This window comes from Hibiscus syriacus, unplaced genomic scaffold, assembly GCF_006381635.1.
Source record: "Hibiscus syriacus cultivar Baekdansim isolate YM2019G1 unplaced genomic scaffold, ASM638163v2 tig00010505_pilon, whole genome shotgun sequence".
NCBI lineage: Eukaryota > Viridiplantae > Streptophyta > Magnoliopsida > Malvales > Malvaceae > Hibiscus > Hibiscus syriacus.
Window position 1 is genome coordinate 2,382 of NW_024062221.1, and position 70,396 is coordinate 72,777.

At 33.2% G+C, this 70,396-nt stretch overlaps 8 protein-coding genes, 1 long non-coding RNA gene, 1 other non-coding gene and 3 pseudogenes across 11 annotated transcripts in view; 7 read left to right on the plus strand and 6 right to left on the minus strand.

Annotated features, from left to right (window-relative positions):
- Positions 1-12,307: 12,307 nt before the first annotated feature.
- LOC120203897 lies at positions 12,308-13,688 on the minus strand (annotated as a pseudogene).
- Positions 13,689-17,322: 3,634 nt separating this feature from the next.
- On the minus strand, positions 17,323-19,123 carry LOC120203900 (VAN3-binding protein-like). Its single transcript, XM_039204046.1, has 7 exons — positions 19,061-19,123; positions 18,711-18,982; positions 18,261-18,621; positions 18,008-18,145; positions 17,861-17,910; positions 17,635-17,692; positions 17,323-17,546 (listed from the first exon to the last, which is right to left on the minus strand). Coding segments are annotated over exons 1-7 (1,083 nt in total). The 5' UTR covers positions 19,062-19,123; the 3' UTR covers positions 17,323-17,343.
- Positions 19,124-20,540: 1,417 nt separating this feature from the next.
- On the minus strand, positions 20,541-20,622 carry TRNAS-CGA. Its single transcript has one exon. It is a non-coding gene; the product is annotated as a tRNA-Ser (tRNA).
- Positions 20,623-21,784: 1,162 nt separating this feature from the next.
- On the minus strand, positions 21,785-27,154 carry LOC120203901 (TOM1-like protein 9). Its single transcript, XM_039204047.1, has 12 exons — positions 27,054-27,154; positions 26,448-26,498; positions 26,321-26,329; positions 26,150-26,228; positions 25,924-26,022; positions 25,722-25,835; positions 25,388-25,545; positions 24,713-24,794; positions 24,148-24,233; positions 23,897-24,076; positions 22,622-23,544; positions 21,785-22,382 (listed from the first exon to the last, which is right to left on the minus strand). The coding sequence occupies exons 1-12, from the start codon at positions 27,152-27,154 to the stop codon at positions 21,796-21,798; spliced, it is 2,469 nt and encodes an 822-aa protein (XP_039059978.1). The 3' UTR covers positions 21,785-21,795.
- Positions 27,155-28,580: 1,426 nt separating this feature from the next.
- Positions 28,581-30,438, plus strand: LOC120203902 (annotated as a pseudogene).
- Positions 30,439-31,689: 1,251 nt separating this feature from the next.
- LOC120203903 (eukaryotic translation initiation factor 3 subunit L-like) lies at positions 31,690-32,526 on the plus strand. Its single transcript, XM_039204048.1, has 2 exons — positions 31,690-32,027; positions 32,287-32,526. Exons 1-2 carry the CDS (start codon positions 31,800-31,802, stop codon positions 32,524-32,526), a joined length of 468 nt encoding a protein of 155 aa, XP_039059979.1. The 5' UTR covers positions 31,690-31,799.
- A 36-nt stretch (positions 32,527-32,562) lies between these two features.
- Positions 32,563-33,025, plus strand: LOC120203899. The gene is made up of 3 exons (XR_005523904.1): positions 32,563-32,620; positions 32,711-32,782; positions 32,875-33,025. It is a non-coding gene; the product is annotated as an uncharacterized LOC120203899 (long non-coding RNA).
- Positions 33,026-33,580: 555 nt separating this feature from the next.
- Positions 33,581-38,589, minus strand: LOC120203909 (transcription factor MYB3R-1-like). Of its 2 annotated transcripts, XM_039204054.1 has the most exons (12): positions 38,505-38,589; positions 38,017-38,196; positions 37,784-37,838; positions 37,595-37,652; positions 37,416-37,510; positions 37,202-37,305; positions 36,824-36,952; positions 34,888-36,625; positions 34,459-34,721; positions 34,218-34,332; positions 33,922-34,146; positions 33,581-33,830 (listed from the first exon to the last, which is right to left on the minus strand). In XM_039204054.1, the coding sequence occupies exons 2-12, from the start codon at positions 38,097-38,099 to the stop codon at positions 33,705-33,707; spliced, it is 2,991 nt and encodes a 996-aa protein (XP_039059985.1). In that variant the 5' UTR covers positions 38,100-38,196; positions 38,505-38,589; the 3' UTR covers positions 33,581-33,704. The 2 variants fall into 2 exon arrangements, with proteins under 2 accessions (XP_039059985.1, XP_039059984.1); XM_039204053.1 differs by lacking the exon at positions 38,505-38,589 and having other exon boundaries at positions 38,017-38,220.
- A 3,927-nt stretch (positions 38,590-42,516) lies between these two features.
- On the minus strand, positions 42,517-43,711 carry LOC120203912 (60S ribosomal protein L37-3-like). Its single transcript, XM_039204057.1, has 4 exons — positions 43,620-43,711; positions 43,385-43,520; positions 42,883-42,984; positions 42,517-42,780 (listed from the first exon to the last, which is right to left on the minus strand). The coding sequence occupies exons 1-4, from the start codon at positions 43,620-43,622 to the stop codon at positions 42,734-42,736; spliced, it is 288 nt and encodes a 95-aa protein (XP_039059988.1). The 5' UTR covers positions 43,623-43,711; the 3' UTR covers positions 42,517-42,733.
- Positions 43,712-45,948: 2,237 nt separating this feature from the next.
- On the plus strand, positions 45,949-48,586 carry LOC120203911 (BURP domain-containing protein 3-like). Its single transcript, XM_039204056.1, has 3 exons — positions 45,949-46,047; positions 47,033-47,138; positions 47,236-48,586. The coding sequence occupies exons 1-3, from the start codon at positions 46,012-46,014 to the stop codon at positions 48,423-48,425; spliced, it is 1,332 nt and encodes a 443-aa protein (XP_039059987.1). The 5' UTR covers positions 45,949-46,011; the 3' UTR covers positions 48,426-48,586.
- Positions 48,587-49,851: 1,265 nt separating this feature from the next.
- Positions 49,852-55,215, plus strand: LOC120203910 (protein ANTI-SILENCING 1-like). Its single transcript, XM_039204055.1, has 12 exons — positions 49,852-50,052; positions 50,434-50,797; positions 51,336-51,504; positions 51,598-52,373; positions 52,712-52,738; positions 52,849-52,941; positions 53,122-53,200; positions 53,680-53,770; positions 54,315-54,414; positions 54,600-54,716; positions 54,797-54,876; positions 54,975-55,215. The coding sequence occupies exons 2-11, from the start codon at positions 50,453-50,455 to the stop codon at positions 54,845-54,847; spliced, it is 1,848 nt and encodes a 615-aa protein (XP_039059986.1). The 5' UTR covers positions 49,852-50,052; positions 50,434-50,452; the 3' UTR covers positions 54,848-54,876; positions 54,975-55,215.
- Positions 55,216-59,864: 4,649 nt separating this feature from the next.
- LOC120203913 lies at positions 59,865-63,322 on the plus strand (annotated as a pseudogene).
- Positions 63,323-69,292: 5,970 nt separating this feature from the next.
- Positions 69,293-70,396, plus strand: part of LOC120203914 (serine/threonine-protein kinase AFC3-like) — a 3,233-nt gene continuing 2,129 nt past the window's right edge. The window contains exons 1-5 of the mRNA XM_039204058.1: positions 69,293-69,539; positions 69,713-69,818; positions 69,930-69,956; positions 70,046-70,199; positions 70,286-70,334. Coding sequence (XP_039059989.1) covers positions 69,453-69,539; positions 69,713-69,818; positions 69,930-69,956; positions 70,046-70,199; positions 70,286-70,334 — 423 coding nt within the window. The 5' untranslated portion in view covers positions 69,293-69,452. The remainder of the gene's footprint in view (positions 69,540-69,712; positions 69,819-69,929; positions 69,957-70,045; positions 70,200-70,285; positions 70,335-70,396) is intronic.

A 70,396-nucleotide genomic window follows, 5' to 3' on the forward strand; every position in this document is an offset into this window, starting at 1 on the left:
CTATCTTTGGGGCCCTAATCGCAGCGTTTTGGAAATATGCGATGCCGACTTCTCCCGACTGTTTGATTATCTTGTATTGCCCTTGACAACTGTATTTTAAACTTTTAGGGTTAATTATGTGATTTTAGTATTTAAATCATCAATTTCAATTTATTTTACTATATGCTATTAAAAATTTAGCGGAATTGTTATAATTTGACATTTTTTATGTGTAAATAATAAATTACATCATTTATCAATCAATCATTTTTCACTCTTATTTTGATCATTAAAGTTTAATTTTTTTAAATCTAATTTTCAAATCTCTTAATTTAATCATTCTAACTTTTAATTTTTTTATTTTAATTAAACATTAATAAAAATATATAATGTCACAAAATAAATTAGAATGATTAAAATATGAGCAATTTGTAAGTTGAGTAGTTAAATTGCAAATTTTTAAACTTTAATGACCAAAATAGGAGTGAGGAGTTAGTTAAATGATGAATGATGTAATTTACCGATAAAAAATGTCACGTTGAAAATTTCTATCAATTTTTTGTTGATGGGTATTAAAATTAAACAAAAATTAAACGCTAGGTGTGGTTATTGAAAATTTTAAAGTTTATATACTAAAATAGACCACAATTAATAGTTTAAGTACTAAATACGTAGTCTATCCTAAATTTTATTCAATATTACTCTATTATTCATTAAAATTATTTCTTGATAGAAATAGAAGAATTAGTTTGTAAAGAAAATAAATTATAATGAGTATTTATAATTACAATAATAAATTAAATATATAATTAAGATATATTTTATACTATTAACAGTAAATTAGTCACTTAACATAATATAAATGCCCTACCATAAAAATTAAAAATTCATTCAAAAATCAAACATATAGATGTGAATAGCGTTGACTGCATTAACAAATGAAATACAAAAGAAAACCGATAATCTCAAATTATATTCGAGTGTCATGAGAAAACTATATCCGAGCACACATTGCATATTTAAATTCAATCAAATATAAAGACCAAACAGAACAAATCAATATTATAACAGATAACCGTCATTTTAATTAATTGATGGAATGCCAGTTGAGCTTATCATTCATATTATCCATCCTTAAATATATATATATATATATATATAATAAAAATTAGGACTTTTCAATACTTAAGATGAATAAGTCCCCAGGCCCAATAAACTGGAGACCCACCAAACTAATAAACCCAAAGGGTAGGATTCAAATGAAATAAACTTGTAAAGGATGGGATAATATTCGACATATATTTATTAAAATTTAGGGTAAAGAAAATAAGCGGTATCCACACTATAGGGTAATGCTTTATTGAGTCATTCAGTTATTAAAAGTTATAAAATAGCCCTCCGACTATAGAGTGTTATTTTGTTGAGTTCCTCGACTATCAAAAGTTATAAAATAGTCACTCAATTATTCATTATGTTCAGACTCGTCATTTTCAGTTTAAAAAATAACAATTGTTTAAGCTAGACATTGACATGATGACTGGGATGTGATAGTCGTTTGAAATTTCGAGATCATATTTTATCATATCAAATTCAGCAAGTTAACGTTAAGCTAGAATACCGTCAATTGACGAGTTTGGAACACAATGAATAGTCAGATGACCATTTTGTAACTTTTTAAAGTTGAGGAACTCAACAAAGCAATACTTTCTAATCATAGGACTATTATGTAATTTTTAATAACCGAGAGACCATTCATATATTTCACCCGAAAATTTAAAATTCTAATCTTTGTTATTTGTGTCGAAATCCCATTGATATAATTTATATTTTAAATTCTTCCATCAGAGATTAAATGATCATTTTGAACATTGAACTTTTAAAAGTTATATAATATCTTATTATACTCCTCAGTTATATTACAAAATGAATATAACATTTTTAATTACCATTACAGGGATAATGTAACAAGTTAAATTAATGAATTAAAAAAATATCATTCGAACTCTCAATTATAAATTAAATTTCATTTTGATATTTATTAATCTTTCAAAATAATAATTCTAAAAAATCAATTATATATATTATATTCACGATTCATTTTTAAAATAATAAAAGTACTTTTTAAAAATTATAACTTTATAATTAATTTTTTAATTCATAACTTTATAATTAATTTTTAATATGAATTTGTTAGCATAGAATTTTCTATTTAATTTTAATTATATTAAAAATTTAAAATTTTTTAGATCCAACAATTTCAGTTATAAAAAATGAAATATTTTTTATTAAACGATGTGATTAAATTCTTTAATTTTTGTTTAATAGTTTTAAATATACTTTAAAAAATATATTATAATTTCAAAAATAAATTTTGAAAATTCATATATTTAAAAAATATAATTTTTTGAAATTATTACTTAAAAATGTTAAATAATATCAAAAATAAAATCTTAGTCACAATTTATAGGGTAAATTATATATTTTTTATTAATTTAATATGTCACATTAGTCTTTGATGATAATTAAGTGTCACTGGTTTTATAATTTTATTAAAGTTGAATGACCAAAAAATTATTTTACCATAATTTAATGACTATTTATAAATTTATATGATATATATCAGTGCATGACGTACTGTGTAAACTCATCTATTATGCGATTATATTCTTATAAATAAATTGAATGCTTTGATTATTCTTTAGCATTGGACAACGGAAGTTACGTCGTACGCATATTATAACAAAGTGGATCTGTTTATTGTTCTTTTAAAATTAATAATGATAGATAATTTTATTAAATAAATATATAATATAATTTAAATACGTTAAAAAGTAGACAAAAACAATCGATATAAAATAACTATTTTGATTTTAATCATTATTTTTAATTTTAATCAAATTTTTATTAATTAATTAATATGATTTCTTTAATCTAATTTATGATTAGATAATTTTAAAAGGATTTAATTACATCACATATCCCCAAACTATGATCCTCATTCTAAATTAGTTCTTAAATTTTTAAATATTCTAATTTTATCTCCAAACTATGTATCTCATTCTATAGTAGCCTCTAAACTTTTAGATCTTTCAATTTCATCCTAAATTATGAAATTAAAAGCGGATGCCGACAGTCAATTATGAAAAGGATCAGGTTATTGTGCTACATAAAAATGAATGACCGATATTGTGACCAGAAGACAGTTTCCCCGCCGGTAGCACTGTCAATAAGAGATCGACCTAGTTAGGATAGGTGAGGACGGCTGTCTTTTTAAAAATCTATATTTACTATATATTTTTTACTCACCTGAAATTTTTATAAGTTAAAATTCGTTATCTTAAAAATTTTATAAGTTCAAGTTATCTCATAATATAAATTTTTGCACATGTCCCTACTATCAATGGTACACCCTTTTAATGATGCCCTAGCCACCGTGTATCAAATTAATTGGATCACCTAACCAAATTACTATTATTTAAAATATTAAGAAATTTAGTAATCTTAATTCATAGGTAAAAAATATATAAGAAGCTTCCGTGCATTTTAAAAAAAGTATTTTCATGTTGATATTGTAGTTCGCGGTATTGATATTGTAGTTCACAATATTAATGTAACAATCCATGATGGTTGATAACATGACAAATAATATAATAGATGAGTTAAATTGATAACTGAAACATAACAAACTGACTGTCATGTTAGTATTGTGACGTTTAATACTACAACGGTCAAAAGACATCAAACGTTGATCAAAATGCTACACTAAATTTATTTTATGAATTATAGTATCACATTAAAAAAAATACAAGAGCCGCCTTGAATTTTTTTCTAAAGCAAAAGTAAGTCTGATGTCTTTTTTGCCTAATTCACAATAACAAAAGGCATGCTGTCCTCCAGTAAAGTTAGGACAGAGCTTGCATTATCATGAATATATGATATTGAAAACTCTGTTATTCGGAGATACTACCAAGCCGAAAAAGGTGGGTGCAGTGGTTGATTGTTGTGTGTGCCTGCTGTTCCACTTTAAGTGGACCGCCTCACCAAAGTGCCAAGGTTTATTGGACAGATGGCATAAAAAGACAAAATTCCCAGAGCTTGGAATTGTCTAATATATGGGAAATATATCAAATGAAAGTGATCAGGGGACTTGCTCCGTTGGTAAAGATAGGCGTGGGGCATGAGATCCGAATTCGACTGATTCTGATTCTATTCAATTCGATTAGGTTATATTTTTTTAAAAAAAATGAGTTTGGGGTGGGTCGGGTCAAGTATTTTTAAAGATGATGTTCGGGTTAGGTCGGATTCGGCTTTAGAGTGAAAATTCCGAACTCAATCCTAAAAAAATATAATTTTACCTTATATATATTTAAAAATTATTACAATAATACCCTCTATATATTATTTTTTCAATTAAATCACTGTTTTTATTAAATAAAAATAATATTTTTTATTATTTCAAGTCGGCCAGATCGGATTTTATCTCAAAAAGTCATATCGGTTTTAGATCAAGTGGAGGGTATATTTTTTGAGTCAGATCGAATAAGATGAATGATGTAAAATTTTTAGGTCGGCCGAAACCCGACGTATGCCTATCCCTATACAGAACTAGTAATAAATAAATTTACAAACTTGTACTCTGAAATCAATCGCTTTTAGAAACATTTTAAAGATCCCTGGAAAACAACTTCACAGCACACGCTGTTGAAATGTTATCTAACTTGGATGATGAAACGACAGCGTACGTCAATGTCGTTATCTCAGCACATTAAGTTCTACCATACCTGACATTTAAAAATCAAAATTGGACGTAAAAATAATGCGGTCAATTATAGGCGTGTAAACTAATAAAACGAACACAAATAATATATATTAATGTTCGTTTATTTAATTTTAATTGAACAAATGAATGAAATTGAACACGAATATAAATAAACATAAATTTTTTGTTCGGGTTCATTCACTAAGGAATGTAACTTGTTTGTGTTCGTTTATTTAAATAACAAATGAACGCATGTAAACGAACACAATAAATGAACATAAACGAATATGCACAAACATAATAAATAAATATAATTGAACACATAAATGAGCAAAACGAACGTAAACAACAACAACCACATAAAATTCATTATTCATTAATATTACCTACATCTTTAGAGTTAAAATTATTTGGGTTTTAAATTGGTATGATTTATATTTTATTTAATTGATTTAAGTTTAAAATTATTTGGATTTTAAAATATTAATGATTGAATCTTAATATTTTAAACGCGTATGGAGCATGGGCTGAATATAAACGAACATACACATACATAAATGAACAAACATAAACGAATATACACGGACATAGATGAACAAACATAAATAGACATAAATGAACGAACGGATTACTGAATGTAAATAAACGAACGAGACATTTATTTGTGTTCGTTCATTTAATTAAACAACATAAAATATTATTCATACTCGTTCGTTTAATAAATAAACGAATATAAACAAACTTTCTACCAAACGATTCACGACGCTTACAATGAAGTTAATAATTCAAAGAAGAGGCTATAAATCGTAAATTGAATGCAGAAATTACGCACTCAACAATTCAGAGAAAGATGGTTATAAATTGTGAAAGACAATGATAAATAACTTATTTTATATTAAAAAATACATAAATTTACGCTTGGAAAGGCATAACAAACATCTTCTCTTGTATGTAAAAAGTATATCATGGTAGATACATGCCCACTCTAAAATTTATATATATTCAATTTATTCGAAAAAATTTAATAATTAATATAAATTAACTCTTAATAATATTTTTAGATTTATCACCGATTTCGATTCCGGGGTATTTTATTTGTACATATAGACGGTCTCAACATTTTATGCATATATATGTATATATATTCTATAATAGATCAGTTAGTAGTCATGATTAGCATTTGCCAAGTGATCCGCTTGTCATTCCACTTTTTGACTTTGATGCATGCATCAATTAATGGCTATAATTTTGACAAGTTGCATATGGTAAATTCTATCTTCAAAATCAAAGAGAAGCTCGAGAAGAAACAATGGGAAGCGCCAACCCCTACCCTCTCTACAAAATTGAAATCACTGGGGGACCATATCCACAGCTCTTTACTCTTATTATCTTTTTTTTTTATTTTATAATAAAATAAACGAGTTTTGATATTATTAGTTCATATTATAATTCACGTGGACGATGTAATAATGAACTCAAAGAATTGGAATATGGATAACACATCATGGATTGACGATGGTTGTAGCTGGGGATCGCAATAAACTCTACTCGACTTGAAAATATATACTCTTTATTCGAATTCGACTTGATTCAGAATTATGTATTTTATATTTAATTTGACTTAATCCGAAAATATATATTATCCACCCGATTTCGACTTTTTCTAATTTTTTAGTGGATGAATTCGATTTGACCCGATCAGTATAAATTAAGTATTAATTAAAATAATAATAAAAATGTTATGGAAATTATATTATTATCTTCGGGTCGGGTCAAAGTTTTTCACTATCCAACCGAACCTGAACCTAACTTCACATTTTAAAAAATCCGACCCGAATCCAAAATCGAAATTCTTTTAAAAATATTTTGATCCGATCAAATCAAATCGAAACCAATCAAATACGGGTGAAATCACCATCCCTAGGTGCAAGTGCAATGCATTCCAAAGAGATAAAATTAAAATACAGTGGTGGTATTTTTTTAATAGTGGTGGGTGTGTTGAAATTAGGACATGTTGTTTATTATTTTTCAAATTAATTTTCAGAGATAAAAATGCTTTCGAGACTAAAAATAATAAATAATATCTATTATATATATTTTTTTAAAAAAAATTGAGAGTGCTTTTCTAAAAAAATAAAAACTTATGAATAATATATAAAAGGGTAAAATACACAATGGTCCCCAACTATATGGTACTGCTTTTTTCAATCTATCGACTATTAAAGTTAAAATGATCATATATTATAGAGTATTGTTTTGTTGAGTTCGTTGACTATCAAAAGTTAAAAAATGATCACCTGACTATTCATTGTGTTCCAAACTCGTCCTTTCTCGTTCAGAAATTGACAATATTATGAGCTGAATGTTAGCTTTCAAACTGTGATATGATAAAATCTAATCCTAGATTCTTAAACGACTATCACATTTCAGTCATCATGTTAACGTTTAACTTAGACAATCGTCAATTTTTTAACAAAAAAGGATGAGTTTGGAATATAACGAATAGTCAGGTGATTATTTTGTAATTTTTAATAGTAGAAGGACTTAACAAAGTAATATTTTATTATCATGAAATCATTTTATAATTGTTAATAGTAGAGGGACTTAATAAAGTAATATCTTATAGTTGGGGACCATTCATGTGATTTACCCTATATAAAATAAAAATATGTTAAAATTGAATACATTAATCAATTTCCGGTCTAAGAAAAATACAAGTTATTAGAGTATAAGAAATCAGTCGGTCAATATGCCTAATTCGGAAGTAGGGCTAAAAGCTGGTGAAAAAAGCCCAAATTTCTTGCTTTATCCGGTCTTTCTTTTGTGTAAATAAATGCTCTTATTTATAAAGGACAAAGTACATAAATGGTACCCTAACTATAAAATATTATTTTATTAAGTCAATCGATTATTAAAAGTTATAATAGAGTCCTTCGATTATTGACCGTTTCTTTATTAAGTCCCTCGATTATTAAAAGTTATAAAATTATCATCTGACTATTCATTATGTTCCAAACTCGTCATTTTTTTGTTTAAAAAATTAACAGATGACTAAGTTTGACGTTAATATGATGACTGAGATATGATAGTCGTTTGAGATTCCGTGATCAGATTTTATCACGAAATACCATCAAGTTTTTAATAGAAAAGGACGAGTTTGGTACATAATGAATAGTCGGACTATCATTTTGTAACTTTTAATAGTTAAGGGACTCAAAGAGCAACACTCCATAGTCGAAGGATCATTCTATAAATTTTAATAGTCAAGAGACTCAATAAAGGTAGTATCTTACAGTCGGGGACCATTCTATGTACTTAACCCATTTATAAAAGTAAGCACGTCGTTAGTCATGATTCTCCTCCACACTTCCTCAAGAAGCAATTCTTTGAAAAAGTTGAGAGATAATCTCACTTTTTCGTTATATTTGGTCGTTTAGTGTTTAGAAATAATCCAATCAATTATTGAGTTATGCCTCTTTGGTGTTATCATACCTTTTTTATTATTATTTAACTATAAATTATTATTTATTTATTTCTATTGTTGTCTTAATTTATATTAATCATATTCTCAAGTTGCCATTAAAGATACCCCATGCTTTCCAATTCGAGATTACGGCCATGATTCTAAGGCTGACCCTTGTTCCATATGTAATGGGGTAAAAGGAGGTAAGATAGTAGGTTGTCCCAATACTTGAGAGTAACTTCCGTAGAAGACCTTCGAATTATAAAATGTCTTCCGTGGGACTCGATCCTACGACCTCAAGGTTAAGAACCTTGTGCTCTACCAACTAATTTTATCCAATAATTATTATTCTATAATCACCAAATAATTTAGCAAACACCGACATGAATTGAAAATCATCAACGATTAAAATAAGAGTAAATTACACAAATGATCCCTTAATTATTAAAAAATTACAAAATGATATTCTGACTGTAGAGTGTTACTATGTTGAGTCCTTTTGACTATTAAAAGTTATAAAATAGTCACCGAATATTCATTATATTCCAAACTCGTATTTTTTTATTAAAAAATTGACGGTATTATTAGTTGAACGTTAACATGTTGACTGTGATATGATAAACTATTCTCCCGAAATCTCAAACGACTATCGTATCTCAATCATCATGCTAACATTCAGCTAAGACAACCACCAATTTTTTAACGAAAAACGACACATGGAACATAATGAGTAGTTCGACGATTATTTTGTAACTTTTAATAGTCGAGAGACTTAATAACGTAGTACTTATAGTCTCGGGATCATTCATGTAGTTTACCCTGAAATTAAATAGAGGAGAGGAAAAAGTGTGTTGAAGTTGATCTGACTGTTGTTTATTGAAGAAATGAAGCCCACTTATATTTGCTTCCATAATACTGATATTTTGTCCAATAGAATGGTTAGGTGATGGATTTGACTTACATTAAATAAACCTTTTGATAATTACAACAAATTATTCATCATATTTATTTTCCAGAAAATTTGAAGAAAAAACAAAGAAAGGCCCTTCCAAAGCTAAAAATATCTTCGCATAATGTGATCTATGACGTGTATTGAATCCCTTGAGATTTATGATTCGAAATTATGGACAAAACATTAGGCAAATTTCACACGTGGCACTCGACTCGTTATGGTAAATGAAAGAGAGGTTGGAAGTGGGGTTCAAGATCTTGTTGTCCTGTGGAGATATTTATAGCAAAGATAGATGAAATTTGTTGCTTTTTTTTATTAATACGGGTAAGTACAAGATATTATTTGTTCAAACATAATTCTCAATCTTTTGAAATTGAACACTTATACCTTTGATATTTGTGACAGTCGAATCCGAATCATCGACAATTCCTTTACTACGGAGTCCACTTGATTTGGTACATAAAATTTGTTGTTATTCCTCAAGAATAACAACAATCTAACCACATATAGGGTTTATTTTCATTAATTTTGATAGGGTTCGTGTGAAATCAATATTATCATAGTAAATACACGAACAAATGATCTTTCCGTAGTAAACGAATTGTTGTTATTTATGAGGATTCAAATTTGAACATTATAGATACTAGGGATGTAAACGTTCAATGTCAAAAGGTTGAGAGTTATCTTTAAACATATACTACATTACACTTATTCCAGATTAATAAAAAAATATTATCAGAGGAAATAAAAGTTGCATGTTAAAATGTTAAATTTATTTAAAAGTCTAATAACAAAATTGATATACTACGATGTAATTTTGTCCATATCATCACAACAAAAAACATTTTATTCGCGTTTTTGTGTCATTAAAATTTAATAATATAATTAAAATTTAAACTAAATTGTAATGTTGTAATTAAAAAATAAATACTTATAAATTTAAACTAAATGAGGATAAAATTTTGAGGGTGAGTACGTGAGAACGATCTGGCTTATACCTAATTTAAGTATGGTATCCCAAAATAAAAATTTTCACCAACATTTGGCTTTTCGACTTGGGTTTGGTTTTTGTAATTATTATTATTTTTATAAAAAAAAAGGCAATGCACAACGCGTGTCCCCTGTCATTGATCAGATTAATACTAAAATTAATGTATTTTTTAATTTATTATTTTGTTGCATTTTTATTAAAATAATATATGATGTTATGTTTTATTTTTATTCTTAGGCATTTATTGTTAAAAATTTAACGATAATACTAATATGTCAAAAAGGTGATATCATATAATCATTATTTTTAAGGGTAAATTACACGTTTAACATATAAATTACCAGTTTTTGTTTGTTTTAGTACACAAATTATCAAATAAATTCAAAATCATACATAAAATTTAGTTTTTATTTTATTTATTATTTATGTTTAAAATTTAACGTTAACTTTTAAAAAAAAGAATGAAAGTTTAGGTACTAAAACGGATCTAAATTGATAGTTTAGGTACTAAACGCGTTAAGATTTTAACAACGAGTACCAGAGATTGACCTAGGCAGGGGCAGTCGCCCCATAAAAATTTAAACCTACATTATATTTTAGATATTTTCTAAGTATTTTCTATTGAAATTTTGTTTTCGCCCCCTAAAATTTTATAAGTTAAAGTTTTCCTCCAATATAAAATCATGTGTCCATCCCTGGCGAGTACTAAAATGAAATAAAAACTAAATTTTATATATGATTTTTAAAAAATTGAAAGTTTAAGTACTAAACATACCAAAATTAATAATTTAAGTACTAAATATTATATATGATTTTGAGAAAATAATAATTAGACGGCCAACACATATTAAAAATAATAGTTAGATACTAAACATGTGATTTACCCGAAAGATAATAGTAATGAATAACTATCATAGATTCCTTATCTAAGAAAATCTAATATCATATCTCAAGATTAAGGAAAAGGCAAAGTATCGGGGGCACGATCTGGCTTAAATGCTGTGGTGACAGCCAATAATGCTATCCATCCAGCAAAATGAAATTTTGGGTAAACTACACATTTGGTACATTAATTATCAATTTTGTTTATTTTGATCAAAAATTATTTTTTTCCAATATCATACAAGATTTAGGGGTTATTTTTTACTTCAGAATGATTAAGCGCCGAATGATTCAAATGCTGAATGATTCAGATGTTCTGTATGAATTAACTTTGAATATGACATACTGCTTGATAATGGCTCTAAATGATCCAGAATGTACTTTGATGCTGAATCAGTCAACACTGAATCATTCAAAAGTGAGAAACAAACACGCTGAATGATTCCATTCAGAGCCAAACAAACAACCCCTTAATTTTAGTTTCATTTTGACCATATATAGTTATAAAATTAACAATAATGCAAACGTGTCGCTATAAGATAATTCTACGTTATCATTGAAAAATTAAAAGATGTCACATCAATAATTTCATTAATTTTTTAATATCAAGCGATCAAAATAAAATCAAAACGTAACATTAGTTGTAGTTTAAAAAAAAAAATAATGACTAAAATGAAATAAAAGTAATAGTTAAGGTACTAAATGTAAAATTTACCCTAAAATTTTAAAAGTTATGATGCGTAAACGAGCTGAGTCGAGCTCGAGTATTGCTGAGCTCAACTCGACTCGAAAACTCGTGAGCTTAAAATTTTCAAACTCGAATCGAACTCGAAATTCTGAACTGAAGCTCGTGAACAACTCGAAAAGTCTCGAAATGAAGAAAAAAAAAATCTTAAACTTAACTCGATTGAAACCTCAAACTCGAACTCGAACATGAACTTTAAATACATGAAATCTTAATGTATTTTTTAAAAATATCAATACATAAATATTAATATTATTAATAATTTATTTAAAATAAAATAAAATTTTAATATATTATATTTTCGAACTGCTCACGAGTTTTTCGAATCGAATATCGAGTAGTTCATTTCGGCTCGTTAAGAACTCGAATCGAGCTCGAGTCGAACTCAAGTCGAGTCTATTCAATCTGAGTATTTATCGAGCCTTGATCGACTCAATCTCGAATAACTCACGATCTCTAATAACTCACGATCTGTCTCATCTCATATCTCATTTACAACCTTATGTGCATGAGATGATAAATAAAAATGTGATGAAGAAACAAAAAATTCATATTCAAAAGACCTTTACAGCCATCTGACATCTGGCAATAGCAAACCTTAGCATTCATGACAACGGACAAGGGGGAATTTGGTGGCAGGCCCCTGTTTTCCCTATATGTTGGATTAGATTTGAATAATACTCTTTAGAACATTTTTCTTTCCCCATTTTATGATGATCAAACTGTAGTTGTAAAAGAGAATTAGATGATCAAACTGGAAGAACATCAGCATAGAATTTCCAGTTTTGAACTTGATTTCAAGCTTCTGTACACTGTGATTCATTGAAAGAGATGACCTAAACAGAGAGGAAGAAGATGACAGAGGTTTAGCCCTTTCAAAGAAAAAGCAAAAGGGCTTTAACACAAGGAAAAAAGAAAACATTAATAATCCCTTAGCAAACCTTGTTCGAAGCCATTTACTAACTGATTACAAACGTACTCGCAATCTTCCATGCTTTCGAGCCACGGTGAAGAAGCATAAAACCATCTGTCCGTAGAGTCCAGAAATACCAACTCATTCCCCAAGTCAACCGAGTCGTAACTTGTCCCTAGACTCGGAAGCTCCACTATCTCGCTCAACTCGTCCGACCCTGAAGATAAGTCGGGATGAGAAACCAAAGAGGATAGGGATGACGAAGACGACAATGGGGAACTCGAAGATGAAGCCGAGGATGGTGGTGGAGAGTCCAAGTTTGCCATTTGGGCAGCTTTGGCTGCCGCGGTTTGCACGTCACGTGGTGCTAAAGACACGGGTCGCGGTAACGATTTCGCGAGTTCAGGGAAGTTGAGAATCGCCGAGTCGCCCTTGATGCTCAGAGCGGCCACGTCGTGTGCTCGAGCTGCCATTTCCGGTGTGCGGAAAGTACCGAGCCAAATGCGGGATTTTTTGCGCGGCTCGCGGATTTCAGACACCCATTTGCCCCAGCTTCTCATGCGTACGCCACGGTAAACTGGGTGCTTGCTTGAATCCCCCTCGTTCGCTTCGTCTTCTTACTACAATCGGCGGTGGTTTCGGGTTTCCCATTTGGAATTGTGGTTGAGCTTGGGACCGAGTTAGGAGGTGAATGAGTTGACCAGGGAGATGAAGCCCAACAGAATGGGTTGGAACTACACTCTGTTTCTGAAATTTGCAGCTCAGTCATCTTTATTGTTAACGTACAGAGAAAGGACAGTATAAGCAGGCAGGCTAGCAGAAACAGAGTAAATTGAAGTGACAGTGATGAATCTGGGAGAGCAAAGAAATTAGATTGAAGAAGGGAAGGTGGTAGCCTTACGCCATGAGAGACTAATTTTGAGCTAATGTTTTATGAGATAAAAAACCATAGTTTTATTTTTCTGTACATCATTTCCCAATGACTCACAACACTTGTAAACATTGAGAAAGAAAGGTTATAGGCTATAAAGAGTAGGCTATAATGACCTTCATATTCATTTCGAAAATCCCGTAATTATCTCTAAAATATAATATATTAAAATTTTATTTTTTTTAAATAAATTAGAAATAATATTAGTATTTATGTATTAATTTTTTTAATAAAAAATATAATAAGATTTTTATGTATTTAAGATTCAGATTTAAATTTGAGTTTGAAGATTCAATCAATTTAATTTTAAGACTTTTTATCATTTCGAGCCTTTGCAAGTTGGTCACGAGCTTTAGTTTAAGATTTCGAGTTGAGTTTAAAAATTTTAAACTCGCGAGTTTTCGAATCGAGTCGAGCTTCATTTCAGAGTTTTCAAATCGAGTCGATCTCAGTAATACTCAAACTCGACTAAACTCGTTTACGCAACTCATAATGACCCACAAAAGAAATGGGTCACCCTGCTACACCCTATGTTTCAATGGGGTCCTTGTCTCTACTACCACGCAACCTCCATTAATTTCGTCTTCTTCTTCTTCACCACCGAATTCCATTATTTGCTTCCTGTCTCCATTTCTCCATTGGAACTTCCCCTATTGCACGAACCAAATAACTTTCATAATAAATGAATTATTTTTTTTAAAAATCCGAGTTCGATCACCATAAGTTACATATATTTAAATAGATATTATCTTGTGTTCATCCTATATTAATAAAAAAAAAAACTTTCCCCTCGGATTATTTTCGTTTGCTAGGGTTATACTTAACTGTATCCGATTATTTTCACGTATGTTTGGCCTTCTTTTTACTGTTTAGGGTTCTTGCTTTTTTCTCCATGGGATTTACCTCTTATGTTATTTAAATACTTTGAAAATAAAAAAATATTAAATGTTGAGACAACAATCATCAATGTCAAAACATTACAATCTTACGTATGTAAGTGGATTGGTTAAAATGAATTGAAGCAGGGAAATAATAGCATTTACCCACGGAGGGCATTTCATAATTCGGAGGTCTCTTACGGAAGCTGCTCTCAATCTGGTGTTGGGGATAGCCTACTATTTTACCTCCCCCTTACCCCATACATATGGGAAAAAGGGACAACCATATTCTTGTCCGACACCCAGGCATTTTGCGGCCTTTGGTGTCTCTGTGAGTTGGTGCTTTGGACCCTCCGATCAGAATGCCTTTTTTTAACCATCGGTATTCGATCTATTAATCAATTAATTCATATCAGGTACTACATAGGCAAGGGCAAGGGCGACCCTCCCAATCCAATTTACTCCATTTACAATCGTCACGATTTGAAACTCTAACCTTACTTAAAGGATCTAAAGTCTCATCCCATAAAACCAACTAATTGTTGGTATAATACATCTTCTTTAATCAGCTCCTTCGAGTGTCAATAATTCATAGCATTAAGGTATTGTAAAGGCCCCTATCATAATGTTTTTTAAGATTATCACGATACTACAATTACAATTTGTGTTGTGTCTTTTAACAACAAATATCGTAGTTGTGAATTTTTTATAATATATATTATTCTGGACATAATGATTATGAATATTATGATTTCGGACGATATTTTTATCATTGCATAACGATAATTGTTGTAGTTACATACCGTTAATTAAGTAATTGTTCCTAATAACAAGTGTTGAAAAAATAAACTTTAAGGGTAACTCCATGATAACAAATATGGAAGAAAATAGACCCCAAATAATAAATAGTTAAAAAAAGAGTATGCTCATAATAAGAAATATTAAAATAAAACAGATCTTTAATAAATATACTGAAAAATTAGAGTCATAATAATAAATAAATATTATAAAAATAATGAAAAATAAATATTAGAAAAAGTGAATTTTAAAAGTATGACCCTAATAATAAATGTTGCAAAAATTGGATCCCTCATAATAAGTATTAAAAATTGGACCTTTAATAACAAATGTTTAGAAAAAATATTGACAAAAAATTGGACACTTACACAAATATTAGAAAAAAATAAATTATAAGAGAGACCCCTAATAAGGGATTTTGGTAGTTTTTGAGCGAATTAAAAAATTAGGCTCCTAATTAGAGACCTAAATTATAGTTTGCATTTGTATCTTCAGCTGCGTTGTGTTTATCGATATTACGGATACGACAGATGATATCGTGGTCAATGCAAATATCATGGTTGTGAATTTTAATAATATATGTTATTGTGGACATAACAATTGTGGATACCGTTATTTAAGTAATTGCTCTTGATAAATAGTGTTGAAAAGATAATTTTTAAGGAATTCCATAACAAGTTAATACCAAGTACTGAAAAAAACAGGTCCCTATTAACAAATCTTAAAAAAATAATTTTAAGTTATGCTCATAATAACAAATATCGAAAAAAATTAGACCTATAATAAAAGTACTGAAAAATTAGACTAATAATAACAAATAAATATTAGAAAATAATTCGAATTTTAAAAGTATACCTCTAATAACAAATATTAAAAAATGAACACATGAGAATAAATATTGAAAAAAATGAACTTTTAATAGCAAATGTTAGAAAAAAGTATTGACAAAAAATTGAACATTTATGTAAATATTAAAAAAATAAATAAATTATAAGATAATATCCCAATAATAAACATTAAAAAAATCGAGTTCAAAACAGTAAATATTGGAGAACCGTTATAAATATTAACAAAAAGAGGTGAAGTGTTAATCTTTGGTTTAATAGACAGCATGTTCAGGCTTTTCTTTTTTTTATTAATATGAGATAAGTATAAGGGGCGGTATATATTTAGAGATAAATCTCAATTATTCGATATTAAATGCTCACACCCTTGACATTTCTATGCTCGAGTCCAGGATCTCAAGGAATAACAATAATTATTTTACTACTAAGGTTACTCGATTGTGCAACATGTCCAAATTATAGTAAAGACTAAAGACCCTTTTTCTTTAGTTTTGTTACAAATTTCATTATCGTTGCGGGGATTTATGAGCGGGTAAACTATATATTTAGTATCTATGCTATTAGTTCTCATGTCATACTTAAAATTTAGTTTTCATTTAATTTTAGTACCCGCCATAAAAACTTAATACGTTTAGTATCTAAACTATCAATTTTGATCCATTTTAGTACTTAAACTTTTAATTTTTCAAAACTTAATGTTAAATTTTGAACGGGGTACTAAAATGAAACAAAAACTAAAGTTTTAAATGGAGGGTACTAAAATGAAACAAAAACTAAACTTTAGGTATGACTTTAAAAAATTGAAAAAATTGATAGTTTATATACTAAAAACACAATTTACCCTTTATGAGCCGATGTTTCCCTCAGTTACTTGCCCCGAGTCTCGAGGCAAATCTATTACCCATTCAATCTACGAGGACTTCATTGCAAAGTTCAGACCATTACTACTTTGTGAATTATATGGTCCAATCCTGTTTCAAGTCCCTAATAGTTTTATAATCATTGAAATTAAATCTTTTATTTTTTTAATTTAAAACAGAATCACAATTACAATGATCACAAGGCAATTAAAAGCCTCAAACATGGAACATTGCAATGGCCTCCCTCAGCTAAGTTCGTGAGGAATCAGACATACAATTCCAACATGATTACTTTACTAGAAAAGAAAATCTAGCCAAAATTTTCCATCAATCCAAACAAGTCTTTCTCAGAAATAGGCCATATTTTTACGATAAGCCAACATATGTCGAATCCCATCCGTCCACATCTGCTTGTCGCTTCGACTTGTGCACTCGAATTCTATTACCCTCTCTGCAGTTTTAATCCCAAAATAAGCTCTCTGTTCAGCATTGTCTTCTTTCTCCCGTCGCGGCCATGCCGGGATGCCGTCATGGACTCCCAAGATCTCGCCTGTAAACCACAGTGTAAACTCGGTTAACACGGCGGGCTTAAGAGAATCGATTAATCTCTAGTACGAGGCCGATGAGGTTGAGCTTACGCTTCTTCTTTTTAGTGTAGGTGCCTCCCATGTGCTTGCTTTTCAGTTTAACCACCACCTGTTTTCGGTAAAGGGTTATGATCGTTCTCAGACGACAAGCACAGAATAGTATGCATTTTAAAGGGCAAGATTGAAGAAACTTGGATCACACGTAATTGGATTTCGTACCTGCCAGTTAGAGTTTATATAGAAAGAAACTTGGGTTATAAGTAATTGGATTTTGTACCTGCCAGTTAGAGTTTATATAGAAAGAAACTTGCTTCCAATGTAAAGCTCCTGCAATCAACATAAAATCAATGGTAACGAGATGTAATATTTTGTCACTGGCCGATAAAGATCGAAGATTCGATACATCGAAATCGGGAAAATGTACCTTTCCTTGTACGCTTGAGTAGTTCTCCCCCGGTTGCAACGAAGTTCACCGCTGTTGTCTGGCCATTGCTGTCTTCACCGAGAGCTAGAGTCCCGGTCTTTCGCAGCCTTGCCCTTAAGGTGGCAGCTCCTCGCAAGGCTGCATCGATTCGTAATTAGAATTAAGTCAACTGTCCTCCGAAATCGATTCATATACGAGACTATTGATGTTATTTTCGATTCAGATGAGGGAATTCAGAAGCAATTTGAACAACCTGTGGCTGCTCCGGCTGTTAGGGTCATTACATCACCACTTGTTCTCGCATTCATAGTAGAGCTGACCACTGTTAACAATTGGTCATGATCAGCTCCCATGTCCCCTGCAATCTCAATGCAGTGGGAAGCGACCAGAGCGGCCGCGGACGCGATAGCACTCGATACTCTAGACGACACCGTTTCCATTTCCGGTAACATAGCTCTAGATGCCGCGAGCGCTGCGACGGCGGCCGCAACTCCCGCCACCGACACGGCCGCATGAAGTTGTGCGTTATGTGCTCTGATCTCTTGCTTCTTCCTCTCCTTCTGGTCCTTGAACCGTTTCCCCATCTTTGTCCCTCTTACAATGCTCCTGCAGACCTTCAAATCGGCAAAAAAAGACGGGATTGAACAACAAGAAGATACAGTGAAAACAGATAGGATGAACAGTCTTAAATCTTGATCCTTACGGATTGCCTTGAACCAGTGGAGCTCGAATCATCTGTTTCGATATTTCCAAATGAAGAAGACGATGATGACGTGGCGTTTGAAGCCGATACACGCGTCTGGGAAAGTGCCTTGGAGATTTCCATAGCCGAAAGACTCCATGATCTTGCAAGATACTCCATTGATTCTGTAGGAGTTTCAGGAAGAGGGCAAGACAGTTGCAACCACGATGGAGGATCATCCTCATCTATGTTCTCCAGCTTCATCGACGAGCTTCTTACACTGCATGAACTCACTAGCACCAAAAAGCAAACCACTCTATAAACAGTAAAAACCTTTATAGTAATGATAGTTAAAATTCTTACTTTTAAACTTGTCTTCTTCTTCAGTACTTAATCTGAGACTTGGATTCCAACAAACACAGCAAGAAGAAGACAAGGAAGATAAAGAAACAGGTCGGCATTTATAATTGGAAGTGAATGGTTTTCCTTTATTGGGAATCTGGAAATATTCTGTTGTACTGGAATCTGGGCAGGCTCCCCCCATTAAATGCACGTCATCTTTGTACTCAGATTCCTGTATTTCAGCTTTACATGTTAGAGTAAATTACCCATTTAATAACTAAATTATTAATTTTAATCGGTTTTAATACTTAGAATTTTAATAATTTTGAAAATCACACCCTAATGTTTTTTTTTTTCATTTTCATACCCACCATTAAATACGTAACCCATTTAATATATAGATTATCAATTTTAGTCCGTTTTAACATCTAACATTATAAAGAGAGCAAAGGAATTTTTTATTGAGCGGCATAGGCATAAATCATTATTACCCGAGTTCTTTTTTGTCACCATTATCAGTGGCCAAAGCTAGTGCCGAGGGCCCTCTCTCACACGCTCATTTTTGTATATCCATCTTGTTATAATCTAGAGTGCAAGGATAGAATGTTGGATAAATTATATGATTATGTAATACTCGTTTATTTAATTCAACAAATGAGTATAAATAAATAAATAAACACGAGTAAAAGTATATTTGATTTTTTATGTTAAAAAACAAATTCATTTATTGACTCGTTATCAACACGTTTATAGCTTATTTATCTCGTTATATATGTATATATATATTGGTGAAGGTAATAACTGAATTGTACATAGAGTGAATTTTGGTGGTATAATTTCACTATTTCTAACCATATAAATGATCATGTTCCTAAACCCTAAACGAACATCAATACTTTATTTGTTCAAACCCGATTCATTTGCGCCATATTATAACTCAAACACTTTCTAAACATATATCTAGAGGCAAATACAAAGCATGGCCCAGAGATATTTGATCTGTCATCCAAAACACAAAAGTAGAAGAAGCACTACAGCTTTCCGGGCTCAATGGGGTCACCCTTACCTAAACGCATTAATCTTTTGCACACGTACTGATAAAGTTTATTTGTAACAGTTTTGCCTGTTCTTTGTACTAAGACTCTGCATTGTATCCCACTAATATTTTGTTTACTGCTTTCTTATTCCTGCTCGGTGAGCATGGTCATTTGTATCGTTGGAATCAAAATATTTTGGAGCAGAAAGGTGTGTATATTTTTTTCCTGGCAAACTGAATAAGGGTCTGAAAAGAAGTTGCTTTTGTGCACGGCTGGAAACAAACCATGTGAAGTTCTGGTCTGACAATTATCTTTCCCGATATAGCTAATTAATATGGGAATAGAGAGTATTTGAATATGGTTTACACTCATTTTATATAAGCCACCACCGATCTATATTTTGTATAAAAAGACGGGAGAAATAAACCGAGGTGGTGGAACCAAAAATAATGGAGAAAAAAGTATAACTAGGCGTCGACAGCAGGATTCGAACCTGCGCAGGCAATGCCCAACAGATTTCGAGTCTGTCTCCTTAACCACTCGGACATATCGACACTTCGTTGTCGAATGGAAAATTAAAAAAATAACTATCTTTACAAATATTATAGGAGTAACGATGGCAATCCAACAGTGGCTGGGGAATTCTGATTTCTGACTATATGATGAAGACTTGGAAAAAGGAGAAGGAACTGAACGTTCAGCCTCCCTAGTCATTGAACTCCCCTGTCGACTGTCGAGGCACTGGAGACAGTGTTCTTCTAATGGAGATAGTGAGCAAGACTCATATCGGAAAATCAATTTTTTTAATTCGACTAGAAAAAATTTCAAGTGCAAAACGCAAATCGAAAAAGTAACTTGAATAACTCGAAATTTTAATAATTAGTGAATTAATTTTCACGTTTGAGTCGAGTCCCTCCAATCTGTATAATACATGTATATCATATTAATATGAAATAATATGCATGTATATGATATACAAGTCAAGTTTATAATATATGAAATAATATAAATGTATTGTATCTCATTATAAAAAATCATTTAAATTGGAAACAAATCATATCATAATATTATAAATATTTATGATTAAATTTAAACGGAAATTCAAAAAACTCGACTCAATTCGAATTTTAGAAACTTGACTTGACTCAAAAAACAAATCAAATTTGAATTATAAAACAGAACTCATCAATTTTAATAACTCAAAAAAAAAATTATTCGACTTGATCAAAGAATCACACCTACGCAGAACTTCAGTTCGAAAGATGAAAAAGACATTTTCCAGATCTTCATTCACTTTAAATAAAGGGTCAAGGTGGAGAGTTAATTTTTTTTTTGAAGGAATCTTTATAATGGTATAAAGCACGGATGGATCGGTGAGGGGTTAGGAGTGCTTCACACTCCTTAAAATTTTTAAATTCTCTTATGTTTTAATTTTTTTTTTTACACTTCCTAAATTTTTTTATATACTTTTTTAAGTTCGTAAATCTGACATAAACTTCTGTATCCGTTTGTGCTAGTAATAAAGAGAGACGCAACGAGAAGTTGGATCTTTCTATTTTTTTCTGCAGGGAATATACATGAATCCAACGCAAATACAAGTCAAGAGATTGGTGAACATATATATTATTTAAGAATAGGAAAGAAAGAAAATAAGAAACAAATATTAGTTACCAAATGAAATAATATAAACGAAAAGAAAAATGAACGGGAGGAAAAAAACAAACATGCTACCAAGCTCTTCCAGAAGCGGTGTTTATTGATTTAATATTGGCCATGTCAACAAGGTCTCCAAACAACAGCTTATCCTCTGCTTTTGAAGGCTTGCCTGGTGGGACATATGATGAAGTTGGGACCTGGTAGGCTGAGTTTCTCAGGCTGCTGCTGTCATCTCTGATGGATAACGCATCCATTTTCTGATCAATATACTGTAGCTCCCCATACCCATATGCTCCCATTTGGTTGCCATACATCATTTGTTGGGGATACAATGAAGCCATCTGGTTAGTTGGCATTTGTTGTGGATGTATGCCCATATACTGTGCTCCCTGGTTCAGTTGGGGATGAAAGCCACAAAACTGGTTGCCGGCAGCAGCAGCTTGGTTGTTGATTGCTGACAGATTACCGCTTGTGATTGGCTGAATATACATACCCACCACATGATCACTTCCCGTATGCTGAGGTCCTAGAGGTAGGTTATGTGTTACGACAACTTGAGTAACCACCGACTGGGGATACTGTGAACCTGCGACGGGGCTACGGTCTGCTGCTTGTGCTTCCCATGGTGGTGGTGGCAGTGAGCCACTACTCTGGGCACCTTCTCAACGTGCAAAAAGTATTATTAGCAGCAATAATATAATTATTAAGCCGGACAAGGAAGTCTAGATATAATCTACATGAATTTTGAGCGAGTGAGACCATGACATAGTAATTAATGGTTTCCTAGAGTGAAGTGTGGCATGCTAAGAGTGACTTCCTGAAAACAAGAGGGTTCTGTAACAGAAGTACGGTAAGCTATTTTCCGCAGAAAAAAGCCTATTATAGACAGAAACAAACCATAGATAGGTGAGAGGGGCTTCTGCTGCTGAACCAGATGGCCATTCCAGGCAGGAGTTGTGCCTTGAGTGCATAACTGCTCATATCGAGGTGATCCTATGTTTGATATGGTTCCATTTGCTTGAAAATTATGCGGCTGCTGCTGAACCAGCTGGCCACTCCAGGCAGGACTTGAGCCTTGATCACATGTCTGCTCATAACGAGGTGATCCCATGCTTGACACAGTTCCATTGGCATGAAAATCCTGTGACTGCTGCTGAACCAGTTGGCCGCTCCAGGCAGGACTTGTGCCTTGAGAACATGTCTGCTCATAGCGAGGTGATCCCAAGTTTGATACAGTTCCATTTCCATGGAAATTCTGCTGCTGCTGAACCATCTGTCCATTCCAGGAAGGACCTGTGCCTTGAGCATATGACTGCTCATATCCAGGTGATCCCATGTTTGGTACAGCTCCATTCGCAGGAAAATTTTGCTGCTGCTGAACCATTTGGCCATTCCAGGCAGGACGTGTACATTGAGCATATGACTGCTCGTATCGAGGCAATCCCGTGTTTGGTACAGTTCCATTCGCATGAAAATTTTGTTGTTGTTGCAGCTGCTGACCTTGAGGAGTCAAACGATTGGTTTGTCTAGCTGAATCTGAAGATTGGGCTCTAGCAGAAGCAGAGTTGTTACCATCAGAGAACATATCAATGAGAACAAGGGCATTCTGCTGTGATGCAGGACTTGTTTGTTGGGGTTCTCCCAAAGGAACAAGGGCCAGTGTATCTGCCTTCGGTGAATTGTAGTCGTCACCACTAAGCAGGTCTATCTTGGGGCCAACTGCTGCCGGAAGAGTTGAACCATTAGTTGCAGAAGGAGTAGAAGCAGGAAGCAATGACTGATTAAATGGTTTAGAACTTGCACCAGTGTTTGAGATAGATCTGTTAAGAAATCTTGTTAGTGAGCTCAAGGGTGTCAGATAACCCAGCATTAAATGAGTTTCAACGTAAATCCCAGCAACCTAAATTTGGGTAAGCAATTTTAGTTACTCCTGACAGAGAGATACACTACTAATCACTAGATCTAAGAATCCTGATAAAGTTTCCCCCTTCAGCATTGTCAAGCATCTGAGGACAATAACATGATTAGTTAGCATCAGCAATGCTTAGGACAAGAAGGATAATTCAGCATATATCATTCTATCATTTTTTGTAGTTATGCAAAAAACAATATTTTAGACTTCTAGTTATCACATCCCTGCATATGTGAAGATAGTTCAAATAAGCCTATTACCTCCCATCAGACTGCTGGCTGCTATTCCCAGAATCAAGTAGGGAACCATTGACATTTACAGGTTCATGCTTAGTTATGTCTGCTTGAGAATAACTTCCTGAAGCTAATTCTTCGTGTTTTGCCAGTACTCGCTGCAAATCATCATTCAATGCTAAACCTTGACATAGAAGTGACTCATCCCTACAAGAGATAAAGAATAAAAGGTAATATGTCCTATATGTAGAAGTTATAGTAAAAGAGAGGATCCTTACGATGTGGAATTGACAAGGTGAACAATTCTTAGTTTGTAAGTACGGCACTGGTCAACTAAGTCAACAATAACGTCCTGCTTTAGACCCTGAAATTGCAGACTAAATAAGCTAATAGAAAATGAACATAAAAGAAAACACAAATTCCTTACAAGATTGGACTAGGTTTAGCAGCGTGAAACTTCATGTACTTTTGAACAGATATTTTTAACAGTAAGAGCTGGGAAAACATGAATTTTAAATTGAAAAATTGGCTCACATAATGATGGATTCGAGCATTTACAACCAAATTATTACACGTCAGTTATATCAAGAGTTGAGTACCACTTTAAATAGAGCGGGAAAAGATATGAAGTTTACACTGAAAAACTGGCTCACATACTGATAGATTTGAGCATTTACAACCAAATTATTACATAAATGTCAGTTATATCAAGACTTCAGTGGTCACTTTAAATCACTTAATGATTTGACGCGGGGAAACTACGTTAGTAAGCTAATGTGAAATATCGTTTTACCAGCTAAACAAAATATCATCCTCTTCTCTATTTCTAATTGAGGAACATACCTCCTTGTTTCCAGGAGCTAAAGCATTTAGCATTTGTGCAAGGACATCCACAATGCCCCGCGCCTTCTGAATTTCTGTCAAACTAATAAATGAAACTCCAGTTAAAAGAAGATTAGACGCATGATCAATGATAAAATATTAAAATTATATGGAAATGGTGAATTAGCAATAAAAGGTCGCTATCAATAATATGACGAAAAATACTCCACATTTTACAACTCTATATGGCTCTAGTTCGTAAGTCCCAAATGCTTTATCTAGCGAAAAGATTAATAATCGGTGTGACATTACTAGATAAAGACAGGGAGCACTGCTGACCAAAATTGAGAAATTAAAAAATGTAGGAAAATTTTCACCAACTCACTTGATCTCTCTAAAAAAAAAAACTCCGGGCACCAAATAGAATGGAATAGTATCCTTATTAATGAAAACCCACTTTATGATAACTCAATAAGGCTTTGCAATTTATTTATCAGATAATGATAATAAGAATTTATTATGAGCTGCAGACTTTCACTTAAACAGATTACTGCGATACAATTTTTACAACGACATCATCGATGAGGAAGGTTTAAAAAAGAAGAAAAAACCATGATAGAACTGAATAGGAATAACGGAAAAGACAAAAATTAACAAGCGGTTACCACACAAATAAGTGAGGAGCAACATAAATACCTCAGGGTTGGGAACTCCGACTCTTCAGAAGACTGGGTCATCTCTTGCCGATCAGAATTTTGAATGTTTGGGGGATAAGAAGACAACGGCTTTGTTTGAGGAGGAGTAAAAACAGGTGAAGACCTCTCAGATCTCGGGGGGAATACTGACCCAGCACGCTGACACAATAAATCAGTTTGGCTCATAGAAGAAAAGGGGAGAAGGCCACATTATGTAAAACCAGTACTAGCAGAACAGCATTTTTTAAGACAAGTCAAGGATATATAACAGGAGGAAAAAATCCCAAAAAAGCACGTCTTCTACGGTTACTGATGAGAGCCATCAACAGACATACCAACAAGTCTTGGTATGCAACAAAATATTGTGGATATCTTGCCCTTGCTCCTCCGAATGCTTCTTGCCAAGTGTCGATCAGAGTCAGTATCTTCTCTTTGACATAAAAGTCGGGCTACAATTAACCAGTACAAAAGCTGATAACAAGTTTTGCCAGAAGAAAATGTATTGAAAATGAGAGTTGAAAATTATGTATTTCATACCTTTTTCTTGACTATTCTGACCATGTCTTGAAGAATACCTCTCTCAGCAACATGCATATGGACAATCTCCCCACAGTTTTTTACGATAGTCTCTAGTAGCTAGATCATTGGCAGTAGATAAAATTTAAAGCTTGTAAGAGAAAATTGATAAAAAGAAACAACATAAGCGATGATTTATATCTAGGGATTAGTAAAAATCAATATAAAAAGTTGGTTAAGATCTTACTGTTAGTACAAGAAGTTGAACTTTAGATTTTTTACTTCCAAGCTTCTTTTTAATGCCTTTAATAACATCTTTCACTTGTCTGAGAAATACATATTTAAAGACTTGATTTAGATCATCACAAAAGAAAAAAAAAACTAGCTTAAAATGTAATTTAAGCAGCTAGATTCAAACCTCATTCTCCTGGAGGTAGAAAATTGGAAAAGAAAACCAGCATTAATCAAATAACCATCAAATAGGAACTAACCCTTTGCTTTGACAATAATTTACATTAACTAAAAGTCAACCCCGAAAGAATTACCAGAAATAATATAGAAAAACAGTAGCATAAAACTTAACTTGAACACCGTAACTAGCAACCAGAAAAAATGACAAACATTTACGCTGGTCATGTGAAAGTAACTAAAATCGAGTTCGCCTCTGAGAAATAATTAGGATGATCAAGTCACAGTCAACAAATCATTAGCACATGGTAATCTTTTAACTTAGAGAAAAGTAGCCGAGTCTCAAACACCGGTCTATTACGGCATGAAACTATATCCTCTATATATAAACAAAAGCCATCTTTTGTGCAATGTTATCACATACGTCCACGAATTACAATCACATGTTGAACAAAGAAAAATACAAAAGCAAGCTAATCAACCCTGATAAGCTTACTAAACCTATTTTCTACTACTAAATTTACGTGCGATAAAAGAAATTTATCCAATTAGCATCGACTTAATAAGAAATGCAGTTAAAAGTAAACCGCGTACGGAAATAAGAAAGAACGCAAAATTCACAATCTCCGGTTACATTATTTATGATAAAATCGAAACCGATCATCCATTGAATCAGGTGAGCAATAAGTATAACGACTTGTCAAAAAGAGACGAGAAAAATTGGATTCCGGTGCAACTCATACCCGGGTTCGTTATTGAGTGTATCGCAGATCTCGATATTCTTGGCCCAATCAGGACCGACCAGGAAGTCGCTCGTCGCTCCCTCCACCATAGTCTTCACCATCTTCGCTCACGAAGAAACAAAAAGAGGAATTCAACGCCGGTCACCGCTCGGAGAGATCTCAACGAAATGCAGAATAATCCGAAGAGTCCTTCGACGAAACTTTCTTCTTGTAAAAATAAATCAAACAGTACAAAAATCGGCAGCTTTAATTCTCTCCTTTTGATAACAGATTTTTTTTCCTTTCTTCTCTTTTTTTAAACCTTTTTCATCGGAAAAGGATAGACCAATCAAAACAAACCACGTTTTATTAAGCGGAGGCTTGCTTTTTGGCCAGTACACGTGTCAGTTGTAGATACCGATAATTTTGCTAACCGCTTACATCGTACGGTTTTTATAGTTTACTGGACCTGGTATTTCGTGCGGGCGATTTGTGACGATGCACGACATCGTTTCTGGCATAGCGAACTTTGAACGAACTACTCCCGCTCTTTTCTTCACCGACCAATTAAAAGACGGGTCGGTTTTCTTCTAAGTTGCGACTCAAAACATTTTAGAGTAAATAAATGGTGATTAATTTATTATTTCAAAAATTATTTATAAATATATTATTTTTGTATTATATTTATCACATAAAATAAAAGTATATTTTATCAGTAACATTTTTTGAAATATATGTTTAACATGATATATTATTACTTTTTTGAAATATATGTTTTATATAATTTTTATTTTTAGATTATTTTAATTTTAATATTTTAATTTTTAGTTAAAATATTCTTATCAGAAAGAAATTATTAGTTGATTTAAGATCAATACATTCATAATAATATGATATTTTTACATATGTTTAATTATTGGTGTGATATTTGTCACATTATTAAAATAATGATATGACATGTATCATGTCACCTAAATTAATGACGTAATATGTTCACATCATTAATTAAACACATATAAAAATGTCATGTAATAAAATGTGTTAGTTGTTAGTGAACTATTGGTTTCCTCCTAATATGAGATATTTCGACCAAAAAATAAAACGTTAGAACTAAAATGTTAAAAAAGAACATGAGTCAAATTAATTATTCGTATAAACATTAGAGGGTAATTTTATCATTATACATTGATTATTCTTATTAAAAAATTATCAATTCAAATAAAGAATGTAGGTGATTAATTTCATGTGTTCAATTTTATCCTTTCAGTATGATAATAGATTATAATTATATCGGTATTATTTTTATTTTTTTAATAATTTAAAGTAATTATAAGATAATATTCGAAGATAATATTTGTTTGAAATATTTTTTAATCATTGATATATATATCTCTTGCAGACATATCTATTCGAATATATTATCGATCTTAGTTTAAACAAAAAATATATTATATTTATATTTTAAAAAATTATTTCTAATGTCATTTTTATATAAAATAAAATTTAGAAGAAATTTGTCGTCACTGCCGGCCTCCCCCTATCCAGCTCTGATTCAAGAACCCAAATTTAAAACCCTAGGTCAGTAAACTTGCAATCAATCTGTTCCCATGTTCATTGGAAAGTTGGGTCTATCTTTTTCATTTCAAAATACACAATTAGGTTTTAATCCTATACTGTACACTTCTCACTGTTTGAGGAAAATCTACAGATTAATAAAACACTTGATCAAAATTAACCTATTTTGAATTCCTACTTAGGTAGGTAGGGCCCTCAAAGAAAAGATTCCATGGCGAATATAGCTGACGCGCTACTGCAAGCGTTTATGCCGAAGCACGAGCACGAGAGCCAACGGGAGGAAGACAAAGTTTGGATGAGGCTACAAAGACCGATCTTAATAAGTTCAATAGGGATCATTTGTCTCGCCGTCTTCGTTTGCACTACTATAAGCTTCAAGATTGTGTTTCCAGAAGATGTTTTGAAGCGACCATTTTGCCACGACTGGAGACTGCAGCCTATGCCGTTGAATGTGGAAGGAGGAGTCACCGGACTGATCAAGAAACTGTGGATTACTATTGGATGGTTTTGTTCGTTCCATCTATGGTCATTTTCTTAGCTTCCGCTGCATATCTCGTGACCGGTTAGTCAAAAGCTCTATTATTTGTGCTTCGTTTCCTTCTAGTGAATTTTAGCTTACTATTGAGCTCTATTACAGAGTTGCTCATCGTAAAAAGGCAAAGTTATGGAAATGACTTTGAATCTGGAATTAGAGTGGAGAATGTTGATGGCATCATGATATGAAATTTGAAGATGTCTTTCCCTGTATTTACAAATTGAGAGGGAATATATATGCCATGTATTTGTTAGGCAATGATATGGAAATTAAGCTTCTTATTTGACCCGCTCAATGGCATGGGAGGATCTTATTGGTTGTCAGGTTTAGTATTCTTGAAATAAATTGATCCTTGGCTAGCATTGAATCTCGCATTGGTATAAATTACCCTCCCTGTGGTGTATGGTTAATATACATTATCTATGTCAATTTGGCTAGCTTCTTGCATTAGTCGTTGCTTCTATGGTATATGCTTTGCATGAATACTGGTTAACTTGTGTCTGGTCTTGTAATATTGAACCCTGTTAAGCGAAAAGGGAGTGTTTTTCTCCTTAGAGGTCTTGGGTTCGAGCAGCTGCATCTGTAGGTTGTATGCGTTGTCAATAGTTAAGAAAGATTCTAAACATATACTACTTTGTAATCCCTTTATATGGCAGTTGATCTAAAGCTGAACTATTTTGGGAGTCGCTTTGATGTTGGGTCTTTGTGTTTTCTTGTATGTGTTTAATTTTCCTTGTCATTTTTCCTTTGAGTTCATGTATCCTGGCCTGTCATTTGATTCAGGAATTGCTGTTGCTTATTCTGCTCCTGATAGGCATGGATGTTTGAAGATGGTTGAGAATGATTATTGTGCTTCCAAAAGAGGTATGCCCTGTTTCTCATTTCTTTTTCTCGTTTTATAGACTTAAGTGGATGTTGAACTGCCATATTGAAATCTGCAGGAGGAGTTCGCTGCCTGTCTATTTTGAATGCAGTTTTCGCTATCATCTTCGGTGTTCTCGCTTTGTTTTTGGGTTCAAGCCTCCTCACTCTGGGGAGCAGCTGCTCTTTGCCCTTGTTCTGGTGCTATGAGATTGCTGTGTGGGGGCTTGTGATTCTATATGGGGGAACTGCCATCCTCCTAAGAAGGAAAGCAGCTGTAATTCTCGATGAAGGAGAATTCTGTAGTCGAACTTTGGTTTAGAAATGCCAGAGTCTAACCCCTTGGAAGTCACCTCAGATGTGGAAAGTTGTCTTAATGAAGGCTTCAAACCATAGATGTGATCATCCCTCCTATCATCTGATGAACAAGGCTAAACCGAGAGTTGTTATGATGCGCCTAAGATAACATGTACCAGTATTACAGATCTTTCAGGTGGGAGAAGTTCCATTAATTCTCTTCAATTTCAGAGTATGGGGAGAGCTCTAGCTAAAGGTTCCCCGTTCGACCGATAGCTCGAAATCTGTAGAGTTTTTAACTGCGGTGACGATTGTGATGTCCGGCTGATTTTTGCAGTCTTGGTCGTAGATGAATTTCATAGCTTGCGTGAATAAATTTACACTCAGGGCCAGGGGGCATTGTCATTTTGTGTTTTCAGCCCTTAGTCAAGAAAGACCGGTATGGGTTTTTACTTTCTAACTGCACATTTGTGTATAGCTTGGGTACTTTACCGACCCATTCATCAATCAACACACTTAAAATATTCATCAACGGTAGAAAAGGACAATTCAAAGTTACGGTAAATTATGCATTTAGTATTTAAACGATTAGTTTTTATCCGTTTTAGTACCTAAACTTTCAATTTTATTAAAATCATACCTAAAGTTTAGTTTTTATTTCGTTTTAGTACCCAACTAAAAACTTAATGTTAAGTTTTGATTTCGTTGAAAGTTTAGGTACTAAAACGGATCAAAATTGATAGTTTAGGTACTAAATGTGTTAAGTTTTTAACAATGGAGTACTAAGATAAAATAAAAATTAAACGTTAAATATAATTTAAAAAAAAATTAAAAGTTTAAATATTAAAATGGATCAAAAACTGATAATTTAGATGCCATAGTTTACCTTCAAAGTTTTTATACTAAAATGATTCAGTTCCCATTAAGCACACAAATTAAACCAAGGACTTGCCCGGTGGTTAGGTGCTAAACCTTTCTTCCACCGGATCCAAATTTAAATCTCATGGGGGTGTTTTCATGTATTGGTTTAATTTCTTCTTTCGTTTAAATCAATCAGAAGGTGTCATGTGACAACATCTGATTGGTTGTTATTAATTTTCTTTCCAAAAAAAAAGTTATTCGTATGGTTATGGTGTGCTTATATCATGCTTTGTTGGTGTTAGTATTAGGATAAATTATTAGATAGTCCATATCATCACGTCATTCGTGGTCGCAACTAATAATATTTGTCTATATTATTTTTTCCAAGGTGAATTTTCACCTTTTTCCTACATGTAAATAAGAAGTGATAGTTATTTGGAAGTTATTTTAAAAATTGTGACTCTCATTTTCAACATTAGCTCTTTTTAAACTCAGCTTGACAATGACATATAAATCTTAATTAAAGGTATGTGGAGGCTATTCGGGAATTCAATAAGATTCTCTTGTACATTTACAAGACAAAGCAATATCATCAGAAATCTCCACAGTATGAACAAATACTGAAAAAGAATGAACAGATGTATGCCTTGCTGGTAATTTGTCTTTCACTTTGCCCCCAAGCGAAACTTGTCGAGGAGACTGTGAACTCTCAGTTGCGAGAGGAGTATGGTGAAAAGATGGCTAGAATGCAAAGATATGATGATGAAGTTTTTGCCATCTATGATGAGCTCTTCTCATATGCATGTCCCAAGTTCATCACACCATCAGCGCCTAGCTTTGAGGATCCCCTTGTAAATTACAACCAGGTAGTGGTTTTATCATTTTTAGGTAATCTTAAGAATGATTTTGGTGGAAGTACATTAATTGAATCACTTATGTGTGTTCCTTCCCTTATTTACATCCAAAGTCCTTTAGTTATCCAACATACATGATTACGTCACATGAGAATAAGGGAAGTAAACGGCTATTTGGTGGCATGTTGTTAAGCTTCGTCTTCTTATCTTGGCCCGCATTTCTTTCAATGTATATTTCGAGTTTTTTTACCTGCTTCCCTCTTACACACAGGATTCCTACAGACTTCAGTTGAAGCTGTTTCTATGTGAAGGGAAGCAGCAACAGTTTTTATCAGGTGTCCGTACATTTCTTAAACTGTGTTCAACTACATCTCTCGTCAAGCTTGCAAGTTACATGGAAGTGGATGAGCCCACTCTGAGGTTGACAATTCTTTCAATCTTCTTAACGGGTCTTTTTTTTCATTTCAATGTTTGCTTCATTTGTTGTGTGCTGACCTTGTGTCATATCTAGGAGTATCTTGTTTACGTACAAGCACAAAACTCAAGCCGTCAATTCTGATGGAAAGATTATCTCTAATGCTGATGTGGATTTCTACATTGACGATGTAGGTTAAGTTTTTTAGCTTTCTAGCAAAATTTTTGTCGAGATGCTCTCTTTAGCATTGCAGGTAATGATTTGCATTGTTTTGAAGCAGGACACGATTCGTGTTGTTGAATCCAAGCCAGTTAAAAGATATGGTGATTACTTCCTGCGACATATTGTCAAGGTATGATACACATATTATTAATCAATCTTATTAGGATATATATATATATATATATATTCAACTGGGTAATATTTTTCAACTGTCTATTACAGCTTGAAGGAGTGATAACTGATATGGATCGGATAAAGCTGGAGTAGACTGGCTGCCTACATATCTTGCCATGGACTTGACATATTTATGTTGATTATTTTACTTTTTGTTTCACTATTCGACAGGAGTTTATGCCAATTTATATGGCATTTTACTTCCCCTTTTGTTAATTAATTGAATTTTGTTAGCGTTTGATCTTGTGTAGTTTTACTCGCACGGCTAAGAGGCAAATATTAATTCTTTCACGAGCATGGAGAGGATTTTATTAATCCTGGTTTTTGAATTGTTTCTAGGGTAAACTATGTATTTAGTACCTAAATTATCAGTTTTGATCCGTTTTAGTACTTAAACTTTTAATTTTCTCAAAACTATACCTAACGATTAGCTTTTGTTTCATTTAAGTACTCCACTGTTAAAAATTTAATGTGTTTAGTATTTAAATTTGTAGTTTTGGTCCCTTTTAGTACTTAAATTATTATTTTTTTTCAAAGCTTAATGTTAAATTTTGAACAAGAATAATAAAATGAAACAAAAACCAAACTTTAGGTATGATTTTAAAAAGATTGAAGGTTTCGGTATTAAGATGATTCAAAACATATTTTTTTATGGGAAAAATGACATTTTGAATGTACCACTATTTTTTCGTTTGAACTTTTAAACACCATACTGCATATACCGCAGGTGCAAACTAATGGTTAAGCAAAATCATTTTCAAAAGTAGCCCTATATAATTCATTAGATCCATTCTGTCTTTAGACAACAAATTTTAAGACTTTGTAAAGCGCCCACAAGAAAAAAATGATATAAACTACAAACATTGGAGGGCTTTTAGCTATCTCAAACCTTTCAAAAGATAGGAAGAGGGGCTTGAGAAACTCATGGCTGTTGAGGACTTAACATTTTCAGTTCCCTTCCCTGGTGTTCCACATTCACTGAAATCAAGTGTCCTGCGCTCCACCTGCAACGAAATCTTCGAATCAGTTTCAACGAACGGCTCTTACAAACGAGAGAAGAAAAGATGATGTTAAGCATAGTTTATAAGTAAATACCAAGATATTTGAAGCCAAATGTGAATGGTTCTCCGACTGACTATTCTCTTTGTCCATGTTATTAGGGTTGTTGATGCCTCTCCCTTTTATAATTGATTCCGGAGTTTCGTTTCCCAAAACCTCCAAGGCATCAGCATAAGCAGCTGCAGTATGTTCACTTAATTGTTTCATCAACCCAATGGCGTCATAGCTTCTCTCCACAGGGCTCATAACATATCCCATGTCCTGGAAACAAATTCCCAATATTAGGAACCAATGAGTTTTTTAAGTTCGGAAAATCTATACCACAAGTTTACCTCAATTGTTAATCCTGTGTCAATTCTTGGGCCGGGAACAAATGAGTTGATAAACCAAGGAGATTTCCATGCCGATGGCGATTCAATACTTCTTTTGAATGGAGTATCTCCAAATCTGCCAACCCACATCAAGCAAGTAAATTTGTAAGCAATCCTATTTATCCTAGTAGTTGAACAGGGTAGCGAAACAACAAAATCGATGTAGCAATGTGATAACAGTAGGGATCAGTTATAAGCTTACATATTATAACTCTCGGTAGTAGCATTATTCTCAGTATTATCAACCAAATTCTCTAGAGTTGCTGACGAATCAGTGCATTGTACTGTAGTATCAGCAAGACCCTGATTTGATATGCTTCCTATGCTTTTATGATGTCGGTTTCTTGGAGTTTGTATGCTTGAAGACAAAAATGATCTGCCTGCTTTAGGACCAACATGATCAGGAGAAAACAACAATGGATCATTTAAATTACGCTCAACAAGCACAGCATCAGGACGTTGAACCTGTCAAAAGAGTAGAGGAAAATATTAGTAAATAATAATAAATCAATTCGCTATTAGATGCAAAAATGGAATATAACTGAAATGAAGACAGAGGAATTAAGACCAAGATTTCCAACAGAATACTGCAAAAGGAAACAGTCCGTATATGTATATATGCAGAACTCACAATTTTGTACGAAGCATCAATTTCAGTTTTGTCCTTTGTATGAATTTCACGGGAACTAGTTCTATTAGAATCATTTTCCTGAGCTTCATCATTTAAAGAGTCAGTATGATCTCCACCATTGTGTTTATCCTCATCAAATGCTTGCGATAGGTTTTCTTTTTCTTCAGTGGAGACACAGGAGTTGGTTTTATGTTCAGACGGGCACACTTGAGATATGTTGCCAGTCTCACAATCATTGAAAATCACATCCAAGCGAGAGAAATCTTGGGTCAAATTGGATGCCATATCAGTTTCCAGTTTTTTCTCACATGGTCTCTCTGATAGAGGTGATAAAAGATCACGGTGGCGCTTCTTCAAAATGGATGGTGTACCAGTAAATGTTTTTGCAGCACTTTTCAGCAGAGAATCAGGACTATTTTCCCGTGACGGTGAATCCCACAACCGAAATGGACTGATGCAGTTCGTAGATATCATTAATTGGCGAATACCAAGAGGACTATATTCTGGCTGCATATCACAGCCAGAGGGTATAATGTCACAGCTGAAAAATGGATTATCCAAACTTGGAAATCGAGGAGGCTCATAACATAGACCTCCAACATCTTGTTCTGCAGGAAAGGTTGGCTTATCCTCCACGCTAGGACAAGTTTCTACTACATCTGATTCTAAACCAAAAGTATTCACTGGAACCAACTTCCGAGAATCCTTGTCAAGGTATGATTGCCCTTGCAGATCTGTATTGTCTGCATGATCATCACTGGTATAGATAAAGTCATCATGTGCATTCATAGTAAATGCTTGCTCTTGATTTCCAAAATGTTGACCTTTTAACTGACAAGGGTCACCTCCAATCATATATGTACCATCCTCAACTGAAAGGAGAGAAGGAGACACAAAAGATTGACGGCATGAGGTAGGCAATACTTCAGACCTTGAAGGACAATTCGATTGTAAGGCTGGAGTTCTTCCCGTTTCAGATATTTGGATGTCTGAAGCCTGAGAACGTGATGCATTTGTGTAGCCACCCATTTCAACCATATTAGATCCTTGTGTAAAATTTTCCGAGGCAAAGCATCTATCATTCACTGCCTTCGAGAATAGGACACTACAGCATTCATCATCAGGTATCAACGTTTGTTCTTGTTTGTCTGATGATGTACCCGTATTGATGAAAGGTGTAGGAGCATTTAATTCTATAGAAGACTGAAATGCGATATTCATCACTTCATGGCTTTTGCTGGTGTCTAAACAGTTACTTGGTCCTGATGATTCTTGCCCCAAGTTCAGAGAAGAAATATTAGGAAAATCTGGTAAACCAAACTGGTAATCTCTACTCGCAGAGCAACCTTCACTTGGTATTTCGGGAATGGAGAAGTTCTCATCTTCTAAAGATGGGTAATACTCTTCTGAACAAGGTGCTGGACTGGAATTTTTCTCCTTTGCCACACCAGGCATTTCAGTAAAGTGGAATTGCTCTCCTAGATAAACAGCAGCATTAGCGAAATCACTTGTAGACTGAGAGCACCTAACCATCTCTGACTCTTGACTGCATTCTGATATGTCCTCAGCTATTGTCCTAAATTTAGCAGCACTATCATCGACATTGCTCTGAATTGTAGGATTGCTTTGATTTGCAAGAAGTGAGAATTGAAATTGTTCTAGAATGCCTGATGCTATATAAGAGTCCAATTTCTTTTTGATCGAACTGTTCCAGTGATTTTTGATTGCATTGTCTGTCCTGTTACCAGTACAAAGATGGAAATAAATCACGTTGAAATGCAATATATATATACATCTAACAGAACATTAGATTTTAGACAAATATCAGCTGATGACTTGCCGTCACAGGAGGAAGTAAAATGAATCTGAGACAAATAGAGGTAATCTTGATATTACGTAGATGTAAAGGTGCGGCCTCTCTGAAAAGTTGGCATACCTTCCTGGCAATAACTTTGAGAGCTCTGCCCATCTATTCCCAAATATCTGATGAGCACGAATCAGAGCCAACTCTTCTTCCTGAGTCCATGCCATTTTCTTTATGGAAGGATTGAGATGATTATGCCACCTGGATTAGAACTTAGTTGTAAGAGCATAATCGTAAAACAAGACGTTTGCAATAATATTCAAGAGTGAAAACCTCTCACAGATTGTTAAAATCAACATTATTAAACCAATTCCACCAGGCTAAGTCCAGTTGTTGTTACCATCCTAAGAAAGGTAACATTCTAAGTTTCAAACAACCCTCCTTGACTATACCAAATTTCTAAATGTAAATGATATTAAAATATTAAAGTTTACAGTTCTATCATCACACCTTTCTCTGCATTGTTTTCCAATTCGTCCAGGTAAGTGCTGAGCTATGGTTGACCACTTTTTTGACCCATATTTGTTCACCAGCTCGATTATTAGTTCGTCCTCCTGATTGAATTTCTCAAAAGCAACTCAGAATGTTTATCGAGAAAATCTGTTTGTTCTGTCAGCAAGCAACTCATAGAATTGTGAGAGAGAAAAGTAGCAAAAGCAATCACCTCTTTAGACCAAGGCCCTTTAACTAACTCAGGATTCAAGACCTTTTGCCACCTGTGTAAGCACTGTACATCAGTCCGATCCTTGAAACACTCGGCTGCAGATGAACCGGCTTACAATTAGAACATTTAAAATGATGAAAAAAAATAGATACCATGCCTCTTAAAATCAAGAATAATACCTATCTTTTTCCAATTTTTTCCTTTAAAACGTTGAACAGCGTCACGGAGAATCTCATCCTGGAATCCCATAGAATTATGTAGTCAAACTGAAAATTCATTAAAGAGTATGCATGCGACCACTGATACAACATTACAGGATGGGACTAAATTAGTTGACGCTATAATACATGACAGACTACGATGATTACCTCTTCAGCTGTCCATTGTCCTTTTGTAGAACGTCTCGTAGGACCGGTAGTCCTCCTATAGAATCATTGCAAAGTCAGGAAAAAAAACACAGAACTTCATAAAACAATCAATTTCTGAAATAAACATCGTCGAAAGAGGGAAATAGCACCCAAGAACCCCAATCCTGGATTTTAATTAGTGTTCTGTACGAGGTACTAAAAGGAAAAAATCACACGGGTTTACAAATAAATACCCATGAAGAGCTCGAATTCTCTGAGCATCATCGCCGATGCTGGATCCAACCGAAGGGTTCGATACTGTTCTGTCACCTTCCATAGTTCTTTTGTAAATAAATGAAGCTGCATACCGCAATTCCAACTCTACAACGCTTCTCCCCTCAATCTACTGTCCAAATCATTAGAAATCAACGTAACTATAGAGTTCCTGCGCACCAACAACAGAGCAATCAAACAAAAAAAAGGAAAAAGAAATCAGAAAACATATATCAAAAACAATTGTACAATAGAAACTAAAAATTCAGAAATCAACGATTTCAAGTGATGTAATTTAAATTCATTCAGTTTTCAAAATTTAATGACTCGGAAATTGGATAAAGAACCGACAGTTATTGAAGCAAATTGTTAAGTACGTAACTTAAAGATGAAGATCGAAGGAATAAAGTTCAAACTCATAAGAAGAAAAGCAAAAATCCCAAAAAAAGAAGATCAAGAAGCCAACCACTTAATTTAGCTTCGAAACCCGAGAAATGAAGAACTGATAAGACAGAGGAAGTAAAAACGATGCACGTTTGCAGATCCAAGCGAGGATATGTTAAGAAATCGAAGATGATGACGTGCAAATGCACAGCGAAGATTACAAAAGATGAAGATCAGAAGAAGAGCAAAGGAAACCAAGAGAGGGAGAGAGAAAATGAAACGGTCTACAAAGTTTTTCAAACATAAGGGGCGGAGTAATACACCTTCAATCCTATAATTAAAGAACGAACATTTTTTTGTATTCGACGGCCAGGATATCTCCACCTTGGACTCGCGGCCATCCCGTGTGCTTTTTTTCTAAACCTACCCAACGATCAAATTTATTTTCTATATAGAAAAATTAATCATATTAAATGATTAAATTTATTAAAATAAATTAAAATTAAAACTAAATTTGATTACGAGTATACTAATTTTTATAATTATCATATCATCTTCTCCATTAAATGATAACGAGTAGTAATTTGATTAATATTATTTTTTGTCCTTTTGGTTCTAGGGTTTAGTCCTGATTAATTCAGATCGACTTATATTGTACATCTGATTTTGGTGGATGAGTCTCCCTACAGAGATTTTTTGTATATACAAAGACTAGAACTCGATATCTACTTAAACGATATCAATATGCTTACTACTTAAACCAACCCATTGGTAATTTGATTAACGTTATTTAAATTAAATTATTTAATTGATAAAACTAAAAAAATTAATAATAAAATTAAAATTAATCGTTAATTAAATAATCATAAGTATGATTTATTCATTGTTAAAGTGATACCTCTACGTTGATAATTGTTAATATGGTATTTGTACCATTAAAAATAAATTTGTTTGTTTGGCTGTAATTGGTTTTCCGGAAAATGAATTATTGAAATTTGAATTACAGGAATTTGAATTCTGAAAAATGAATTACATTTCTGGAAAACGTTTTCCGGAAAATGTTTTCCGTAAAATGAATTACATTTTTCTGAAAAACATCTGTAAAACGTTTTATGATGTTTGAAAGATATTATTTAAACTTTTTTTCACTAGTTGAAGAGTTTTTTTAAAATTATTTATTACAAATATTAAATACAATAAATAATATTATTTATCATAAAACTTTTTTATTATTACAAATAATTTATTTATTATTAAATAGTATTTTTATAATTTTATTAATAAAAATATTAATTTTTGTATATTTTAGTGAAATAAAAATATTATAAATATTATAAATCATTTATTAAAGTAATAGTGTTATATTATATTTTAAAAATATTAATTAGTATATTTTAAATATCTTTATTAAAATATTATAAATATATAAATAATATTATTCATTATTAAATATATAATTTTTTATTATATATTATTAAAAAAAATAATATCTTATATTATTATAATATAATTGATTATTTTATATAATATTAAAAATATAATATAATATTATTATAAATATTAATAAATAATATTTTGATGAAAATGATATTAAAATATTTTATTAATATTAAATTCATAAAGTAAAATTATTTTGAGTATTTATTCTATGAAGTGAAAAGTCAGAAAATGAATCTGTAAGTCATTTTCCAGAAAACATAAAGAAAATTTTGTTATTAGGAAAATGAATTACGTTCAGGAAAATCAATTACGTGAAACAAACACTGAAAAATATTTTTCGAAAAACGAATTACGTGAAATAAACACGAAATATATTTTCTAAAGAACAAATTACATGAAACAAACACTGAAATTTAAAGAAAATCAATTCAGTAATTTCAATTACGAAAAACAAACAGGCCTATTGTCAATGTGTCTTTGCCATTACACCACGATACGGTAATAACTTTTTAATATTATGTTCAGTTGCTATATTCCCCCACACACAAAATTTGTACTAACACAATTAAAAAAGTCACTGTCTAACCATCCTTATTTTGTTTTATTTTTCAAATATAATTGTCCAACAACCTTTATTTCGTTTCCTTCTAATATATGATTACTGTTTTTTAAAAAAATTGAGATAAATACAAGATAATATTTATTTAAATATAACTCTCAATTTTAATATTTTGATATTAAGCGTTCACACTCACGACATCTATGGCACTCGAATTCGGATCTTTAAAAATAATTTGGGATGGGCATCAGACCCTTATCCGATGGGTTTCGACCCGAGTTGATCTAATTGGGTATGATTTTTTTATTTGGGTTCAGTTTTAGGGTAAAAAAATCTGATCTGAAAAAATTTATAATTTTATTTTATATATTTAGAGATAATTACAATAATGTCACTCTATATATTATTTTCTTTCAATTAAATCCCTATTATTTCGGGTCGAATTCAGATTTGATCTCAAAAATTCATATCTGGAGGAAGGGGTATAATTTTCGGGTCAGATTCAGATCGGGAGGAGGATTTAAAATTTCAGGTCGGGTCAGGTAGAACAAAAACCCGACCCGACCCGACTCGACTTATATCTATCCCTAGAAAAATAATAATTTCTTTTATCATAGAGATAAAACAAACCCTATAATTGAACAAATTCAAATTATCTCTTATCAGAAAACTTATTAAGAAAACTTCTTATATATTAAAAGTAGAAATGATCATCCAGCTCATTTGGTAGAGCATAAGGCTCTTAATATTGGGGTCGTGGGATCGAGTCTCACGGAGGGCATTTTATAATTTGGAGGTCTCCTACGGAAGCTGCTCTAAACCTGACGTTAGGGACACAACCTACTATCCTACTTCCTCCTTATCCCATTACATATGGGAATAAGGGTCAACTAATATTTTTTCTTATATATTAAAAGTACATCAAATAAATCATTGCATCTCTTCATGTTAATATTTTATTTCTTTGTGTTAATATCACATATCTTTAATTTAATATAACGTCTCTTCATGTTATCATTTCATCAATGCAAATTAAAATGTATATATTTAATTAACCAATAGGATTCAAACAATTAATATTATTAAACACAACTATTGTTATATTTATATATAGAATACACCTACAAACGATTAATGTTGTATGAGCCATTAAATATATAATTATCTAATAATTCAATCCGACTTTATAATATTTATTCTTTATAAATATAAATACATATAAAATTGAATTCTAACAATAAAGTAATTAAATTTGTTCTATTAAACTAAGGTAATTACAAAGTAATATTTATTCTAAATACTCTAAATCATTTAAAAATAAACTCTTAATCACTCTATTACCGTTACTAGTGCTCAAATTATAACTTCTAAAAATAACAATATCATAAATTTTTTTAATTGTAATTTCCCTAATCGCTTTCCAAGTGACGTGTTCATTTTATCCTCGTTTTTCACCTTTTATGATTTATTCACGTTTTTTCTCAAATAATAATAATAATAATTCATTTGCGTTTAGCATGCCAGGCTTGATCTGCCCTGTCTAGATCTTCTTGTGCATGCCAAAGCGACAAACACATTGCACGTATCTCAGGGGCTCTTGTTGATACTCTTCTAGCATGCATATAGAGGTGTTCATAATTCGATTAAAACCAAATTAATGATTTTTTCAAACTTCAATTATTGGTAAATACGATTTAAAATCAACTGACCAATTAAACCGAAGTAAGCGACTAAATTAAAAATATTAAATATTGAATATATATTATTTATAAATTTTAACTAATTTGATTAACCAACCAATTAACTAAAATTAGTTCAGTTCGCTTAATTTTTTTATTTTGGTTCAGTTAATTATTTCGATTAATGAATTTTTGGGTAATTTGGTTCAATCGGTTAACCAAATTAACAGAATGAACACTCATACTAACATGGATTCACAGCAAATTAACCAATTGAACACTCCTACAGTAGGGTTCTTAAGAATTTCTATGATCATACACAGAGTGCAAGTTAAATCATAGTCGAATCATATGATTGAGTCTTTAAAGGAATTTAAAATGTGGGACAATATGCTTGCTATTGAATGGTACCACAATGTTGAGTGATGCAAGATCATCTATCGGTCTGCATATATTATAACACAGAGATGGAGATAAAATTGTTCTGAATAATGCACAGATTCATAATAAAACAAAACTTACTGCTTGTAGACATTGTTTTGGAAATAAAAAGTACCACATCGTTGAGAGAAACCCAGAAGTTACCGTTTGTCGAATCGGGGTTCCCTGGCAACAAAACAAAACACCACGATCAACTTATGTAGCAGCTGCAGCTGCCTTCTTCCTTGGAGTTGCTTGAGTACCTGACGGACAACAATTCAAGAACATCGCATCACTATATACTATTGATCAAACATGCTTTCATTTCATCCGACGATGATCGTATACGGAATCGAGAGAGATACCTTCTCTAAACCCAGTCTTGAACCTTCGAGGAACATGTCGGAGGTACCTCATTCGACCGGTTCCAGTAGTCTTTCTTCTAATAGCCTTCACACTCCAGTTATCTAAAGCAAATCCAAACAAACTAATCAAACGAGCATATATTACCAGTAAAAAGCAATTGTTCAGAACTCACTAGACAGAATGATTTAAAAAACAGGGACAATAAATCCAGGCTTCAATCTTTCAATCAAGCAATGATACTTGAACATTGCTTCGTATACAGATTCTTACCCCAAAAACTACACTATAATCAGCACATGAAAGATCGAAGGAATCGAAGATAATAGAAAGTGGATTACGATATCCTAAATCTAAATCAGGTAAAACACATCTAACTAGTCATCGATTATCATGAAATTTTTCATTTGCTAGCCAAATCTAAGTTCGGCTAAGTAAACTACTAAGCTAAATTTACTAAAACACGTGGATTTGCAAAATCAAAAGCAAAAAGAAAGATCTTACACTTTCGGATGCGGCTGGCAGGGTAGGCGCAGGCACCGCAACGGCTCTTCTGGAGATGAAAGCTCCGTCGTCCACATCGAACGCATAGCGTGTGAGTCTTGTTCCTTCTCTTTCCAAAGCTTCCGGTTCCTTTTCCCTATCAAGAAAGAGGAAAAAAGCTTTACATTCAATTTAAAATTATCAATTAATGGTACGAACATGGAGAGTGAATCCAAATGATAGTAATGATAAATACCATTTTCTTCGGTTCTTCGTGCCGCGAAAACTCAAGAAAAATTCTGTACGTAATTCAGTTGAGGTATTTATATTGTGACGAAATAGATTAGGGTTTGGCTCATTTTTGCCAACCAATGAGAGAGGGCGAGACAATTCTAATGGCCTTTTTTTGGCCCATTTACATAAAAAAAAAACACCACTAATTCTAAGGCAAAATTGACCCAATAAATCGAGCGGATAAAAAAAGTTAGTTTATTAAATCAATTCGGATTTTAATTTGAAATTTACGGTAAATATTACAGTATAGGATAAGCTCGTTATGTCCACGTGATAAGTTTAACAAATTATATTTTTTCATTTAAACTTGTTAAGTTGGTGCAAACGTTAGCTGGACTATTAAACGGATTCTGAAATTGCGATCTGAAGCATCTCCCATTACCTCAACTGTTCCTATGCAATTGAAGGAAATTTAGGACATGATTCGAATCAAAGGGCATAAGGTCAATTGGCATAAATTAATTTGGTTTCCATTGCATATTCCTAAGTATAGTTTAATAGCTTGGATGACTCTTGTCAACAGGCTGCCTACTAGAGATCGGCTTATTAAAATGGGAATTTGCTCAGAAGTTCAATGTGTAAACTGCAATTTTAACCAAGAAACAATGGACCATCTTTTCTTGCATTGTCCTATGGCAGCAGACCTCTGGAAATTTGTTTTGAACCTTAATAGGATGAAGCCATCGATCATGTCATGGGATGGTATGGTTTCAAGGGCTTCTTCTTCATGGAAAGGGAAGTCTCTCCTTACCACCATTTTGAAAATTTCTTAGACTGCTTGCATCTACTTTCTATGGCAGGAAATAAATTAGAGAGTCTTCCTAGGATGTCATAGAACGGTTTAATGTTTGCTCAAAGATGTCAAAGATGTCGTTGGAATTAGACTTAGGGGAACTAACATAAATAGACTTGATATAACTAATCTAAAGCTTTGTAATGCTTGGGATATTTTCTAACCAATCTCTTTTGTATAGGTTGTTTCCTTTTTGACTGTTTCTCTTGATTGGTTGATTGGTTGTATCTATTTTGACATTAGGTAATAAAATCTGAATTATAAAAAAAAATGTGATGAGTTTTAAAAAAAAATTCTTCAATTTTATCAATTTTATATAAAATTATTTAAAATAAAATAAACATCAATTTAAAACTATTTAGAATATTTATCAAATTTTATATAAAACTATTTAAAATAAAATAAACATCACTTTAAAAATATTAATATTATAATTTAAATTTTCTAATTTCACTATTTACCTCCAATATATTTCTTATTTATAATCTAATTCTAGACTATAGCTCGGCCTAGGCTTAAAAAAATATAGGGTAAATTTCGTATTTAGCACATAAACTATTAATTTTGATTTGTTTTAGTATCTAAACTTTTAATTTTTTCAAAATCATACATAACATTTAGGTTTCATTTCAGCTTCGTTAAAAACTTAACACGTTTATACTTAAACTATCAGTTTTGGCCCGTTTTAGTATCTAAACGTTTAATTTTTTCAAAACTTAACGTTAAATTTTGAGCAATAGTATTAAATGAATAAAAAAAACTGAAGCTTTTAACGAGGTGTATTAAAATAAAATAAAAATTAAATATTTAAATATTAAATACATAATTTACTATAAAAAAAATAACATACTGCCGAAAACTGGCTTCTAGAATCTAGCCTTTAACTCTAACCTCTAACTTCTAACTCCGATGTAAACAAGTCAATGGTTTAAGCAAGGGCGGTGCGCGGTTTTTCATTTGTTTGTGGGACAGATTTATAAAAGGAAGCATTATATTATACTCCATATTTCGAATTAAATATACATTTATGATTTAAATTAAATATTTCCCCCCTGATTTGGCACTTAAATAATAGTTCTAAAATTGATATATAAATTATAAATTTATTAATAAAAATATTTAAACTGAAATGTAAAATTTTCAACAATATAATTATCCCAGCACTGAGTCGGTCCATCCTTACATTATCATACGATAAGAACACATATACTATACCTTCATAAATAGGGTAGTTGTTATTAGTTCAATCAATCTCATAAAATTCCGCGGGAATTAAAACAGGATATTATCGAAGTTGTTGCTGCTAGTGAGGTCCATAACCAATGTTCCAATCAATAATGTTGGCAAACCGAGTTTGAATACACGCACAACCACTGGCTACATCCACCTAAGCCGGCATGACACATCCTGCATTTATGTAATAACCAGTGGCAGTTGAGAAAAGCAGTTGGGAGAGTTACTTTGTCCGAAGTTCATTTATCATTATAAATGTGGAGCAGTCTTGCCCTACTTTCCATTCCCATGCAACACTAACTTTCTTTCTTTAGAATTATTTTGCTCGATGAAGCTTCTCTCGCCGGTTCTTGCATTCCTAGCGGTAAGTTTTCCGATTTCAGGTGATTGCTTGTAAGAATAGATCGAGGGAGTTGCCCACGTCGGGGTATCACTTCACTATAAAGTTCGAATTTTTATATATTTTTTTAAAACTTAAGATAAACTACGCATTTAGTATTTAAACTATCAGTTTTGGTCTGTTTTAGTACTTAATTTTTTAAAATAATATCTAATATTTAGTTTTTATTTCGTTTTAGCATTTGTCGTTAAAAAATTAACGCGATTAGTACATAAACTATCAGTTTTGATCCGTTTCAGTAACTAAACCTAAAATTTTTCAAAAGTTAAAGTTAAATTTTGAATGGGTACTAAAATAAAACAAACACTAAAGTTTTTAACTGTAGGGTACTAAAATGAAACAAAAAAGAACTTTAGGTCTAGTTTTGAAAAAAAATTAGAGCTTAGGTACTAAAACAGACATAAACTAATAATCTAGGTACTAAACGAATAATTCATCCTATATTTTATATATATAATATGTTTTTGTACTCCTAAAAGTTTATAAGTTACCTAATATAAACTTTTAGATTATAAACTTTTAGATAGTTACCTAATATAAAACATGTGGCTGTCCATGATGGCTTGTTGTTGTGTGTTTTTTATTTGGGTAAATTACATGTTTAATAAATAAATTATTATTTTTGGTTCGTTTTAGTACCTAAATTTTTATTTTTTTTAAATCACACCTAAAATTTAGTTTTTGTTTAGTACCCGTTAAAAACTTAATGTTAAATTTTGAAAAAATTGAAAATTTAGATACTAAAACAAACAAAAACTGATAATTTAAGTACTAAACGCTATAAGATTTTAATGACGGGTGCTAAAATGAAATAAAAACTAAATGTTAGGTATGCTTTTAAAAAAATTGAAAGTTTAAGTACTAAAACTGATATATTAGGTACTAAATATGTAGTTTACCCTTTCTTATTTTAATTGAAATTTTCTTTTTTGTTGTCTGTGTTTTGCAGCTTGCTGCGGTGGCAAGCCATGCAGCTCGCTCACCTGAGCAATATTGGAACAATAAGCTGCCGGATACTCCGATGCCGAAGGTTGTTCAAGAAATTCTACATCCTGGTGAGTGTTCAATGCCATGAGGATTATTTTTCTTCAAATCATTTTACTCGGCATGGATGAGTAAATATGTTAAGTGATCATTTTGGTGTATTTGCAGAATTATTGAGGGAGAAAAGTACATCTGTGAATGTAGGTGGTGGCGGTGTAAACGTCAATACAGGGAAAGGGAAGCCTGGGGGTACCGCCGTGAACGTTGGAAACGGTGGAGTACATGTGAACACCGGGAAAGGAAAACCAGGTGGTGGCACTCACGTGAACGTCGGAAAGGGCGGAGTTGGGGTGAACACCGGGAAAGGGGGAGGCACTCACGTGAACGTCGGAAAGGGCGGAGTTGGAGTGAGCACCGGGAAAGGAAAACCAGGGGGTGGTACTCACGTGAGCGTCGGTAAGGGCGGAGTTGGCGTGAACACCGGGAAAGGAAAGCCAGGGGGCGGCACTCATGTGAGCGTCGGAAAGGGCGGAGTTGGGGTGAACACCGGGAAAGGAAAACCAGGCGGCGGCACTCACGTGAGCGTCGGCGGCAAAGGCGGAGGAGTATCGGTAAACACCGGGCACAAAGGAAAGCCGCCAGTACACGTTAACGTTTCACCGTTTATTTACAATTATGCAGCCACCGAGACTCAAATCCACGACGACCCGAACGTGGCACTTTTCTTTTTGGAAAAAGACATGCACCCCGGTGCAACGATGACCCTGCATTTCAACCAAAACACACAGAAATCAACCTTCTTACCTCACCAAATCTCCCAAACGATACCGTTTTCATCAGACAAGTTACCGGAGATCTTCTCCAAATTCTCAGTAAAACCCGGATCGGAAAAGGCAGAGACGATGAAGAACACGATCAAGGAGTGCGAACAGCCATCGATTCAAGGAGAAGAAAAATACTGCGCAACCTCACTCGAGTCCATGATCGACTTCACCACTTCCAAGCTCGGGAAAATCGACCAGGCAGTCTCAACAGAGGTGGAAAAACAAACCCCAAAGCAGAAATACACAATATCCGCCGGAGTAGATAGAATTTCCGGCGAAAAAGTCGTAGTATGCCACAAGCAGAACTACGCATACGCCGTGTTCTACTGCCATAAATCGGAAACAACAAGGGCTTACACGGTTCATTTGGACGGTGCAGACGGTACAAAAGCCAAAGCAGTGGCAGTCTGCCACACGGATACATCGGCATGGAACCCAAAGCATTTGGCTTTTCAAGTCCTTAAGGTTGAGCCGGGAACCGTTCCCATCTGCCATTTCCTTCCTCAGGATCACATTGTTTGGGTCCCAAAGTAAAATATCCAGTTTGTTCTATAATAATTATACCTCAAAGCCATCGAGTTTAGTTATGCAGAAGGTATCCATGGATCATGTTCTTAGTTATGGATAAAATGATATTACTTATTGTATCATAATGGTTTGGTGATGAATCTATTAGAACATCATGTTTTTTTGTTTGTTTTGGTAGATCTGAGAATTTTCTTTAACGGATAGGTCATGCCGTGGATCTTCATGGATTTTAACTTGGTATAGTAAAACCAACATCATTTGCTTTTCAGAGATGAGTATGTTCCAAATACGGAACACAAGGGCCGGCTTTGAGAACCTGCACGTGTCACGTTTTGATGAAGTGGGTGATATTAATACGTCAGAAAGAAAAACAAAAATTTTACCATTTATAAATGGTGATGATATATATCCTATTACAAAAAGATGATTAAATCTTATAGTAGTGAGATAAATTTAATAATTATTTTTTAAATTTTAATAAGACTTAATTCTAAAATAAGTGTTCAAAGTATATCGTTTTCACGAATAGATGTTTATACTATTTTTGAATGACTTCGGTACATAACGATACAAATGTTATTATTTTAGGTGTTCGGACTATAAGAGAAGTTAATTTCTTCCACTAAGTGGCGTGCGTCGTCTTCAGGTAATTTTAAAAAAATTATTTAAAAAACTTGAAAATATATTAAAAAAACCTGAAGTTTTTAAAAATTATAAAAACCTCACCTAAACTTTGAAAATCCTAAATCTAATCCCTATACCCATGCCCGCCACTGTTGTTGTTGTTGTCGATTGGACTTCCACATGGTCATACCTCCACCGAAGACCAGTTACTCGACGAACAATTGCCAGAACAACATCCGAAGATCCCCAAAATCGCATCAAAATCTACCTCGACGAAATGGCGATGAACGTGATGAAACAAATACCATCGCGACTCCATAGCGTTTTCTTACTACGAAGATGGAAATGAATGTGTCTGAGGTGACGGTTGTGGTTAGAAGCGGAGGTCGAGTTAGGGTTAGGATTAATTTTAGAATTTGGGGGATTTTAGGACTTTTTAGTAACTTTTTTTTAAAAATAAGGTTTTTATAAATATAATACTTTTATTTTTAAATTTATTTTAAAATTACTTAAGTATGACACGCGTATATTAATGTAATTATCTAACTATCTTTACATCCCAGACATCTAAAGTGGTAATGTTTATAACCTTAGACGCCATGATCATTTAAAAAATAGTTTGAAACCTATTCGTGAAAAACGTTATAATTTGAACACTAATTTTATAATTAAACCTTTTAATAATTAAAATAATTATTTAAACATAGTTCAATAAACTCTTCTTTATTTTATTAAAAAAATTAAATATTTGATTATATAAGGTAGTCTCTCTCTCATACTCCTTCCTATATCCTATACGGTGGTAAAAAGGAAGGGGAAAGACGCCGAAGAGAACCCAAGGAGAAACACGTCAGAAGAACATATATAAATCAGATTACAAGAAGAGGAAGCTTAATGTAGGACTTAATTCAAGCGATGCAAAGTAGGGAAATTAAAAGATTAGGGTTTTTTAAAAATAGGATAAAATTTGTACAGGCAACAGTCTTCACCCTCGGCCTCTTCTGAACAGGTAAGAGAATTTCCCGGCAATCTTTATATTTGTTGCAGGGTTTAGTAGCTATTACTCACGGCATTGGTTTACAAGAATCAGTTTCAGGGTTATTCGATGCTTTTTGTTTTCTCCGGATCGTAGGTCCCGGAAAGTATCTTAATAGTAAAAATTGTTTACTTGGCGGTCGTTCATAACTCTTTTTTTTATTCAAATCTCATCGGTATTCAATTCTCCTCGTTTGTTCTTTCTAGTTAATAATCTTGGGGAAAAATCATCATTGGTACTGCTCGTTGTTATATTTTAACAAAAGTGTACTACAGAATTAGAATGCTCTATTTGCGTGTTGAATGTTTCCGTCATCTTCCTAATTTTTCTAGTTTTGTTTTTTTTCATGTTAAGTGGAGGCTGCTGTGCGAGTATGGCGGAAGTCGGTGGAACAGAGTACAATGAATTCAAGTGGGGTAAAAAAAGGAGGATTGGTGGGAAAAAGAGAGATGTTCAGTTTTATGAATCATTTACTTATGATGGTGTTGATTATACTCTTTATGACAATATTTATCTTTATAAGGAAGGCGAATCATTCCCTTATCTTGGAAAACTTATAAAAATATGGGAGACTGCTGATAAATCGAAGAAAGTGAAGGTTTTATGGTTTTTCCAACCTTGGGAGATTTCAAATTATATTGTAGATGAATTGGCACATCCGAAAGAAATATTTTTAGCGACTGGTGAAGGAGAAGGCCTTGCCAACATCAATCCACTGGTAATTGTGATTTTATAATAATTTCATTACTCTAATATTTCATTTTCTAGAAAGATACTGTCATATTTTCTCTGTCTTCCCTGACTTGTAATTCACAGTATGATTTTGTGATTTTTAGTAGTGGCTGTGTATTATTTTTTCATTTGATTTTTATTTGAGGAAATACTTTCCAGCATGATAATTTGAGGGATTCTCTGTTAATCTAATTAGTCAAGTGTTAATTTCCCTTTTTCGTTTAGCTGTTAGGCCATTTGAGAATTGCTTGCATGAAGTGGGTTAGATAACAGTTCGACTGGAACTTATCCGAGAGTTCTTATCTCTTCTGTACTTTTGACACGTGGTGGGCTACAAAGTGGAATGGTTTTGGTCTAAAATTCTTATAATCCTTGAATATGGTAATTTATGTCCAATTCAATTTAGTATTAAGGATATTGAAGTTTTGAATCGAATTGTTTGTCCGTTTTTGCTCTTGAGCTTTTGAAAGTGTTAAACTTACATTTATCTACTTAATTGCTAATTTTGTTTACATTTAATTCAGGAATCAATTAATGGAAGGTGCAATGTAGTTTGCATTTCAAAGGATAGCAGAAATCCACAACCTTCTGACAGAGATATCAAAATGGCTGACTTTGTATTTTACCGTACTTTTGATGTTGGACTGAGAACTATCATGGATAGGATAGATGAAAAAATTGCTGGAACTGAAGGTATTTATTTTCCAGTCATCTATTGCTCTCTTTCATTTTGGTTTTGAGTTTGACGCTGGTTGTATTAATTGTTGAAATTCCTAATTGTTTCAGTTAAATTTATTTTTAACCGACCTGGTTTTCTAGAGCCTTCTTCTGTCCATAACTTTAGCGCGGATGATAAAAATGCTAGTGAAAATGCTATGGAAATAAATGGAAGAGTGATTTTGTCTAAGCTAAACTCATCTGAGAACCAAATTCCTGAAGATGATAGACAAGAGGAACAGAAACCTGTGGTTGCAGAGAAGCTTGCTCCCAATGATAGACAAGAGAATGGCTTTAACTACAAATCTGCTTCAAGTTTTAAAGTTGAAGAGAATTCAGATGTAAAAGTTCCATCAGTTAAACATAATATCTCCCAGAGAGAGAAGCTTGTTTCCGGTGTAGTTACAGAGTCATGCGAATTGGCCAAAGCAAATGACAGACAGGAAAATACTTCTGGTGATAAGACAGGTTTTAGACGTGACGTTAAAGAAAATGCAGACTCAGAAGTGTCATCGGTTAAACCGCAAAACTCTTCTATTGAGAAAATAGATCATATCAATCAAGTCAAAGTTGATGAAAAATTAAAATACATGAAGGATGCAAGTGAGTTGGATGAGAGACCACATAAGAAAGCAAAGCTTAATAGTTCTGTGAAAGTCTCCAATGATGATGAAAACTCAAGACATCCTACAGATCCTCGTTGGACAACCAAAAAGTCTTCCGATAAGCTGAAAATTGATGATAAACTCACAAAACCTACTAACTGCAAAACTCCTGGAATGTCTCCAAATGATGGTAAAAGAACTGGTGACAAAGCTGTAGAAGTTATCTGTATGCCTGATTCTGTAAGTGGTATTTTTGGGATGTCTTCTTCCTTTTTTTTCCCTCCCTGGTCATTTTCATTTTAAAGATATTATGTTGGAGGGACATGAATAAATAAAATCACCTCAAATTTCAATTTATTTAACGTTTAATCAAAGAATAGTGTGGTCTCATATGCTTGTTTCTCCTACCTGGTTCCTGCCTTTACTCGTTGTATCCCATACAATATCATGCTTGCCTGTTTCTGCTTCTCCACCTATTTTGGTTTTACTTTTCTGTTATCTCTGTGTTTCACTCTCTGATGTGGAAATTTCTTGCGAAGATTTACTTCTTACATGTTATTGTTTATTCATGCTGACAGGATAGGAGCAATTGGTTTGGGGAAATTGTAAGGACTCTTCAGCCACTGCTAAAGCGATTGCAGAATGTTGTTATCCTTTCATAAAATTAGTATACAACTTTAAGCTGATCTTTGAACTGCCTCATACATTGTTTCAGCCTTGGGAAGAAAGAATGCAGGATGCACATGAGCATGGAAAACTTGTTCTGTTTCAAAATTTGGATCCAACTTACTCTTCAGCGGATGTGCAGGTAATATCAATTATTATTATTATTTTTTGATAGAACAGGTAATATCAATTATAAATAAAAATTCATGTTGTGTTTGCAGCATTTTGTATTTCCATGAATAGTTTCTGTTATCTTTTTCTCTCTACCTTTCTGCTTTGTACCTTCTTTCTTTGTTACAAAGAATATGTATTATTCTTTCAGGATATAGTTTGGACTGCCTTCAAGAAAACATGCAGAGCAAAGGTGGTGCAGCACACTGCATATTCTAGCCCTCATTCTGGTATGAATATATTCTATATGGAACTTTCATGAGAAACAGTTTTCCTCCCAGTGGAACTAAAAAAAAATGTGGATTATCTGAATATGAAACAAAAAGTTGCCAAAATAGTAGGAAATATTCTTGTTACTTTGAATAGCTAGAGGTCCTTATACAGAACTCTGCTATTATTCTCATTAGGAAACGATATCTCATCAATATTGAGATATCAAACAGGATATATCAGAAAAGGTATACAAGAAAGGCTGGCCTAATGTTTTGCTAATTCTATTGGTGTTTGCCTCAAGTGATCTTTGATGTCATATTGTGTGTGTATAATATCATCTTCATGTTCTATATCCTTTCTTATGCTTCCTAACATAGTTTATTGATATACCTATTTATAATGCAAAAGTAAAAGCACAGCCTTTTTAGGTTACCTCAAATATAGTTTGTAGTGGGTAAATTGAGCATTTAAGGAAATTTGTTTGTTCATGTTGTAGGTCAAGCTTTTGCTATATTCAATACAAGGGAAGTAGCAGAGGGGTTAGTTACAGAATTGGATAAGAGATGCTTGTGGCTACCGAATCAGAGGTACGGTGCAATCATGTTCGATATGTGGTTCTGTACATATATTATCATAGTCCGTAATTGGTATCATGCTTCTTAAACCAGTGGGTTCCACCTCCACTGTCAAGTTTTGCTGTGATTTGGTAGCACAGGACAGGACTTGGTTATGATATGCTGCATCATGTACTAGCATGCCCTTTACCCCTCGGATGATGGGTTTGGAAAGTATTACTTCACAGCCTGCACATTTTCATTTTTATCTTGTTTTCTGATGAACTATGTGTTTGTGATTGGCTTTCGTTTTTGTCTTACTAAAACATATAGATTTAGGTTTTCTGATCATATGATCGCATTTTCTGTAGTGTCGTGACCTCATTAGATTCTTTTATCCCTTGTTTTATCATGTCTTTTTCCGTTTGCGCCACATTGTTTATCTATGGCTCTATGCTGGTCTGATTATTGTGAATTTCTGTCTTATTCGTAACCTTTAGATTAATTTGCAACATGTAGAACTGGCCTTAAGAGCTGCGAGGATATTATTTATTTTCTTCTATTCCTTGTCGTGTAGGCCACTTGTTGCCAGCATCCCAAATCCCTGCTTCTTAAGGAAGCAGTCAATGTTTGCAGGCCATCTCATTGTTGATAAACTCAAATACCTACGGGAGATGGTACCTATTTCTCCTCTTTCTTTGTCTCTCGGTTTGTAGGTATCTGTTTGGTGTTAGCATGCTTGGTTTAATCACGCCCTCTGCCACATGAATGCAGTAAATCTGTTTTTATTTTGTGCTTTCCTTTTTCCTTTCTGTTTCTGTTAATTTGTTGTCGGGTATTCTGTCCCCCCCCCCCTCCACAGAAAGAAGCAGTATCTACTTCACATTGTTCCCAGCCCAACACACTTGAATATGATATGGCCATGGAATGGTGCTTAATGACAGAAACATCCAATCGGTTCTGGAAAAAGTTATACGAGGTTTCAAATTTCTGTCAAGCCTTTTTATGCATTTCTACCTTTTGTTGCTTTTGTGTTAACCATTTAATTTTTATTTTCAGCAACAACGGAAAGAGATAAAAAGAGTGAAGGCCAACTTTAAGACCAAATGAGCACTGATAATTATCTTCCCCTAATTTTGGTAAGTACAACCTACAAGCTACTACCCTGCTTTGTTTTAAGCATAATATGCGTTGTTTATAAATGGTATGGCAGCTAAAGTTCTAATTTTCTGTTTAGTATATTCCTTTGAATTAAAAGGAAGCCATCTTGTGAAGCAAACAACCAATGTGGAGTTTCTGATATGAAGGTATGGTCTCTACAACTGCTGCATTTCCCTATGTTTTGCCTTTTTTTCTTGTTTTAGTTAGTCTACAGGCCTTATTTCCTTCAGTTGAAAAATTTATACAGTGTGTCTAGAAACCTCTTATGATACTGGTTTTGTTTCTCAAGTTTGTTATGTCAATCTTTTATACTTGTGTGATAACCGGCTTTTGGGTGGAAAACCGATTATTGACGTTTTTGGAAAACGTTTATGAAAAATTTGGGGATCGCCACCAATCATTTCTAAGTTGAGAATTTGGAACACCTAAAATGGGTAATTTTAATAAAATATTTTATTTTATAAAAAATACCCAGTTTTGGTATGTGAAATCAGAAATTAGGTTCAGGAGTCGGTTACGCGTGAGAAGGATTAACACCCACATAACGCCCAAAATTGGTAACTAGTCGATTACCTTATATTATAAAATTGAAATCCTTTAGTTCGAAATTTTATTTAATTTAAAATCCACCATGTATGCAAAATTTTATAAAAGGATGTTGATTTACCAAGACTAAAATCGACCACCCCAAGACACAAGCGGAAGCTTCGTTATCGATCTCAATAAAATGGACATTGTCTCAATTTTTTAAAATGAAGCAGGATTTAAAGAGGCAATCTGATTTTTTTTTCTCAAACTCAACTAACTTTTCCTCTATGGTCTTCTTCATTCTAGAGGCACGATAAAAGTGATTTTCACTTACTTTTAGGATCTTTGTCATAGAACCCTCCACAAATTAATCTCAACTTCAAATGGTTGAATGTATGCAAAATGCTTGAATAAATGCAATGTTAATGCAAATGCATGATGTAGGACGCAAATGCAAATGCATGATGTAGGACGCAAATGCAAAAGATATTAATTCCAAAATAACTGTTCTTAGAATAATTCTTAAAGAACTGATAATGTCTTGATACTCTGGGAAAACGAAAATCAGATTACAGATAAAATCTAGCTTTATCTTCTAACTGTTCACTCCTGTGAGTAGTTGGACGATGCATCATTCCTCATCATACTCTAGCATTTTGAAAATCTTTAGAGCTTTTGCTTCCTCTCCATAGCGAAAATTTGTTGAACAAACTCGCGGCTTTTAGCTTCTTCCCTCAACATTGAATCCTCTTGAATTTGGGTCGTCGCCTTTGCAGATGGACTGTCTCCTCACTTGTAGTTGTTTCCACTCTAACCATGAATGAATCTTTGAAATTCTATCTAACCCAACGTAAGGCATTGTCGTTTTAGGAACCTTCTAATGTGATCAGCTATTTAATAGATCAATACCTTTGATGAGATGTCATGTTTATGTAAAATTGATAAAAACATGCAAAACAAACAATAAAACAAAAAGAAACTAGTAAAATTTAAGTAATAATCAAAAGAAAATAAATAAGCAAAAATTAAACATATTAACTTTAATTTGTTAAATAAACCATAAATACAACACACACAAAAATTTTAGGGTATCCACATGGCTCTAAAGGGGCGAGCTTCTAAATTCTTTGCATGAAATTCAAATCTAAAAGCGGTTCCTTAACTATCCTTATAACCTACTAAGATTAATAAAGACTTCAATTCTGACTCATTACAAACTTTGCAAATTGAATTCAATTCAAGTGATCACACCATTAAATGTTTGTCAAAGAAATCGGTATCTCAACATACATAAAAGATGCTTATCAGAGGTATTTTATTAGCTCTACATGGGGAAAACCAATATTCCTCAGTTGTGTGACTTTTTCCCCTTACTTAGGTGAAACATGATGAAGCTCGGGTGTGGAGCTATGATACGTAGCAATCCTATTTTATATTCACACAAATGAAAGTAGTAACTAGAGAGATTTTTTTTTCAAATTTAAAAACAAACATAATGAATCGTAAATTAAATAAATTCGAACTTAAATTTTCCAACTTCTAAAATATAAAGTAATCGACTCGCGGTATGACTGTATTTTGTTTTAAAAACAAATAGTATCCAACAGAGTCGTCAAGATGTGATAATCGATTTTTTGGGTGGAAAATCGATTATTGACTCTTTTTGAAAAACTTTTATGAAAAAATTAGGAGTCGTTACCAATCATATTTAGGGTACGAATTTAGAACACCTAAAACAAGTAATTTTAATAAAATATTTATTTTATAAAAAATATTCAGTTTTTGGTTTGCGAAATCAGAAATTAGGTTCGGGAGTCAGTTAGGCGTGGGGAAGAATTAACACCCCCATAACGTCCAAAATTTGTACCTAGTCGATTATCCTATATTCTAAAATTGAACTTTTTGAGTTCGAAATTTAATTTAATTTAAAATCTCCCATGTATGCAAAATTTTATAAAAGAATGTTGATTTACCAAGACTAATAACGACCCTCAGGCACAAGTAGAAGCTTCGTTATCGATCTCAATAAATGAACATTGCTTCAATTTTTTAAAAATGATGCAGGATTTAAAATGTTTGATTTATTTTGGGGTTTGCTCCCAATATATTTTCGTATTTAATTTAACCCTTAAAATTATTCAATTGTATCATTCTGTACCAATCCTTAGCTTAAAACCCTAAAGTATAAACTCTAAACACTAAATCACAACCTCATAACCTTTAAACCATAAACTCTGACTTAACATTTATAATTTAAGATTAGGATATAGAATGATGCAATTAAACAACTTTAAGGGTTAAATTAAATGTGTAAATACAATAAAGACAAAAATAATAAATTAAGTCTATTACAAAAATAAAAATGACCCTTAAGCCTTCTTTTTTTCGGTCTAAAAATAGGATTTTTGTAGACAACGAACGTGGTTCAAAACTCGAAAGTTTGGTCTTTTTCTTACTAAAAATGGTGTAAGATTCGTTTCTATAATGAATTGTAAGTAGAAGACATCTAGCTTTGGCATCTAGTTGTGGCAAAGCGTGGACGATTCGTGTTCATTGCTTATTTATACGAGAGTTGAGTTCCCTTCCTTCTTTTATGACTTAATTGCACCATATATCCTCAAATAACATTTCTCATTTCGAATTAGTCTTAAACTTTTTTAATATTTTAATTTCATCCTTAAACTACGACTCTTATTTTAAATTAGTCCTTAAACTTTTAAGCATTTTAATTTCATTATTAAAATATGACATTTTTCCTAAATTGGTCCCTAGACTTTTTAATATTTCAATTTCATCCCCAAATTCGTCCAAATATGTAATTAGTTTCAACCATAGTTAAACATGAATTTTGTTTTGTTTTGTTTTTATCTCAAGCATATAACAATATAACTTGGCCTAATGAATTTATTAACAAGGGATGTGATTAATATATATGTATAGTTTGGGAAAAACCTGAAATATTCAAAAAGTTTGGGGATTAATTTAGAATAAAGAACATAGTTTGGGGATGGAATTGAAATGTTCAAGAGTTTGAGTTATAATTCAGAATGATGATCATAGTTTAAGGATGAAATTGAAATATTTAAAACTTTAGGGACTAATTTAATATTAGAACCATACTTTGAGGACATATGATGGAATTAACTCTTTTTTTTATTGTTTATTAAAAATGTAAATGTTTTCAATTGTAACTTTTTTTTAAGTTGTCTCGCAAAAAGGACAACTTCAAAGAGAGAAACATTCCATCTAATTTCCGCTCACCTAATACCTAATTCGTGGAGATTATTCGTGGTTAAGTTCAATTGTAGCAGGGTCTTCCGTTTCTTTTAAATTTCTGTTGCTAAATGAACTCCGACCTAAGCTAATCGAGTCGGATTTAAAAAAATTTAAGTTCAAATTAGGTTGGGTCGGATTTTTTTTAAGATTATGTTCAGATCGGGTCGGGTTCAGTTTTAGGGTGAAAAGTACCTATCCCAACCTGATTCGATTTTTTTAATAATTTTACCTTATATATTTAGAGATAATTGTAATAATGTCCCTCTATATATTATTTTCTTTCAATTAAATTCATATTTTTATTAAATAAAAAATATTTTTTTAATAAATATATTATTTCATGTCGGATCGAGTTCGGATTTTATCTAAAAAATTAGATCATATTTTGATCGGGTGAAAGATATATATTTTTGGGTCGCATTCAGATCAGATAGAGTATTTATAATTTTCAAGTCGGGTGCGAAAATCCAACCCGACCCATAGCCTTTATACTCATTACTAGACCCCCAAAAAAAACAATAGAGCAATTGTAAATAGTAAGATTTGATTAAATAACCAAAGGATGATGAGAGGCGTCAATCAAGAGTGCATTATGCTAATTGCGAAGCTTATCAAATTAATCAAGCACGACGTCGTAAAGCGTTTCATTTTGTTTGAATTTGACCCGTTTACTAAAAATGGGTAAATTACAAATTTGGTAATTGAATTTTATTTTCTCCTATTTCACTCATTACACTTTAAATATCTTCAATTTTCTCACTGAATTCAATACATTAAATTTTTTGGTCACTCGACTGTTAAATAGTTAACAATTTTAAAATAGATTGTTATATAGATACAAAACGACGTTATTTTACTGATTTTTTTTAAACTGTATCGTTTTTTATGTTGTTAACTATCTAACGGATGAGTGATCAAAATAGGAGAGAAATTAAAGTTCAGTGACAAAAAAATTTAATATATTAAGTTCAATGAGAATATTGAAAACATTTAAAATTTAGTGAGAAAAATAGGAGATAGAGTAAAGTTAAATGATAAAATTTATAATTTACCCTTGCAAAATATATAGAAAGAGAAATAGCAGGGGACACCCGGTAATCCATCAGAGCGAGTACGAACTACGAAAGATTCTCTCCCATTTCTCTCTCTGTCTTTCCCTCCATCTGCTCTGCATTCTGTGCACCCTATTTTGGCCTTCACTTGGTCTTTTATCTTCTTTCCTCAAATCTAACCCGACCCGTTTTCAAACCAATAAGAACCGATCCACCGTCTCCGGTTCGGTGTTCATCACCTGAGTCGTTGGGAACTGAAAAGTTTACATTTTTATTTAATGGGTTGTGCTCAGTCGAGAATAGATAACGAAGAATCAGTGGCTCGTTGCAAGGACCGGAAATGCTTAATGAAAGAAGCGGTTGTAGCTCGCAACGCCTTTGCAGCTGCTCATTCCGGCTACGCCATTTCCTTGAAGAACACCGGAGCTGCCTTGAGTGACTATGGCCATGGAGAAGCTCAAGTCCCTATCCTTAACCCTGACCAGATCCCTCCTCCTCCTCTTGACTCTACTCCTCAACCGCCTCCACCGCCTCCGATGATGGACAGTCTCCCTCCACCTCCACCGCTTCCTAACTTCTCCCCTAGCCCCGTCCCCATCAAACGCGCCGTTAGTATGCCCGCAATGCCCGTCAAGAGTCGCAAGGAGTTTGACGCTTCCCTCGTTATTGAAGAAGAAGATGAAGATGATGATGATGATGCAGAAGAACATCGTCAGAGAAATGATGATGATGATAATAATAATAGTAATAACGAAGATTTGAGAAACGAGTCAAGAGGGGCCCGTAGGGAGGAGGTAACTCCCACAAGGACTAAAGAGAACAACAACGTGGACCACCATCCGCCCCCGATGCCCGAAGCTAAAAACGTGGCCTGGGATTACTTCTTCATGGGTGACGATAACATGCCGGGTCCGACCTTGGATTTGGACGACGACGACAATAACGAAGCTGCTAGTACAGATGTTGATGCTCTAGAGAACAATGTCAGTGATCTGGGGTTTAACGACCACGGCGGAGTTGATAGTGAGGTTGAGCCTAGACGCCGGAGAAGGTGGCGATGGACGTGGAGGTTGATGATGACATAGGGAAGCAGCAGGTACATATTGAGCATTCTAAAACGGCTCCGGCAGATTTGAGGAGAATGGTGAAGGCCGTTTCTGGTGTGAATTTACTGGAGGTTTTGAATGAGATTGATGATCATTTCTTGAAAGCTTCAGAGAGTGCTCAAGAGGTTTGCAAGATGCTGGAAGCCACAAGGTTGCATTATCATTTCAATTTCGCTGATAATCGAGGTAATCTACATATTTTCTTGAAAAAGATTGAAGCTTGAAGCATGTTGAGATCTGGAAAAAGAAAAAGATTGTATTTTTAATGGGATTTTTTTACAATTAGATATTCTTGTCCTTTAGCTTTAGGCTAGAATCTGACCTTGACCATATATCTTTTTACTTTCTTCTAAATGCTAAAGTTTGGAAAGGGTGAATGGTCATCATGTTCTTGGTCGAAAACCGTGCATTCAGCTTCGAAAGTTAACGAACGGTTCTATGTCGGATTGAGATTATGTGTTCATATCGTGGACATAGATTGATAATTTTCTTTATCTTGTTGATTGTAGGACATATCGATCATTCCGAAAGAGTAATGCGTGTCATTACATGGAATAGGTCGGTAAGAGGAACGACGAACTGTGAAAACGGAAAGGGTGAATTGATTCCGAAGAGAGTGAGACTCATGCCACTATTCTGGAGAATTGCTAGCATGGGAGAAAAAACTTTATGAGGAAGTGAAGGTGCATTTTTTATACTGGCATATTGTTTTCTCAGTTAGACTTATACGGCAAGCTACTTGCGGTCACCGTGTTTATTGCTTCCTTGACTAGCACGTTTCTCTAGTTCCCTTTTATAATCCATTGCAAAGCACCTTTCTGCGGATTGTTTTAATCATAATATTGTTAAGCTTTGATGTTCTTCTGAATCTTATGAAAAATTGGTTCTTGTTTTTATAGCAAGGGGAGCTGGTGAAGCTCGAGTACAAAAGGAAGCTTGCTTCGTTAAACAAGCAGAAGAAACATGGAGCTAGTGCTGAATCGTTGGAAAGAACAAAAGCGGCTGTAAGTTATTTACACACGAGATACATAGTTGACATGCAGTCCATGGACTCAACTGTGGCAGAGGTTAACCGAATACGTGATGAGCAGTTGCATCCGAAACTTTTGATGCTCGTTGATGGGTAAGTTTTAATATGAAAATTGAGAAAGCCGGATGAGATTATATGCTTTATTTTGTATCTTGTATCTTTCTTTATAAGCTTTTGCCAAATTGACTGTGTTGCTGGTACATGTTGAACTGAGAGATTAATTTATCACCATTCAGCCATGACTTCTGGTTTCGATTATGTACTTCGTTTATCGAAGTGAATTCATCGTGACCATAAAAGTCGACATTCTAATTTGCAGGATGGCTAACATGTGGGCAAGGATGTGCATACATCATGATAGCCAGCTGAAGATTGTCGAAAAGCTCAAATCTCTCGACATTACCTTCGCCTCCAAAGAAACGACAAAGCACCACCACGAGCGCACCATCCAACTTCATGATGTTGTTCAAGAATGGCATTCGCAATTCGATAAGCTTGTCACTAATCAAAAGCAATACATTCAAGCTCTCTACAACTGGTTAAAGTTAAATATCATCCCTATTGAAAGCAGCTTGAAAGAGAAAGTCTCGTCTCCTCCGCGAGCGCAGAATCCACCTATCAAAACTCTCCTTCAGAAGTGGCATGATTGTCTCGAAACGCTCCTGACGAGGTAGCTAAATCTGCTATCTCTTCATTTGCTGCTGGATAAAAACCATAATCATTCATCAAGACGAAGAGATGAAGCTAAAAGAGAGACGTGAGGACACCCGAAAGGAATTTTTAAGAAAGAACCAGGCATACGAGGAATGGTATCATAAGTATAAGCAAAGGCGATCCGTGTCGGATGGAACAGATCCGGAAAGAGTCGAAGATGCAAATGCAAAGAACGAGGCCGTGTCCGAGAGACAATTTGCAGTCGAGAGCTTGAAGAAGAGGTTGGAAGATGAAGTTGAAGCTCATGAAAAACACTGCATTCAAGTGAGAGAGAAATCTTTGGGAAGTCTTAAAATCCGGCTGCCGGACCTATTCCGGGCCATGTCGGACTATTCCCATGCCTGCTCCGATGCTTATGAGAAATTAAGGACTGTCATACAGTCACCAAAACCAAATACTTCTCCCTCGTGATAAACTCAACTCTGCTTTGCTAGTTATTAGTTTATGGAACTTAGTGAACTGCAGTTTTTGGCAATGCAGTGCATCAACGTGTAATTTAGTATCTGTGTGCAAAAAGTTCTTAACCTTGAGGTCGTGAGATCGAGTTCTATGTAGGGTATTTTATAATTTGGAGGTCTACTACGGAAGCTGATCTCAACCTAGTATTGGGGATAACCTACTATTTTACCTTCCCCTTACCCCATTACATATGGGAACAAGGGACAACCATTTTGTGCAAAAGGGTTGGTGCTAATTTTAGTAATACCATTTTTTTTAATTTTTTTATACATTTAGTAATACGGTAAGTATAAGATAGTATTTGTTCAAAAATAACTTTCAATATTTCGACACTAAAAGCTCACACTCCTCACATTTATAGTGTTCGAATCCGGATATTCAGAAATAATAATAATTTTTTTATCACATAAGTCACAAATCACAATTTTTTTATCACGTAAATCACTTGATTCGTGCTTGACAATACCATGATGAAAGGATAGGGACATAACTCTATGCCTGAAAAAAATAAACACATGATATCACAAAACTTAGGTAACTATTTATGTGATTACTTTCTTACAGACGACGTCGTAAAGTAGGAATTAAAGACTAAATCGATCAATGTAGTAATAGAGAATGCAATAATAGAGAACGATAAGATGAGTTTATTGATGTTCAGAGTGACTACTAAAAGATAATAAATATCGGTACTTTTTAGTAATAATATGATTTTTTTAAGTTTAATGAAAAAGATAATAACATACGAAAAATAAAAAATACAAATTTGGAAAAAATAGGGTTTATTTGGCTACCATGTTACATATGTCAACAGGAAATCACACATTATTCGTTTATTAATAATTTAACAAGACAAATGAAAAACAAAAATAAAAAAATTTCAGTGAGGTAAATATATTCTAATATGGTAAGTGTGACTTCAAATAATATTCAAATCTAAATATTTTAATTATTATATATGGACTCATAAAAGATGTGAATATTGCACGAATCAAGTTGATTCGGTCACTTTTTTTCATTTTAGAACTCTACTGTTAAAAATTTAATGTGTTTAGTACCTAAACTATTAATTTTGGTCCCTTTTAGTATATAAACTTTCAATTTTTCAGAACTTAACGTTAAATTTTGAACGGATACTAAAATAAAACAAAATTTTGAAAGTTAAGGTACTAAAACGGGTTGAAATTAATAGTTTAAATACCAAACATGTAATTACCCTGAATAAACTGAGATCCCATATACAAGAAGTGCAATGTGATGTAAATGGAACCTTCTAAGTATTATATATACACGAGGTGCAATGCCAAGTGTTCAGATGTTGATAATTATAATAGATTAAGCCTTATGTTCAACCTAACACAAGTTTAATCAACTACGATAGTGACTTAACAGCTAAAATCTGATGCAATATACTTTTATAACAAACTTTTCAAATTTGGAGACTACAAATACATATTTTTTTATAACTATAATACATTGACAAAAATAAAACGTCTAAACATTTAGGCAAAAAAAGCCTCATAGGTATCTGTATTTTTTTAAAAAACCCAATGCATCCCTTGTGTTATTTTTTTTCTCTTATTGTAGTCTTCCGACTCAGAAAATAAAACCTGATGTGACCATTTAACCAACGTTTTTTATCGTTGACCGTTACGATGTTGACATGACAGTTTATGGTGCTGACGTGGTGGTCCGCGATGTTGATGTGGTAGTCCATATGTCATGTTTAAGTTACCAATTTAGCCTATCTACCGAATCATCTGCCACGTTATTAACAGTCGTCGACCATCACGTCACCACCGTGAACTATTACGTTGTCACAGTAATGGTTAACAACAAAAAACATTGCACATTGGGTTTATTTAGGAACCTCAGATGCCTTTTTACCTTAAGCCATTAAATTTATTAAAATTATTTTCATATTGTAGTAAATATTTTAGAATTGATCGTAAAACTAAATGATTGTTTTATAATTTTTAAAACATCAATAGCCAAAAGAATCATTTGAATATAGTTAAGTAACCTCTGTTGTACTTTACCCAAAAAGAATCTACTAACAAAGTGCGAAAATGGCACGCCGCTACCAAAGTAAGACTCTTTCGGCGGTTTCTCTTTTGACTCGTAAAGTTGGAAAACGTGGGATTCTCTTTCTAATTAAGGCTTGCTTCTTACCTTTTTAGCCTTCATCCCTAATATTATTTCAATTAATTCATCATTATCTCTTAACCCAAAACTGTCAATTTGCCCATTGTATTGTTATTAATCGTTCCAAGCTGCACGAACCAAACGATTTTAGTAATAAATGAATTGTTGTTATTCCTTGAGGTATCGGGTTTAAACACAAAAAATATCATAGTATGAGCGTTCAATATCAAATAGTTAAGATATTTACCCGAGATTAATAAAAAAATATAATTGGTCAAAGCTGTTATCATTATAAGCAGTATTTCCATGAAAAATATTGACATCCAAGCCGTTTTTGCAGCCAAATTAGTTGAGTTTAAAACCTTCTCAAAAAACCACAACAACCTCGTCAATGAACATATCTGTACTTGGATCATGCATAATTATTTATTTATATTATAAAGTCACGTTACAAGCGTTTTATAGAAACCCCATCGTCCCATTTTTTCTCTAGCTAATTAGCTTGGCCATGGACATCAAAGTGTGGCACAGGCAAAGCTCGAGCCGAACCGAGCAGATCAAATTAGGCCGGAGCTGCACGCAGCGCGGCCGAGACGAAGATCGGTCGAGACCGAAGTGGAGGACGTTTTGGAAGAAGTTCACACGTAGGAAGAAAATCTTCACTTCTCCTGTTGGATTGCAGGCTTCTTATGATCCGGATGAGTATTCACAGAACTTTGATCAAGGAACCGGGTGGGCCGAACCGGATAATCTGTCTCGGTCTTTCTCGGCTCGGTTTGCCGATCCATCTAGGATCTCCAGGAGGAATGCGTTGCGTTCATGTGAGTGAAAAAATGGAAAATAATAGCTAAGAAAGTTCTAGCCTACTATGTGTTTAATTATCTTTTTCTTCTGAATGTTTATAAGAGTTGAGTTAAATTAAACCTCCTGGTTTTGTATACAGGTTTTCTCTTGTTGTTGCAATCATTTTCTTGGTTTGAAATGTTGCTTTTCTCTTGGAACATCACGGGAGAGACGGTCTTAAAATCTTAATAATGTTTTAAACCATGTTTGAGTGTTTCCGGACCTTTGTTCTTCCAGTTTAGTAACCCAGTTCTTGGTATTTTACCCCTGATTCATGTTCTCATTTCAAAATGAACACATGAAATCTTCCGAGATCGGAAGTAAGATTTTATGTTTAGAGAGAAATTATAAAATTTTACGGAACGAAAGTATATTATTAATAGAAATACATAAATTCTACAAGAAATTAAAATTTTCAGAGGACAACCATCCCTTTAGTGTCTCTGAAATGTTTCAACATCTTTTATATATAAACTCTTAATGTTTAATGGTTATATGAATTATATATGAAATCGAGAGGGAACATTTCAACTTTTACTCTTTGCTCTATTCACAAGTAGAAGAAGATGCTTTTTGAGAGGCTTTGTCAGCTCAGCCGAGGGTTGAGGGTGATCACGTGTCTATTTTGAAATTAAAATCGTTTTTGTTAGTCACTATTTTATTATGATGTCTATATTTGCACCTATAGTGAAATTCAATTTTTTTTCGATTAATCACATATTTTATTAATGATACACACCTTAAAATTTTATTTATACCTACCAATTCAAAAGTTTTATATTATTAATATGTGTCAATCCTAAAAATATTTATAGATTCATCACTCTATCGCTCACCTCTCCCTTCTTTATCGTTCACCCACTAGTGGATGGCACCACAGTGTAGAGCAAAGAGAATCTCGCAGTATTTTGTGTTTGTTTTCTTTGTGTTTTTATGGATATAATACTCAAAATATATCTGTTTTTAGGCATTTGACAGTAGGGGTGTATTCGGTTCGGTTCAATTTTTTATCAAAAATTGAACTGAATCGAAATAAATGTTTTTTCAAAATTTAAACCGAAATCGAAATCGAATGGTTAAAAAATCAAAAAAATCGAAATTGATTTTTTCGGTTCGGTTTATCGATTTTTCAATAAAAAATCACTTAAACTATAATTTGTTTTTAAAAAATTGTCTACTCGGTTCAATATGAAACAAAATATGTTCCATATGAAAAACCTGAATCGAACTGAATTAAAAGAATTAAGATTTTAAATCGAACCGTATAATACTAAACCAAACCGACCGTAACCGTTTTATTCGATTCGTAGCTCATTTTCAGCCATTATATTATGCAGTAAAGTCCATCGAGAAAAGATGGGCAATCATTCCTTGAAGTTAACTAGTTTTAAAAGGATTCCTTTGATGATGACATAACTCTGATGCATTAACTTTTCAGCATATTTGGTGCATATTTAACTCCAAGGATTCTCCAAGCAGGGATTAATCATTCCTTTTTATCATGGAAATCAGCGCTGGAGATTGAAATCTCCCTTGAACCATCAGAGATTTTCAGGTGAAAAAAGCTACGGAACTTATGCTTTCGATTTGCATTCCAAATGAATATTTTTATCAATTAATTACGGGGAATCAATACCGTTTTGTGACTCACACTACCATGATTTCAGATTAATTTCTTAATTATTTTATATTTTCCATTAATTTATTCAAATTCAGATTAATTATTATTATCAAAATAATAAACTGATTAGTTAAAGTAATGAAATATGAACCCATTTTGAGTTTTTGCAAATCGAAAAATTGTCACCATAAGATTAAATGATAGTCGCGTAAATAGACGTGAAGTGCTTAAATTACTTTTTGTTGCTGCAGTTTATTAGAAGAAAGAAAGGATAGAAGCATTATTGCCAAAAACATATACTCTTATCTTGGATTGATTTAAGTGGTAAGCAGTAATATATTTAGGTCTCGAGTTCGAGTTCTTATGTATATAAAAAAATCTCTATTAAAAATTTATCCATAAAAACCAAACGTGCAACCCATATCAGTTCAAATTAGTCAAGACAAAGCATGGAAACACAACTCGAGTCAAGTCCCTGGTAAATAATAACAAGAATTTGGATTTCCTAAAACTTTGTTAACGTGAATCATCTCAGAGTAGAGAGCAGGTCCCCCATTCGTCGTACAAAGTAGGGGTGTAAACGAGCCGAATCGAGCTCGAGTATCGTTGAGTTCGACTCGACTCAAAAACTCTGAAATGCAATTCGACTCGAAAATTCGCGAGCTTAAAATTTTTAAGCTCGACTCGAACTCGAAATCCTGAATTGAAGCTCGTGAGCAATTCGAAAAGGCTCGAAATAAATAAAAAATCTTAAACTTAACTAGATTGAAGCTTCAAACCCGAACCTAAACCTTAAATACATAAAAGCCTTACTATATATTTTTTTTTTAAAAAAATCAACACATAAGTGTTAATATTATTAATAATTTATTTAAAAAATAAAATCTTAATATATTATATTTTTGAGATGCTTGCGAGCTTTTCGAGTCAAGTATCAAGTAGCTCGTTTCGGCTCGTTAAGAATTTGAGTCGAGTTCGAGTCGAGTCTATTCGATTTGAGTATTTATAAAGTCTTGACCGAGTCGATCTTGAGTATCTCGCGATTTGTTTTGTCTCATCTACGGCCCTAGTACAAAGAATTCGTGTTGATTCAATGGAGTTTCAGTTGATGGGTTTCATAGGCAAAATTGGCCCAATAGGCCATGCGGTAACAAAATTGGTCGAATAGGTCATTCTCAAAATTAATTTATGATCTACGACAAATGTTGTAGTGTATGAAAAATTTGTCACGTTCATACGAAGAGTTTATCCAAATAATATTTTTATTCAAACCAATTATGTCGACGTGATATGTTCCCAAAAATATAACTTTTTATTAGAATTTATTACGTTGAAGTGATAAGTTCTAATAAAAAATAATTTATTGGAACTCACTATGTCCACTTGACGAGTTCAAAGTTACTGCAACAAATATAGTAGATAAAAAAATAATTTTAGAGATGATCTAGTGGACTAATTTTTGTACTCGCCTAACCTATTGGGTCAATTTATCGGGTTTCACATGCCGATAACGGCCCAAAACTACTGGGCTGAAGGGACGAGAAGCTTAAATAAACCCAAAAGTACCGAAACACGAAACCGCCATTCCGGGAGAGAAAATTAAGGAAATATATATTGCAATCAGCAAGTCCGCGCAAAAAAAAAAAAAAAAACCCAAATCCATATTGAAATAACCCTAACCAGGGAACCTATAGAAATAATCTAGAACATCTCCGATTGTGAAAGTTTATGTAGCTTTTGTGTTGCAGATTTATAGAGGGATCAAGGTAAAAATTTAACGATGGCCATGGAAATGGAAGAAATGGAGAAGGCGCGAACCAGGAAACGGCCTCGTCTTGGTTGGGACGTGGCACCGTCTCGTCTAGAGGTTGGTTCTTCTTATCAAGATCCAAAAGCAGTAAGAGGAAATTATAATATAATTAGGGTTAGAGTTAGAGCATGGTCAGATTCAGAAGTTGGAGAGCTAATCTAAAGGGACAGGAGTTGTTCACTGGTGTCAAATAAGCGTCTGACCTTTTTGCGTTGGGAAATGTTTTGTAGGCACAAAAAGATTTGGTGACGTCTCGACGTTCATCACCGCCCAAAAGGGATGACGATCATGAAGGCCATTACGTATTTAATCTCGGTGAAAATCTCACTCCAAGATGTAAGATCCCCCATTTTTCAATTATTCACTTTTATCTCTTGCATATATATATATATATATATATATGATGTACTTTTTTTATCAATGATTTTTGTAATTATGCTTTGACAGATAAAATTCTTAGTAAGATGGGTGAAGGTTAGCTGTCAAAGTGCTCTGCTGTGAGATCTTTTACTTTTTGTGATTCTGGTTGTAGCACATTTCAGCCAAAATTGCTAGTGTTGTAGGCACATTTGGCCGAGTTTTGGAATGTTGGGACCGTCAAAATCGAGAATATGTCGCAATTAAGGTAGTTAGAAGCATACGAAAATATCGTGATGCAGCAATGATTGAAGTTGATGTTCTTGAACATCTAGCTAAGAATGATAAAGGCACCTCACAGTACGTGTCTTCCTATTTTCAGTTTATGGATATTGCATCTCGTCTCAGTTGTGCACTTAACAGACTCTTTTGGTTACTTCTTGCAGCTTTGTGCAGATTCGGAATTGGTTTGACTACCGTAATCACATTTGTATTGTAAGTATTCATTGAACCTTCTTCTAAGCATTATATGTTCTTTTTCAGTTGTGTATGTGGAA

Coding starts and splice junctions, on each gene's coding strand:
- LOC120203910 (XM_039204055.1), top strand. CDS start 50,453: ATGGCGGAAGTCGGTGGAACAGAGTACAATGAATTCAAGTGGGGTAAA. Junction 52,942..53,121: donor ACTCTTCAGCGGATGTGCAG/GTAATATCAATT, acceptor TTATTCTTTCAG/GATATAGTTTGGACTGCCTT. Junction 54,415..54,599: donor TCAAATACCTACGGGAGATG/GTACCTATTTCT, acceptor CCCCCTCCACAG/AAAGAAGCAGTATCTACTTC.
- LOC120203911 (XM_039204056.1), top strand. CDS start 46,012: ATGAAGCTTCTCTCGCCGGTTCTTGCATTCCTAGCG. Junction 46,048..47,032: donor CGGTTCTTGCATTCCTAGCG/GTAAGTTTTCCG, acceptor TGTGTTTTGCAG/CTTGCTGCGGTGGCAAGCCA. Junction 47,139..47,235: donor TCAAGAAATTCTACATCCTG/GTGAGTGTTCAA, acceptor GTGTATTTGCAG/AATTATTGAGGGAGAAAAGT.
- LOC120203900 (XM_039204046.1), bottom strand. Junction 17,911..18,007: donor ACTCAAGCGTACAAGGAAAG/GTACATTTTCCC, acceptor TGTTGATTGCAG/GAGCTTTACATTGGAAGCAA. Junction 17,547..17,634: donor CTACACTAAAAAGAAGAAGC/GTAAGCTCAACC, acceptor TGTGGTTTACAG/GCGAGATCTTGGGAGTCCAT.
- LOC120203909 (XM_039204054.1), bottom strand. CDS start 38,099: ATGGAAGGTGACAGAACAGTATCGAACCCTTCGGTTGGATCCAGCATC. Junction 36,626..36,823: donor TCAAAGTTATTGCCAGGAAG/GTATGCCAACTT, acceptor TACTGGTAACAG/GACAGACAATGCAATCAAAA. Junction 33,831..33,921: donor ATTTGGCTTCAAATATCTTG/GTATTTACTTAT, acceptor ATTTCGTTGCAG/GTGGAGCGCAGGACACTTGA.
- LOC120203912 (XM_039204057.1), bottom strand. Junction 42,985..43,384: donor TGCCAGCCGCATCCGAAAGT/GTAAGATCTTTC, acceptor GATTTGCTTTAG/ATAACTGGAGTGTGAAGGCT. Junction 42,781..42,882: donor CAAGACTGGGTTTAGAGAAG/GTATCTCTCTCG, acceptor GTTGTCCGTCAG/GTACTCAAGCAACTCCAAGG.
- LOC120203903 (XM_039204048.1), top strand. CDS start 31,800: ATGTATGCCTTGCTGGTAATTTGTCTTTCACTTTGCCCCCAAGCGAAA. Junction 32,028..32,286: donor CCCTTGTAAATTACAACCAG/GTAGTGGTTTTA, acceptor TCTTACACACAG/GATTCCTACAGACTTCAGTT.
- LOC120203901 (XM_039204047.1), bottom strand. CDS start 27,154: ATGGTGAAGACTATGGTGGAGGGAGCGACGAGCGACTTCCTGGTCGGT. Junction 26,499..27,053: donor ACACTCAATAACGAACCCGG/GTATGAGTTGCA, acceptor TCTGGTTGCTAG/TTACGGTGTTCAAGTTAAGT. Junction 24,077..24,147: donor CACCTTGTCAATTCCACATC/GTAAGGATCCTC, acceptor TATCTCTTGTAG/GGATGAGTCACTTCTATGTC.